The sequence below is a fragment of the Furipterus horrens genome, unplaced genomic scaffold, assembly GCF_987537825.1.
Source record: "Furipterus horrens unplaced genomic scaffold, mFurHor1.1.pri manual_scaffold_7, whole genome shotgun sequence".
In the NCBI taxonomy this organism is placed as follows: Eukaryota; Metazoa; Chordata; class Mammalia; order Chiroptera; family Furipteridae; genus Furipterus; species Furipterus horrens.
Window position 1 is genome coordinate 75,746,762 of NW_028327177.1, and position 64,118 is coordinate 75,810,879.

General features: G+C 40.7%; 1 long non-coding RNA gene and 2 pseudogenes across 2 annotated transcripts; 1 reads left to right on the plus strand and 2 right to left on the minus strand.

Annotated features, from left to right (window-relative positions):
- Positions 1 to 47,480: 47,480 nt before the first annotated feature.
- Positions 47,481 to 48,018, minus strand: LOC150004659 (signal peptidase complex catalytic subunit SEC11A pseudogene; annotated as a pseudogene).
- A 3,140-nt stretch (positions 48,019 to 51,158) lies between these two features.
- On the plus strand, positions 51,159 to 51,948 carry LOC150004660 (kinesin-like protein KIF2C pseudogene; annotated as a pseudogene).
- Positions 51,949 to 52,128: 180 nt separating this feature from the next.
- LOC150004661 (uncharacterized) lies at positions 52,129 to 55,748 on the minus strand. 2 transcript variants are annotated; one of them, XR_016512304.1, is made up of 2 exons: positions 55,536 to 55,748; positions 52,129 to 53,088 (listed from the first exon to the last, which is right to left on the minus strand). It is a non-coding gene; the product is annotated as an uncharacterized LOC150004661 (long non-coding RNA). The 2 variants fall into 2 exon arrangements; XR_016512305.1 differs by having other exon boundaries at positions 52,129 to 53,124.
- Between the last annotated feature and the right edge of the window lie 8,370 nt (positions 55,749 to 64,118).

Here is a 64,118-nt window from a genome sequence, read left to right on the forward strand (position 1 = left end):
ATGTCAGTCTAGGCCTCTATCTCTGCCGGAAGTCTCCTCTGATTTCATTGTTTAAAGTCTTCTTTTCTTTTCTTTTTTTCAAAATAATTTATTTGTTTGTTTGTTTGTTTTATTTTTAGAGAGAGGGAAAAGGAGAAAGAGAGGGAGAGAAACATCACTGTGTGGTTGCCTTTCACTCACGCCCCCAACTGGGGACCTGATGTGCAACCTAGTCATGTGCCCTGACTGGGAATCGAACCAGCAACACTTAAGTCTTCTTTTCTTAATCAGATGATGTGGTTTTACTCTCATGAATCAGGATTGGCTTTGATGAATAGCAGACCTTCCCATCTAAGTACTGTTAGGGAAAACAACTTATGGATACAATCTCCAGTCCCCAATCATCACACTGAACTTCTAGTTCTCCAGTATTCTGACCTCCCTTTATTATAACACTCAGGATATTTCCTATTTATGCTAATCTAGTTGATTGTAATTAATGCTTCCAGTAGGATTTATATATGTTATGGTCCAATGACCAACAAGTTAATGTGTTGAAAACCTATCCCACAATGTGATGATATTTGGATGTGAAGCCTTTGGGAGATAGTTTTAGATGAGGTCATTAGGATGTGGCCCTATGATAAGATAGGAGGAGAGACCAGAACACTCTTCCTCTCTCTTCCATGTGACAACACACTGAGAAGGTGGCCATCTTCAAACCAGAAAGAGGACCCTCACCAGAAATCAAATTGTCCAGCACATTGACCTTGAACTTCCCAGATTCCAGGACTATGATAAATTACTATCTGGTGTTTAAGCCATGCAGTCTATGCACTTTCCTATAGAAGTCTGAACTAAGAGAAATATTTTAAATGTATAATGACAATGTGAAGTCTTCTGTCCTGAAAACTCACTGTGGACCAGGCATTGGACTAAGTGTTCTATATGAATGGCCTCATTCAATTCCCACAGTAATGCTTATGTAATTGCCTTTAGTTTTTTATTTATTTATTTTATTTTTCTGACTGCTTTTAGTTTCTTTACAGAAATCAGAAATGACAGTGATTTTAAAAGATACTAATATTTCTCTCATATAAAAGAAGCCTGAACTTGACAGTCTATGAGCTTAATGGAAGCTCCATGATCATCAGAGCCTCAGGCTCCTCTACCTTTCTCAGTTTAGAAGTTTCATCTTCAAGGTTACTTCATGGTTCAATATGGCTGCTGTAGCTCCTGACATTATGTTTACATTTTTGACAATAAAGAAAGGAGGAAAGCCAAAATATTTAAATGTCAGCCCACTCTATGACCTTGCTTTACAGCACTTTCCAAGAAATCCTACCCAATAACTTTTACTTACATCTCATGGGTCAGAAATTGCTTTCATGGCCATACCTACCTGCGAGGGAGGCTGGGCTCACTGTAGCCTTCAGTAATGCCAAGACTATTAATAAGAAAAGAGGGGAAATGAACATGAAGTAGGCTGTCTGTTACATTGCTGCTGTTGTCCTTATTTTACTAATGAGAAAACTGAGGTCTGAAAGTTGAACATCTTGCCCAAGACTATAATGATGGTAAGGAAGACCCAGCACTTGGATAAAGTTTTGCCCAACTCCAATGCCCACATTCTTTACCTCTGCATGCTAATGGTGAGATTTGCCTAAGAAGAAAAGCAGGAGACTAAGTAGGCAGCCAGTGCATGCTCAGATGCCTCCAGTGCTGCTCTATGGACACCTGCTGAATGGGTTTATAATTTTGAGCAATTCTGGCTTTTGTCCAAAACTGACTTACTGAGGAATTCCAGAGGAAGCTTGTGTAAATTGAGGTTTGTGTTAATGTGTTTTCCTGTCTCTCCTTCCTGGGTGACTGTAGGTTTTGAGGGGGCCTATCTTGTTCACAGTTCTATGCCCAGTAACCAACACAGTATCTTGCACACTGCAAGGTCCCATTAAGCATTTTTTTTAATAAATAAAGGGAGTGAAATAAACTTTTATGTAGCTAACAATCTTGAAAGCAAGTCAACTTATTTTCCTGGATGGTAGTTAGCACCAGCTCACCAGTTGTGTTGAAGCAACCCCTATAAGAGGTAAAAATCTCCCTGAGAATACCACCCATTGCCAATTGTGAATCCCAGAGTCTATCTGTGAGAATTAGCATTTGTGTTCTTCACGAGAACTTTTTTTTTCTGGAGGATTACTGAATATCCTTTTTTTCTGATTGGCCATATAAATTGCAATGGGGAATTATGTTATTGCTGGTAGCTCTCCAACCACATCCTACTGAGGAATAAGTCTATTTTTTACGACAAAACTGAGTTTTAATTTAGTGTCCCTGTGACATTTCTTTTTCAAGCACATGAAGGAAGAAGCCTTGGAAATCTCACAGATGACTACACTTCATGCCTGAATGAAGTAACCCTCATCATGCCAGCTTTCAATTAGCAGTAAATAAATGGAGACAGCTTTGCAGTGTGCTCAGCAGTCTGAAAGATCAACCCAGGGCCTTGGGCCTGGATTTCTACCACTGCAGCTTAAAATTTTTATTTATAGTTTCTCTGATACTTCTTCCGCAACTCAGACTTTAAGAATGACATGAGTCTGGAGGTACCTCTGGGGAACAGAGGTGCACTTTCTCCACACAAGTGAATTCTGAACAAAATTCTCTAGATGGAAGTTTGGTCCTCTTTGGGCCAAGTAATGAAGACATCTTTTTTCCTTTATAATTGTAATTCCATTTGAAGTTATGACAGATGGGAACATGTGTCTCATCTTCCCAGAACATTCTAAGGTCCAGGTGTACTGGAAAGGGCTTTGGTTAAGATGGGGGGTAGGGTATGAGAGGGAGGCCATGGCATCATTTTGTGATTCTTTTATGAAGGAACTTTATCAGTTAGTTGCTGCTGCATAACAAACCATTCTAAAACTTAGTAGCTTAAAAGAAGATCATTTACCTAGCTTATAATTTTACAGGTCAGCATTTTGGGCTGGCTTCAGCTGGTCTGCACTGGGCATGGTCAACTGGTGGTTTGGCTTATAATAGTCTCAGCTAGGATGACTTGCGCCACAAGGGCTAGCCTGAACTTGCTCACAAGATAGAGGAAGGATTCCAAGAGAAAAGAGTGCAAAGTCTCTTGAGGCCTAAACTCAGAATTGCTACATTGCTTCCACAGTATTCTATTGCTCAAAGTAAGTCAGAAGTCTAGCTCCAGTTCTAGGAGTGGAGATATAAATGGATTCCACCTCTTGATATGAAGAACTACAAAGAATTTTGGCCAATTTTGAATTCTACAACAGGGCGTGATTTTGCAAATGTGCTATTCAAAGCCAAGGGCTTTCAGGGAAGAGCCTCAGAGGCCAGGATAGGGTCAGGATTTAAGTTTGGGCTCCCCTCTCCCAATTTCAGCCATAATAACTCATTCTTATCTTCAGGATATATTAAACTTCCAAGTAGCATCTCATTTGAACAAAAGTTGTCATGGTCAAAAGACATTTGAATACCAATTAGTTAGAAATAATTTTCAGGATCTTTGATGCCTGTGGCTCACAGAATTGTAGGTCCTGCTTTCTGGTGAAAGAGAACTGTGCCGAGGAGTAAAAAGACGCTGTCCTTGACTGTTCACTCATTATTCTCCCAACTGCCAATTCCGACACAATCTCAGTGTCCTACTCTCTAAGTAGGTGGAAGACAATAATACATAGTAGCAAATTCCACATCCGGAAGCTAGATTTTCAGGGTTCAAACTTCAGCTTCCTTAATTGCAATGTAGCCTTTGCATAACTTCTCCAAGCACAATTTCTTCATCTATAACTGGGAACCAGTTATTAGGTGATATAATTTGGGACTTGTTTTCTAGGGATGCATTAAACAAAACAAAACAAACTTCTGTCTACTGGCCTGCTACCAGATGGTAGAATTCTGTTGTTAGAAGATTCATTCTTTTGGCTGAATACATTGAAATGTTCTTATTCATTAATATTTAGCATGAATTAGTTAATTAGATCATTTTCTTCCATAAATATCAAGCTGAACCCTAGGCACTGAAGAAATATTACCTCTGTCAGAAAATTTTGAAGGAGGAAAGATGCTATATATGTGTGAAGAGAAAGATAGGTTTGACTGAACATGGGGAAGGGGAGAATGACCAAGGAGCAAGGAGGTTGGAGTTTTTAGGCTAATGGGGGAAGAGAAAGAGGCACTGGGCCTACTTTCCTGCTGTGCCTAGAGCTAAGGGTCCATATCTGGTACGCATGGAAGGATAATGCATCCTTCAGGTTTAGACATCATGATTCTCAAATGATGAAAGCTCTTCTCCTTGAGGCTGTGCACAAATATTCCAAACTACCATAGCTGCCTTCTATGTCAATGCATACAATTCAACACCAAAAATGAAACAATCCAATTTAAAAAATGGGAAAAGAACCTGAATAAACATTTCTCCAAAGAGGACATACAGATGGCTAATAGACACATGAAAAGATGCTGAAGGTCACTAATCATTAGAGAAATGCAAATTAAAACCACAATGTGATACCACCCTACTCCTATCAGAATGGTTATTATCAATGTATCAACAAACAACAATTTTTGGTGAGGATGTGGAGAAAATGGAGCCCTCATGCATTGCTGTTAGGAATGCAGATTGGTGCAGCCACTATGGAAAACAGAATAAAGGGTCCCCAAAAAATTAAAAATGGAACTGCCTTAAGACCCAGTTATACCACTTCTGAGTAAATAGCTCAAGAAACCCAAAATACTAATTCAAAAGAATATATGTATGCCTATGTTCATTGCAGCATTATTTACAATAACAAAGATATGAAAGCAAACCAAGTGTCCCTCAATAAATGATTGGATAAAGAAGATGGGTTACATATATACAATATAATGTTAAATCTGGATACATAAAAAGAATGAAATCTTATCATTTGCAATAGCATGGATGGACCTAGAGGGTATAATGCTAAGTGAAGTAAGTCAGACAAAGAAAGACAAATGTCATGTGATTTCACTTAATATGTGGAATCAAAAGAACAGAATAAAAGAACAAACAAAATAGAAACAAACTCATAGATACAGAGAATAAACTGATGATTGACAAAGGGGAAAGGTTTCAGGGGGCTGGGTGAAAAAGGGGTAGGGCTTAAGAAGTACAAATTGGTAATTGCAAAATTGTCATGGAGATGTAAAGTACAGATAGGGAATGGGAATGTAGTCAATAATACTGTAATAACAATGTATAGTGCCAGCTGGGTACTTGAAATATTAGAGGGATCATTTTGTACCGTATAAGATTGTCTGAACATTGTGCTATACAGTATTCCCTCACTTATTGCAGGTATTACATTTGAGACCCCACCGCAATAGGTGAAAATCTGCCAAGTAGGAACCTTACATTTATTTTAGTATTCATATATATTTTAAGGCTTTATAAACCCTTCCCACACACTTATAAACCATTCCCAGTCCCATATTAACCTTTTTCACTCCTTTATTAACCTTTTCCACACTTTTATAAACACTACTTATGTCCTTAAACATATTCTACACTCTTAAACCTACATAACTTTAACAACATAGGTATACAGTACAACAAAATCCCAAGATATAGTGAAAAATCCGCGATAAATAATTAAATATAATATTTTAAAAAATCCTACGGTAAAGTGAGGCCACGAAAGTGAACCATGATATATAGAGGGTCTACTGTACAACTGAAAGTAATATAAATAATGTTGAGCATAAACTGTAATTGAAAAATAAAATTTAAAAAGAAAGAAAAAAGAATTACAAAATAAGCATAATCATAAAACCATTCATAAAACGGCAATAACTAGAAATGTGTCAATAATTACTTTAAATGTAAATGGACTAAATGCTTCAATCAAAAGACATAGGATGGATTTGGGGAAAAGATGGCAGAGAAGTGAGTGGAGGCTGCGCTTGCTTACTCCCAGGAATGGTCTGAAGTTTCAGCTAATTGTGAAACAAACATCTCAGTTACCATCTGGATACTGGTGGGAGTTGAGCCTTGGCTGGCAGCAGAGGAGGTTGCCTCGGAGCAACCTGTTTGGTAAAGATCATGGAGGAGACATGGGAGAGAGAAGTTTTGGCTGACTTGGTTCCCTGGGCACCGGCTGGCTGTTTAGAGAGGTATTTCAATGCATCAAGGCTTCCCCTGAGAGGAGTCGGAGGTGGAGATCGAGGCTGTGTCCACTGGCAGAGATGAGGCAAGGAGCCACATTTTTTTTAAAAATTATTTTTATTTTAGTTTGTTTGTTTGGTTTTTTGTTTTTTTGTTTTGATTGTTTTTTGCTAACTGGGGTGGGCGAGATTCTTGAAGAGTGCATGCACAAGAGCACATTCAGGCCCGCCTGCCCCAGGCTGTGCATGAGGGTGCATTCAGCCCACCCACCCTGGGCTGTAGCCAAAGGAGGGTAAAATGAACTAGAGGTGCTTTGGGAAAGTTTTGGGTTCTGGTTTTGGAGAAAGAGCTTGGGGAGCGGTGGACTGCATCCCAGTGCAGACTCATCCCCAGAGCTACAGGAGAAATCTCTTAAGTAGACTACTCCCCTCCAAGTGGCATCAGCTGGAGGGTGAGCAGCAGCCCATCCCGGATAAATTACTCAGCCTTGCCCCCAATGGTGCTTAAGCCTGACTGCAGATTACAGAGTGACTAGAGCAAAAAACAACTGAAAGAGATAGACACAGGCAGTAGAACACTAGTAGGCTTGGATAGACTGCCTAGGTTCAGACTGGGACATCAGGGACATATCGAGAAAGAGAAGAAAGTGGGAGAAAAACAAAACAAAACAGATACTATAGACACTAGTTCCACTGAGATTTTCTACAGGAGTTTTCTGTCTCCTGCTCTCTATACATCCTTATTAATAGTGGTTCATGTGCAGTTGATACAGTGGTTGAAGGTGGGGGATATCTTTGTGAGTATGGGATTCTTGCCTGGATTTGCAGCTTTGTTTTAGCAGCAGATCAACAACTGTTTACAAGATGAGGTGGGTGGAATGACTCTCAGTCAGCTAATTGGAGGGAAGTACCCACCAAAGAACAATACAACAACAACCAAAACCGAAACACTACCAGAAGGTCGAAATAAAAGGCATAAAGGACATCCCAAGACCATCAAGTTCAGGAGATTAAGGAGCTTGTACCACTGAATCCCACAGGATTCCTACCACAGAAGGTCACATTGAAAGGCAGGAAATAAAAGCAGATCAACCTAAGCCAAAACAAACATGAAGAACCACCTAAAATGGGGAGACAAAAAAACCCCATTGAAAGGAAAGAAGAAATTCCCAGAAGAAGAGGTAGATGAAATAGAGGCAAGAAAACTATCAGATACAGAATTCAAAACAATGGTAATGAGGAAGCTCAGTGAACTCAATGTAGTCAGAGAAAACTACAATGAACTCCAGGGGAACTACAAAGAACTCCAGGACATGGACAATGGGGTGAAGTTTGACTGGGGAGAATGAGGGGGGGTAGGGTGAGAGGAGCAATGGGGCAAAAGGTAGGACAACTATAATAGAAAAACAATAAAAAATAAAACTAAAAAAAGACATAAGATGGCTGAAAGGATTTGAAAAAAACAAGACTTGTACATATGCTCACTTCAGATGGAAAGATATAGACAGTCTGAAAATAAATGGATGGAAAGATTTCATGGAAAAGGTAATGAAAAAAAAAGCTGGGCTGGTATTATATTATACAAAATAGACTTTAAAGGAAAGACTATAGTTAGAGACATAAAGGACATTTTATAAGATAAAGTCATCTATATAACAAGAGGATATAACCTTTTTAAACATTTATGCACTTGACATAGAGCCACCTAAATATATAAAACAAACATTGATTGACATACAGGCAGAGATGGACAGCGATAGAGTGATAGTAGAGGATTTTAACACCCAATTGACATCAATGGATATATATTCCAGACAGAAAATCAAAAAAGAAACAAGAACCATTAATGACACACTAAACCAGATGGACTTAAATGACATTTTCAGAGCATTTCACCTCAAAGCAGCAGAATACACATGATTTTCAAGAGTATGTTAAACATTTTTCAAGATAGATCATATGGTAGGCAACAAATCTCAAAAAATGGAAATAATATCAATTATCTTTTATTATCACAATATTATGAAACTAAAAATCAATTGTAAGATGAAAACTGAAAAGCCCACAAATACGTAGAGGTTAAATAACATGCAACTAAGCAATGAATGGGAAAAGTGAGATCAAAGTAGAAATCGAGATACCTTGAGACAAATGAAAATGAAAACACAATGACCCAAAATCTATGGAACAAAATAAAACAGTTCTAAGACAGAGATTCATAGCAATGCATGCCTACATTAAGAAATAATAAAAATCTCCAATTCACAATTTAATATTCCACCTAAAGGAACTAGAAAAGGAAGAACAAACAAAGTCCAAAGAGAATAGAAAGAAGGAAATAAGAAAAATTAGGGAGGAAATAAAATAAAATCAAAAAAAATAGAAAAGATCAATGAAACCAAGAGTTGGTTCTTCAAAAAGATAAACAAAATTCATAAACTGTTAGCTAGACTAATCAAGAAAAAAAGAGAGAGGGTCCAAATAAATGAAATCTAAAATGAAAGAGAGGTGACAACTGATGCTACAGAAACACAAAAACTATAAGGAAGTACTATAAACAACTATATGCCAAGAGGGGGACACCTGGAAGAAATGTATAAATTGTTAGAAACATTCAGTCTTCCAAGACTGAATGAAGAAAAAACAAAAATATGAACAGACCAATAACCGCTAGTAAAACTGAATCGGTAATTAAAAACTTTCAGCAACAAACATCCTGGACCAGATGGTTTCAAGGATGAATTTTACTAAAGCCTCAAAAGCAGAATTAATACATATTTTTCTCAAATTATTCCAAAAAATTAAAGGGAGGGAAGGATCCTAAACTCATTATAAAAGGCCCACATTACCCTAATACCAAAACCAGGCAAAGATACTACAAAATATCAAAATTATAAGCCAATATCCCTGTCGAACATAGATGAAAAAATTCTCAACAAAATATTCGCAAATTAAATTCAGCAATACATTCAAAAGTTTATAAACTATGTTTAAGTGAGATTCTTTCCTGGGATGCAAGGTTGGCTCAATATCTGCAAATAAATTAACATGATACACCACATAAACAAAAGGAAGGATTAAAATTATATTATCAGCAGATGTAGGAAACCATTTTACAAAATTCAACAATATTTATAATAAAAATTCTATGCTTAGTGGGGACTCAGGAAACAAACCTCAACATAATCAGGGTCATACACGACAAACCCACAGCTAACATTATACTCAACAGTAAAAAGCTGAAAGCCATTTTTTAAAGATGAGGAACAAGACAAGAATGTCCAATTTCACTACCTCTATTCAAAATAAATTTTGGAATTCTAACCACAGAATCATGTAAGAAAAAGAAATAAAAAGCATCCAAATTTTATAGGGAGAAATAAAGCTGTCATTATTTGATGATATCATGATGCAATATATAGAAAACCCTAAAGAGTTCACCAATACGCTATTAGAACTAATAAATGAATTCAGTAAAGCATCAGGATACAAAATTAATATTCAGAAATTAATTGCACTTTTAAAAGATTTTATTTATTTAAATGACTCATGGACATGGACAGTAGGGTGGGGATGGACTGTGGGAGAAGGGGTTGGGGGGAGCAATGGGGGAAAAATGGGACAACTGTAATGGAAAAACAATAAATAAATCAAATTAAATAAATACATAAATAAAAAATTTTATTTATTTATTTTTAGAGAGAGGGAAAGGAAGGGAGAAAGAGAGGAAGAGAAACATTCCTTGTCTCTCACACACCCCATCTGGGGAACTGGCCTGCAACCCAGGCATATGCCCGACTTGGAATTGGATGATGACCTTTCAGTTAGCAGGTCAGTCCTCAATCCAGGGCTGGTTGCGTTTTTGTACATCAATACCAAATTATAAGAAAAGAAAATTAAGAAAACAGTCCCATTTATAATTGCCTCAGAAAAAAAAATACCTCGGAAGAAATTTAACCAAGAAAGTAAAATACCTGTACTTGCATAACTATGAGACATTGAAGAAGATACAAATAAATGAATGGCTATACAATGTTCATGGATGGGAAGAATTAACATCATTAAAATGTCCGTACGACCCAAAGCAATCTAGAGAGTCAATGCAATCCTTATCTAAATACCCATGACATTTTTCACAGACCTAGAAAAAATACTCATAAAATTTATATGGAATCTCAAAAGAACCCAAAGTCCTGGCTGCTGTGGCTCAGTGGATTGAGTGTTGGCCTGTGAACCAAGTGTCGCTGGTTCGATTTCCAATCAGACATGACTAGGTTGCGCCTCAGGTCCCCAGTTGGGAGCGCGAGTGAGAGGCAACCACACAGTTATGTTTCTCTCTCTCTCTTTCTCCTTTCTCTCTCTCTAAAAATAAATAAATAAATAACTAAACAAACAAATAAATAGCTTAGTTTAAAAATATCCCAAATAGCCATGCAATTCTTATAAAGAACAAAGTTGGAGGTATCACACTACCTGATTTCAAACTATTATAAGGCTATGGTATTCAAAACAGCATGATACTGTCAAAAAAAGCAAGCATACACTAATGGAATGGAATAGAAAGCCCAGAAAAAAAAAAAAAGAAAAAAGAAACCCACACCTATATGCTCAATTAATTTTTAACAAAAGAGGCAAGAACATACAATGGCATAAAGGCAGTCTCTTCAATAAATGATTCTGGAAAAACTGGACAGATACTTGCAGATAAATGAATGAACTGGGTCACTTTCTTACTCAATATATAAGAATAAACTGAAAACAAACTAAAGACTTAAATATAACACCCAAAACCATTAAATTCCTAGAAGAACATAGGCAGTAAATTCTTTGGCATTGCGCTTAGCAATATGTTTTTGGATATGTCTCCTGAGGAAAGGGAAAGAAACAAACAAACAAAAAATGGGAATAGATCAAACTTAAAAGTTTTTGCACAGCAAACAAAGCTATCAACAAAACAGAAAGATAACCTACTGAATGGGAGGAGAAATTTGCCAATGATACATCCAATAAGGGGTTAATATATAAAATATGTAAGAAACTCATACATCTTAATACCAAAAACAACAACAACAACAAAAATCCATCTGGTTAAAAAGTGGGCAGAGTACCTGAATAGACGTTTCTCCAATGAGTACATACAGATGGTCAATAGACATGTGAAAACATGCTCAGCATCACTAATCATCAGGAAAATGTAAATTAAAACCACAATATGATATTACCTCACACCTGTCAGAATGGCTATTATCAATAAATCAATAAACAAGTGTTGGTGAGAATGTGGAGAAAAGGGAACCCCCATTCACTGTTGATTGTAAACTGCAGCAGCCACTATGGAAAAAAGTATGGAGGTTCCTCAGAAAAGTAAAAATAGAACTACCGTATGACCCACCAGTTCCACTTCTCGGTATTTAACCAAAGAAATCCAAAACACTATTAAGATATACGCACCCTATGTTCATTGCAGCATTATTTACCATAGCCAAGATAAGGAAGCAACCTAAATGGCCGTCAATAGATGAATAGATAAAAAAGATGTGGTGCATATATACAATGGAATTTTACTTGGCCATAAACAAGAATGAAATCTTGCCATTTGTAACAGCATGGATGGAACTGGAAGGTATTATGTTAAGTAAAATGTCATAATACCAGAAGATAAATACCATGTGATTTCACTTATATGTGGAATCTAAAAAAACAAAACAAACAAAAAAACTAAAAAGAAACAAATTCATAGATACAGAGAATAAATTGATAGTCTCCAGATGCGAGGGGATTGGGAGATGGGGAAAAAAATGAAAAGGTTTAAAAAGTACAAATTGCCAGTTATAAAAGCAGTCAGTGATGTAAAGTACAGCATAGGGTTATAGCCCATAATATTGTAATAACTATGTATGGTGTCAGATGGGTACTAGACTTATCAGAATGATCATTTTGTAAGGTATATAAATGTTTGATTTCTGTGTTGTACACCTGAAACTAATATAATATTGTATGTCAACTGTAATTAAAATTTTCTTTTAATTTTTAAAAATCTGAGAAAGAACAGATAGTAAAAAAAGTTTTGTTTGCTGTGAAAAATTACTTGTAAATGATTGCTATTACTGTAACTCTCTGTCTCTCTTCATGTCTTTCTGTTGAGAACATATCCTATCTCTTATCTACATAATCCTTCATTGTTGGGCACTTAAGCATTTTTTACAGGCTTCCAGCTCCTGCAGAAATCCCTTTGGGATTAGGCTTCAGTTGCCTACATTGGTAGCCGACAATAACATCCTTTATTAACTTTCTACTCTTACCTGTCTCATTTCTTCTCCAATTCCCTACTCATTTCTCTTACCTCCTAAATAAACCACTTACTCTTGACCTCTTGTTTCAGTGGCTGCTTCTCAGGGAACCCACACAAACATGGTGATCCACCAGCTTCAGGTTTATAATATGCCTCCCTTTCCAGTGTTTGACTTGCACACCACTTCTTAGCAACAAGGCTCTTGCCGGACGTGAGGTACCCAGAGTTCAGGGATCTGCTGACTCATGGAGGCCAGTTTGGCGACATCTTCTGGGCTTGGGATTTCCAAGTTGCTCCTTTTGCCATCCAATTTATACTAGATGTCAAGAAGGCTGATTTGTCACTGATGGCTAACCCTTGGGTTTCCTCTTGTCACATTGTCCCTGAGTTATTCCTCTCACAATTATGCTATCTCCTCTTTGGGTTTTTCTTTTCAATAAACCTTTACCAGCCTTTGCTCCTCAACCTCAGTCTGGAAGCAAGAGGCCCCACATCGTGATGTATGTGAAGAGTGTTTTGAGATTCTCTTTACATACTCCAAAGCCATGCTTTTTCTTGTAATCCTCCCTGGAAAGACTGTTTTGTTATTGAGCTATCCTCTGAGGTGTCATCTCATTTAAGCAGAGATAACTTTTCTTTGATTTGCAAAGCACTACCCATATTCTTTCTTTTCTTTAAAGTATATTTTACTGATTATATTGTTACAGTACTTCCAATTTTTTCACCCTTTGCTATCCTCTGCCCAGTACCCCTCTTCCTTCCAGCAATCCCACCTCCTTTACTTCATGTCCATGGGTCATGCATATAAGTTCTTTGGCTTCACCCTTTCCTATATTTTCTTAACTTCCCCCTGTCTATTTTGCACCAACCAATTATGCCTCTTAATCCCTGCACCCTATCCCCATTTCTCCCTCTCTGTCCTTCCAGCTGATAACCCTTCAAATGATCCTCATACTTATGATTCTGTCCCTATTCTGGTTTCCTTAGTTGGATTTTGTTTTTATTTTTTAGATTCAGTTGTTGATAGTTGTGAGTTTGTTGTTATTTTAGTGATCATAGTTTTGATCTTCTTTTTCTTAAGTAAGTCCCTTTGACATTTCATATAATAATGGCTTGGTGATCATGAACTCCTTTAGCTTTCCCTTGTCTGGGAAACACTTCATCTGCCCTTTCATTCGAAATGATAGCCTTGCTGGATAGAGTAGTTCTGGTTTCAGGTTGCCTTTCATCACATTGAATACTGCTTGTCAGTCCCTTCCTGCCTGCAAAGTGTCCTCTGAAAAATCAGCTGATGGTCCTATAGGCACCCCCCTATAGGCACCTCTCTCTTGCTGCCCCCATGACTCTGTCTTTATCTTTCACCTTTGGCATCTCAATCATGATGCATCCTCGTGTGGTCCCCTCTGGGTCCAGCTCGCCCGGGACCCTACGTGCTTTCCAGACCTGTAGGTCCATCTCCTTCATAAAATTTGTGAAGTTTTCCTCACTTTTTTCAATTCTTGCTTCCTCATTCTTCACTGGTTGACTTTTTTCTTTCTTATGTCCTAAATCATTGATTTGAACCTTGTTTCCTTTCCCTTCACCATTGGTTTTGTGTGGATTTTTTTTCGTTTCACTTAGCATAGCTTTCACTTCTTCTCTTATGTGTTTGCATTACTCAAGCATATCTGTCAAGCCTGTAAGCATCTTTATCACCAGTGTTTTGAATTCTGCATCTGTTAGGTTGGCTATCTCCTCGTCACATAGTTCTCCCACTGGAACCTTGATCCGTTCCCCCTTTTGGACCATCCTTCTGTCTCCTCATTCTGACAGGCTCCTGTGTTTGTTTGCCTTTGCGTCCCAGGTAGAGCTGTAGCTCCTGTTATGTTGTAAGGGGCGGAGACTTAGGCATTGGTCAGTACAGGGTAACCTGTTTCACCACATTGTGGCACTGTATGTGGGGGAGGGTTCCGAGAGGAAACAATGCTGCCTGCTCAGCACTCGCCCCTTTTCCAGGCACCTCTCTCACTTCCATACCAGACTGGCATCCCTCTAGCTGCTGCCCTGGTGTCGTTCCCAGAGTGGATGGGTCCGCGGATGTTCTAGGACTGTGGGGACCCTTTAAACAAGCAGATTCTGCTGAGAGACCGGAAATTTCTGCCTCTGCCTCTACCCACACTGGTCTGCATAGTCAGAAGCAATGAGGCTTGATTTTCCTGGTGCTGGGATCGTGAGCTGCTAGGTCCGGTGAGGAGCTGGGAATGCTCCCCAGGTGTCCCTCCTGACCTTAAAATGTGTGACTGCGCTTTCTGCCGGCCTGCCACTGCTGCCGCCACCACCACTGTGTCCTCTCTGCCCTGGCTCCACACCTCCTACCCACCCCACACTGCTTCCCAAAGGAGTCCATCCTAGAAGGGAACCTGATATTTAGCAGAGGCCTAGATCACAAGCTTCACTCCAAAAAGGAGAAATGACACCCCATCTCGACTTCATGGTCAGAAAGGAATGGAGGGTCGGTTTTCCATCAAAAATGGAACAGGGTGAAATTGATACTGGGGAGACAACTACAGAATGTGCTCAATAATAAGATTCATTGCCCTAACACATTTCATTCTGGAGTGGATGAAGCATTTTCAGAAAAAATTTTGCTGTGTTACTTCTGCAGAGCATGTATTAAGAAATGCTGCGTCTTACAAATATAAGTAGTGTATTACATCTGCATAATCTGGTTGGTTATTCTTTGGAAATACATCATTAGAGTTAGGTATGTTACCGAACAGGCACAAATCTCCAAATTAAGTGGGGTCACAAAGTTAACTGAAGCATGCCATTGTTCTTTCTTGACAAATTCTGTTTTCTTAGAGGTTTTATTACAAGAGATAAAGAATTTGCTAGGTTTTAAGTATCTTTAAGAGACACGATAATGAGATCTCATACATTTCCCCCCAAATATCCTTAATTACCTTTTCATTTCATCCTGAGTGCCCCTTTAGCCTATCTGTTAAAATCAGGTAGGTGTCTTTGTTCTCCTCATATCACAGATGACACATATGAGGAAAAGGGCCATGTCCTCCCCTTCTAACTTGCTCTAGGTATTAATGTCCACATGAAGTCCGAACAGAAAGAAGTATTTTGGATCCAGCAGTTGTGAGCCAATTGGGGCTAGGTGGCTAGTATTTTAAAATATTATGTCCCAGGTATGTACAAAATATTTTTGCTTTCATTTGTTCTGAATAGTTACATGAGAATAAAAGCATGTTCAAAAAAACTTATCACAGAGAATTGTGCATAGAAGACTTTATTTTAAAGTTCATAAATGATAAATATCATTTTTAATGTTCTATAATTTCTTTATAGAAGAAATAATAAGATTATCAGTAAGAAAAAGAAAAACAGCAACAGCCATGATTTAGTATCTTTTATTTGTCTGGCACTCTGCTAAGTACTTTATATGAATTATCTTGTTAAATCTTCACAACCATACAACATGGTAAGTAATATTATTATTCCCATTCTAAAGACAAGGAAATTGAGGCTCAATGTAATTAAGGGGCAAGTTCAAGACCACATAAGTAATATAGTCAGAATTAGAACTCAGGTTTGTCTGATGTCAATATAAACATTGTTAAAATTAATGTTCTATTCTACCACTTAATATGGGATTTTGTGCTCACCTAGCATACCTGTTTCAGAGGAATGCTGGGAGAATCAAATACACTAATATACATAAAGACATTAGATACTTCCCTACCTGCATGGGTTAGCCTATTAGAAGCTGTGAGTTTTATTTGGACTAAACTCTTTTTTCTTTATGATTATCACCTTTAACTTATATGTGTAATGGCATGGCCAGAGATCTCTGATGCCCATGTGTGCCTTGAGCTACCAAACCAACACCAAGGACAAGTACAAGGGCTTTGTCAGCTCTGGCTCCCTCAAGATCCTGAGTACTTACAGAATCTCCTCCTAACAAGTACTCATAGAAGTCAGCAAGGTGTCAAGCAGGTACTCACAAATATGAGTCAGCGCCTTTTGGCATAAGCCATTTTATTTCCTTTTTCTGATCTGATCAACTTTTTCTGGGCATCTTTTGTGTACTCTGTGTACGAAGTACCATTACTGCTATCTTCTGGACACTCTCATTCTTCATCTTTGGTTTGTTGGCATCCTCTAAGGAACTGAAGCTTCTGTGTTTGGGGGAGTTCTCAGTGGGCTAAGAGAAAATGAAGGGTATGACTCTTATCTGTCAAACAGATTTTTCTTGGTAAACCTTATTAAGTGTAGCATGCATACAGAAAAGTACACAAATCATACTTTTCAGCTACACAAATTTTTAATAAAATGAACCTGTCAGGTAACCAGAACTGAGATCAAGAAATAGAACATTCCCAGCACCATAGAATCTCCCCTGTGCACCCTTCTAGTTAGTAAGGATAACCAGCCATACCCAAAGAACAACTACTATCTTGACTTCGAACACTATAGCTTCACCTCGCCTGTTCCTTTTTTTCAGCTTGATATAAAAAGATTATAGACTTTTAAAGGTCGTGTTTCTTTTAATGCTATGCTTGTGAGATATATGCATATTAATAGTATAGCTGAGAAACAAGATAGCGGAGGAGTAAGTGGAAGCTACACTAACTTCCTCCTAGAACTAGTCTGGATTTACAACGTAATTTTGGAGAAATCATCTGGAATGACCAACTGAACACCAGCTGGAGAGAAGTCTTATTACCACGGAGAGACAGAAAAGGCCGCTACATCACAACGTGACCGGTAGGGAGTGCGGAGACTTGGAAGGGCTGGCTGGGCTCACACGGGTGGCAGCTGAAGGGACTGAGAAACAGCTCAGCAGCTGGGGATTCCCCCTGAAAAAGGCAGGGTCTAAACCCCCAGCCGAGCTTCCCAGCCTACAGCAACAGAGTGGAAAATAAAATAGTATCCAGCTCTGAAAAGCAAAAAGCCACAGGGTTTCTTGCTAGCCGGAGAGAAACAGCAGGAGAAAAAGAGCTCTTAAGCACATCACATACATAAGTATTTTGGCATTCACTTACCCTAGGCTCGAGCAGAGGGAAGGCAGAGAGGACTAGAGACGTTTGGGGAGAGTTTGGTGTGGTGGCTTTGAGGGGAGAGCTGCAGAAGTGGCCAGCCGGGTCCCAGTGCTGACTCATCCCCACACTGCAGGCAGACCATTCTCCTCCAAATGGCGTTAGCCTGAGGGGAAGCAAAGGCCCTGCCTACAGGAATTAAGCTGCCACACCCATGGTCCTTAAGCCTGACAGCTAATCACAGATTGAATAGATTAACAACTAAAGAAGCCAGACAAAGGCAGTAGATCCCTGGAAGTCTCCAACAGGCTGCCTATGGCCAGACTGGTACAGGATCTGACGCCACCGGGGGCAGATCCAGGAAGTGCAGATCATTCTAAGAAGCACCAACAAACAATAGGAGTCAGAAAAATGGGGAGAGAGAGAAACAACCCCCATGAAAAGGGAAGTTAGAGTCCCCAGAAAAAGTGCTAAATGAAATAGAGGGGAGCCAACTATCAGATATGGAATTGAAAGCATGGATTATGGAGAAGCTCAATGAGCTCAGCGGAAACTACAAAGAACTCCAGAAAAGCTACAGTGAACTCCAGAAGAACTATAACGAACTTTCTGAGAATTATACCAGCATCAAAAAGGACATGGAAGCTATCAATAAGAGCCAGGAGGAAATGAAGAATACGATCTCTGAATTGAAGAACACAGTAGAAGGAATTAAAAACAGGCTAGAGGAAGCAGAAGATCGGATCAGCGAGCTGGAGGACAATGTAGACAAAAACTCACAGACAGTGCAACAAAATAAAAAAAGACTGAACAAGACTGAAGAGGGTCTAAGACAGCTGCAGGACAACATGAAACTTAATAATATCCGTATCATAGGAATTCCAGAAGGAGAAGAAGAAGAGCAAGGGATAGAAAACCTCTTTGAAAAACTAATGACAGAAAACTTCCCTAACATGAGGAGAGAAGGAGTCACCCAAGTCCAGGAAGCACAGAGGGTCCCAATGAAGATGAATCCCAACAGGCCCACTTCAAGACACATCATAATTAAAATGCCAACATTCAAAGACAAAGAGGGAATCCTAAAAGCAGCAAGAGAGAAACAACTAATAACATACAAGGGAGCTCCAATAAGGCTATCATCAGATTTCTCAGCAGAAACACTACAAGCCAGAAGGGAATGGCAAAAAATATTCCAAGCAATGAAAAACAAAGACCTACAACCAAGAATACTCTACCCAGCAAGGCTCTCATTCAAAATGGAAGGTGAAATAAGGAGTTTCCAAGACAAAAGAAGGCTAAAAGAATACATCTCCACCAAACCAGCATTGCAAGAGATGCTAAAGGGTCTGCTTTAAGAAGATGAAGAAACAGAGAGAGACAGAGAGGAACATGAGTACAAAGGGGGAAAATGACAATGAATAAGTACTGAAAGAAAGAAGGAACTTCTACCATTTGCAACAACATGATTGGAACTAGAGAGAATTATGCTTAGCGAAATAAGCCAGGCAACAAAAGAAAATTACCTTATGCTATACCCTGTTACAGGAAACTAATGAACAACACAAACAAATGAGCAAAATTGAACCAGAGGTATGTAAACAAGGACTAAACTAACAGTAACAAAGGGGGAGATGGGAAGGAGAGAAGTGGTAAGAAGGGGAAGGGTCTAGTCAAAGAACATGTATAAATGACCCATGGACATGGACAACTGGGTGGAGACTGAATGTGGAAGAAGGGGGGGCAGGGTGCAGGGAAGCAAGAGGGGGGAAAAAGTGAGACAACTGTAATGGAAAAACAAACAAACAGAAAATTTTTTAGTGGGGGGAAAAAAATAAAATATAAAGAATAGAAATGCAAGTTCAGTGAATATTAGAAGGACAAGGATTTTCCTTCACACTGTATATTTTTCTCCCTATCTGATCCCTCCAGAATTTGGCATTCTAAAGAAGTAAGTAATGACCTAACTTTCTTTGCATAAAACTAATAAGACCAATTGTTAATAGAGGTTTTTTTTTTTCTTTTTTAACTAAGACTTTGACTGGAATGTCATGCCTAAAGGAGACATGCTTCGGCTTTGATTGTTACCAAAAAGCCCTGAGTAACTGGGACTGACTTTCAAAGGTAATAAAAGTCCACGAGATAAAAGGCCTGGTACCTTGGATGGATGAGCGGTCCATAGCAATCTTTCCAGGGAAGGAATGAAGGTTGTTTTCCTGAAAGATGGCTAGAAGGGACCTTAAGGCACAATGGAAAACCAGGAGGACCTGGAAAAGACAGGTTTTTACAGGCAAGGCTGAATGCCAGGTATGTGGATCTGCTGCTGTGCCTTGAAGGGCAGACTGAAGGTCACCCTAAATGTTCCTTGCGTAAGTTCCAGCAAAGCAGAACTAAAGATCATAAGTGATCATTTGCTGCTCTTGTTGTGTTTATGCAAATGAACAGGATAAATTAAAAATGGACTTAATGCAGTCCCTTTAATGACAAGGAGAGTAATCGTAGGGAGAAAAATCACGATTCAAAGAAGATCACAATGCCCAGTGGTAGACTATAAAGTAGTGCAACTAACCATCTTTAAAGTTTCTTTTCATTTAAAATTTGTTTTCATTTGAAAGTTAAACTATGTCTGTGGCATTATCAAAGATGTTTAATATACAGGCAAGAAGAATGTCAAATGCCATGCAAATGGATGTCTTTCCTATAAGACAGTCCTACAGATTTAGAGACTTGTATGTGGGTTATGTTACATAAATTAACATGTGTTTTCTGTTTTCAAAGGGCATAAGCCTACGATCTCACTATCTGAGTGATTGTCTGTACGTATAGGCCTCACTTAATCCTGTCAGCATTGCTGCCTCCTGAGACTCAATGGTTTGGCAGAACTAAGTGGCTGGGTTGGTAAAGAACGGGGTGGTCTGTGGGCTTCACTTTAAAACTGGTTTCTCTTTTCTATCCTAATGGCTTGGACAGAAAGAGCCCAGAGGCCTGAGAGGGGGGAAACCTAAAATATTTCCCTCAGTCCAAACTAAGTATAATGGGAAAAAGAGTTTTTGGCAGGTGAGATGTACCTGGCATACCTTCCTCCAAAGAAGCCCTTCTTTTCCCTAATGTGGGACATTGAAAAATTAATACCTGTCTTTTGTCATTTAGTGGTTACGGATTGAATGATGTCCTTTAACCCTGCTGCCCCCAGAATACAACAAGGATGCCAGCCTGTTAAACCAAGCACGCCGTTGTCCAGAGACAGGCAACCAACCTGGAGTCTGCACGATCCTTCCCCTTGTGTGAAGGCAACCCTCCCCTCCACACCCCTACTCTTATTAGGGATTTCTTGACCCACAGGTAGGTAGGGCGATGACCATGTCCAGCTTGAAGCAGCTAGAGGAGCTCGAGACCTTCGTCCATTGTCCTTTATAAGATTGTAAAGGGTCTTAAGTCTGAGAGGGAGGGATTGTTATTTTTTATTGTTAAAATATTTAACTAATTATTTAATTATTTTTTAAAAAGAAGAAGAATTATGAAAGGGTGAGGCGGGAGAGCTTGTATGTACGACCCATTGGCATGGACTTGGAGAGGGGATTGTTGGGGAGGGGGGTTGCTGGGCAGAAGGGAGCAAAGGGGAAAAAATTGGAACTATTGTAACAATATGATCAATAAAATATACTTAAAAAAATAGTATAGCTGTAGTTTATCATTCTATTTCTGTATGCCATTGTATGAATATAGCACAATTTCATAACCCATCCTATTATACATGAATATTTGGATAGTTTCCAATTTTGGAATATTATTAATGGTGTTGCTCTGATGCTCATATTTGTTAGTTAATGGCTTTATGCAAATATATGCATTTGTGTTGAAGTTTTACACTTGTGAGTAGAATTGCTGGGTCATAGATGAGACATATATGCAGTTTCAGTGGATACTGCCATACAGGCGGGAATGGCAAAAAATATTCCAGGCAATGAAAAACAAAGGCCTACAACCAAGAATACTCTGCCCGGCAAGGCTTTCATTCAAAATGGAAGGTGAAACAGGGAGTTCCCAAGACAAAAGAAGGCTAAAAGAATACATGTGCACCAAACCAGCATTGCAAGAGATGCTAAAGGGTCTGCTTTAAGAAGATGAAGAAACAGAGAGAGACAGAGGAATACGAGTAAAAAGGGGGAAAAGGACAATTAATAACTACTTATCGGTAATAACCTTAAGTGTAAATGGATTAAATGCTCCAATCAAAAGACATAGGGTAGCTGAATGGATTAGAAAGAATGACTACATATATGCTGTCTACAAGAGACCCACCTTAGAACAAAAGATCTACACAGACTGAAAGTGAAGGGATGGAAAAAAGTATTTCAAGCAAATGGACATGAGAAAAAAGCTGGGGTAGCCATACTTATATCAGACAAAACAGATTTCACAGCAAAGGCCATAAAAAGAGACAAAGAAGGACATCTCATAATACTTAAGGGAAAAATCCATCAAGAAAATATAACCCTTATAAATATATATGCACCCAACTTAGGAGCACCCAATTATGTAAGGAAAATTTTGTAAGACTCCAAGAAAGATATAGACAGCAACACAGTCATAGTAGGGGACTTTAACACCCGATTGTCAACAATGGACAGATCTTTGAAGCAAAGAAACACCAAAGATATTGAGGCATTGCATTAAACAACACTCTAGATGAAATGGACTTAGTCGATATATAAAGAACTTTTTACCCCGAAGAAGCAAAATATACATTCTTCTCAAGTGCACATGGAACAGTTTCAAACATAGATCACATGGTAGGACACAAAACAAACCTAACAAATTGAGGAAAATTGAAATTATATCAGGAATCTTCTCAAATCACAATGACTTGAAACTGGAAATCAATCTTTAGGAAAAAACTCAAAAACATTCAAACTCATGGAGAATGAATAACATGCTATTAAATAATGAATGGGTTAACAATGACATCAAGGAAGAAATCAAAAAGTTTCTGGAAACTAATGATAACGAACGCACAACAACCCAAAACCTATGGGGTACAGTGAAAGCAGTCCTGAGAGGAAAGTTCATAGCAATACAGGCCTACCTAGAAAAGCTAGAAGAATCTCTAATAAAAGATTTAACCCTACAGCTACAAGAACTAGAGGAAGAAAAACAAGCAAAGCCCAGATCAAGTAGAAGGAAGGAAATCATCAAGATCAGAGCACAATTAAATGACATAGAGACTAAACTAACAATTCAAAATATCAACATAAGTAGGAGCTGGTTCTTTGAAAAAATAAACAAAATTGACAAGCCTTTAGCCAGGCTCATCAAGAAAAAAAGAGAGAGGACCCAAATAAATAAAATCAGAAATGAAAGAGGGGTAAATCACAACCGATACCACAGAAATACAAAGGAACAACTGTATGGCAAGAAATTTGACAACCTAGAAGAAATGAACAAATTCCAGGAAACATATAGTCTTCCAAAACTGAATCAAGAGGAAGCAGAAAGCCTGAATAGACCAATAACAACTAGTGAAATTGAAGCAGTAATCAAAAAACTCTCAGCACACAAAAACCCTGGACCGGATGGCTTCACAGGTGAATTCTACAAAACATTTAGGAAGGAACTAACTCCTATCCTCCTCAGACTATTCCAAAAGATCCAAGAAGGAGGAAGACTCCCAAACTCGTTCTATGAAGCCAGTATTACCCTAATTCCAAAACCAAGTCAAGACACAACAAAGAAAGAAAACTACAGGCCAATATCGCTGATGAACATAGATGCTAAAATCCTCAACAAAATATTGGCAAGCCGAATCCAGCAACACATTAGAAAGATCATACACCATGATCAAGTGGGATTCATCCCAGGGATGCAAGGATGGCTTAATATTTGCAAATCAATAAACGTAATACACCACATAAACAAAATGAAAGACAAAAACCACATGATCATATCAATAGATGCAGAAAAAGCATTTGATAAAGTACAACACCCATATATGATAAAAACTCTCAGCAAAATGGGAATAGAGGGAGCATACCTCAACATAATAAAGGCTATATATGAGAAACCTGAAGCCAACATCACACTCAATGGGCAAAAACTGAGAGCATTCCCCCTGAAATTAGGAACAAGACCATGATGTCAACTCTCTCCACTCCTATCCAACATAGTCTTGGAAGTTCTAGCCACAGCAATGAGACAAGAAAGAGAAATAAAAGGCATCCAAATTGGAAAACAGGAAGTAAAACTGTCATTATTTGCAGATGACATGATAGTGTACATAGAAAACCCTATAAACTCCACTAAAAGACTACTCGAACTAATAAGTGAATTCGGTAAAATAGCAGGGTACAAAGTCAATATTCAGAAATCGAAGGCATTTCTGTACACCAACAATAAAATCTCAGAACTAGAAACTGAAAGAAAAATCCCATTTACCATAGCAACAAGAAAAATAAAGTACCTAGGAATAAACTTAACCAAGGAGGTAAAAGACCTGTACTCAGAAAACTACATAACACTGAAAAAAGAAATTAAGTAAGATGCAAATAAATGGAAGAAAAAAAAAAAAAGGTTATTCTCCAGAAGAAAATCTGTAAGTTATCAGAATTGGAATTGATTCTGGGCCAAAAAATAACACTTGGGTACGGGAAAAAAACCAGGGCAGTTTTGTAGGCTGACGGCATGAGTGAGGGCAGCATCTCCATGCAGGAATTGTGTTAGCATGCCAGTGCACATCACGTGTCCTCACTCTCGGTCTTTTGTTATGCAGTGGTTTAAGAAGGAAAATTTAATGCACTGAGTGTACATTGTAGGCCTGTTCTCTGGTTTCATGTTGGTAGGTAGATTGTGGCTGTCCCTTTCGGTTCTGATGTGGGAGGTGGTTACCAAAACTTTCCCTACATTTAGGAAATTCCCCCTCCCCCCCAAATCTGTGTATGGCTGGAATGGAAAGTGGATACTGAGAAGACAAAAACTGATGGCTATTAACCAACCTAAGAGAGATATGTACACAACAAATAATGGCTAAGATGAAGCAAAGTCACACTTTTTCGAAGCTGCGGCTTTGATCCCCAAACTGCAACACAGACAAATCTAGCAGCTCAGCAAGACCACATAAAGCACCTTCTTTTTTGCTAAACTGATGTATTAGTTTTCTAGGACTGCTATTAAAAAATTATCACTAACTGGTCCTGGCTCGTGTGGCTCAGTGGGCTGGGCACTGGCCTCTGAACCATAGGGTTACAGGTTCTATTCTGAGACAGGACACATGCCTAGGTTGCGAGTCTGGTCCCCAGTTGTGGGCATGCGAGAGGCAACCAATCAATGTTTCTCTCACATATTAATGTTCTCTCCCTCTCTTTCTCCCTCCCTTCCCCTCTCTCTAAAAGTACATAAATAAAATCTTTAAAAACATTTTTAAAAATTATTATTACTAACTGGATGAGTTAAAAAAACAGAAAACATTTTACTTATTGGTCTAGATGTCAAAGTCTGAAATCAAAGTGTTATCAGGGAGCAGAGAGGGGAAGATGTGAAATCAAAGTGTTATCAGGGAACAGAAAGGGGAAGATGGTGGAGGAGTGAGGGGAGGCTATGCTTTCTGGCTATTGAGACCCGTCTGTAGTTTTTACTAATTGCAGACAGAACATCTCAGTGAGCAGCTGGACATTGGCAGGAGTCGAGCCTTGGCACTGCTGGATTAGAGAAAAACCATCTGGGAACGACCTGTTTTGTGAGGATAGCGGAGGAAAAAATGACAAGATGGGATTTCTGACTGGGGTGGCTACCTGAGCTGCAGCTGAAAGTACACAAAGGCTTTTTGGCAACCACAGGCTTCCCCAGAGAGGATTTGGGAGGAGAGCGGATCTCTGCCCACTGGCAGAGACAGGACTCAACCAGGTGGCATTGGCGCTGAAAGACAAGAAACAGCATACTGCTGTGCATGTGAGAACGTGATTTTTCTTATATTTTTCTCTTGTGAACTGCATAGAGGGGAGGAAAGTTTGGGGGTGATAGGACATTCTTGAGAAGCGCAGGCGCAGAAGTGCACTCGCCCACTCCCCAATCCTCCCCTTGGGTCGCGTGGGTGCACCTAGGGAAATGCCCTCATTCACTGGCCCAGGTGTGCGGGGCCACGCGTCAAGGTGCCCCTCGGACACATCCTACAGACATAAGATCAGTGTCCCAATGGGCATAGGGAGTGTCCGCTGGACACACAGAAGACCGTGCGCAGACACCCCTGGCCAGCTCCAGTGGGCGCCAGGCTGGAGCGCAGACCACTTGCTCAGGCTCTGTTCGTGCCCGCCCAGGCAGGGTGCAGGAACGGCGGGCAGCTGCAGCTCGGGAACAGCGGGCAACAGCGACTCACAGACCCTCACTTCCACTGTGCACAAGTGTCCGGGGCCCCGCCCTAAGAGGTGAGAGACCAAATCCCAGAGTGCATTCAAAAGCACCTTGCCAGCTCCAACATTCGCCAAAGGAATGTGCTGTGGGCCCACATTGCTGCTGCAAGGAACAGGAACCTCTGATCCGCCTCATTAGACCAGCTGTGAACGCAGAAAAAGAAGACGACACACAAAGGCTGACCTGAGTAAAAACATTCCTTTTATATACTTGTTTAATTTCTATTTCTACTTTAGTTTTTTTATTTGTATTTTATTTTACTTAAATTTTTTAAAATTTCTTATTTTTAATTTTAATTTTTACTTTTTTCCTTAAAAATACTATATCTCTAATTTATTTCATACAATCTCTCCTTCTCGTCCTTCCTCTTCAATTTTTCTTTGTTTGTGTGTCTAGTTTAGCCTCTCTTTCACACTAAATAAATAGAATATAACTACTATATAAATCTAATAGTATACAATCCCACTTTATTACTATATTTTGCATTCTTCCCTCCTTTTCTTCTATTGTTATTAACATACAATGTAAATATTACCTACTGTCTTGCATAGTCTTAACTATTATTAATCTATCATCTCCTCTCTCAAAAATCATATTTCTCCTCCCTAAAAACAACTCATCTATTTTTCCTATAGTATAAAAGCTCTAATCTCTCTACATTTATATTAATACTGGCTCGTTGGCTGACGATAGAGGAATAGAGGGTGGGGATATTTTTGAGGGTGTGGGTCTTCTGCCTGGGCTGTGTGTTTATCTTCTTAAGAGCATCTCCACAAAAGAACTCAAGACAAAGTGGACAGAGTGACTCTCAATAAACTAGCAAGAAGGAAGATCCTACCAAAGAGCATCTGAAATATAACCAGACAGCATAAACAAATGACATAAAGGGTACCCCAAGAACATCAGGCTCAGGATATCAAAGAGACTGCACCACTGAAACCCCCAGATCTCCCATAAAGAATCTCACCACAAAGGTGAGAAGTCAAAGCAGACAAACCCAAAAGGCAAAAACAAACAAGAAGATCCAACATGGTAAGATGCAGAAACAACTTCTCAATGAAAAGAAAAGAGGAATCCCCAGAAATAGAGGTAGATGAAATAAACATAGCCCAAATGTCAGACATGGAATTCAAAACAATGGTGGTGAAGAAGCTCAGTACACTTGACAACCTTAAAAACAACTATGACAGCCTCGAAGGAAGTTACCAACAGCTCCAAGAAAATTACAGGGAACTTGCAGAGAACTACACCAGTATAAAAAAAGACATAGAAACTATTAACAAGAACCAGGAAGAAATGGAGAATTCAATCTCTGAACTGGAAAACACAGTAGAATCAATCAAAAGCAGACTAGACAAAGCAGAGGATTGGATTAGTGAGCTAGAAGATAATGTAGAAAAAAATTCCCAGACAATACAACAAAATGAAATAAGACTGAAAAAGTACGAAGAAGAAGTAAGGGAATTACAGGATAGCATAAGGAAAAACAACATCAGAGTCATTTGAATTAAAGAGAGAAAAGAGGAACAAGGAATAGAAAAGCTGATAGGAGAAACAGTGACAGAAAATTTTCCCAACCTGATGAGAGAAAGAGTTGTGCAGGTTCAGGAAGAACAAAGAGTTCCAATGAAGAGGAACACCAGGAATCCCACTCCAGGGCATATCATAATTGGAATGGCAACATTCAAGGATGGGGAGAAGGTTCTGAAGGCAGCAGGAGAAAATCAGCAAATAACATACAAGGGAGCTCCGATGGGGCTATTGACCGGTTTTTCAACAGAGACACTGCAAGCCAGAAGGGAATGGTCAAAAATATTTCAAGCAATAAAGAACAGGGGCCTGCAACCAGGAGTGCTCTGCCCAGTGGGGCTTTCATTCGGAATGGAGGGTGAGATGGGGAGTTTCCTAGACAAAGGAAGACTAAAAGAATACATCTCCACCAAACCAGTGTTGCAAGAGATGCTAAAGGGAATGTTTAAGAAAAAAGAAGAAAAAATGAGGAGAGGAACAGAGGTACAAAGGGAAATGAATAAATAGATGTCAATAATAACCTTAAATGTAAATGGACTGAATGTTCTGATCAAAAGACATAGGGTAACAAAATGGATAAGAAAACAGGACCCACATATTTCTGTCTACAAGAAACACACCTCAAAACGAAAGATTTACAAGACTGAAAGTAAAGGGATATCAAAAAGTATTCCAAGCAAACAGACTAAAAAAAAAGTTGGGGTAGCAGTCCTCATATCAGACAAAAAGGATTTCAAAGCAAGGGCAATAAAAAGAGACAACAACACACTCATAGTAGGGGACTTTAACACTCCATTATCAACAATAGACAGATCTTCGAAGCAAAGAAACACCAAGGATATACAGGCATTGAACAACACATTAAACCACATGGACTTATATATATATATATATATAGAACTTTTCACCACAAAGAAGCAAAATATACATTCTTTTCAAATGCACATGGGACATTTTCAAAGATAGACCACATGATAGGACATATAACAAGCCTCAACAAATTCAAGAAAATTGAAATCATATCAAGCATCTATTCAAACCACAATGCCTTGAAACTAAAAATCAACCTCAGAGAAAAAAATCAAAGACACTCAAACTCATGGAGAATGAATAACATGCTATTAAATAATGAATGGGTTAACAATGACATCAAAGAAGAAATCAAGAAATTTCTGGAAACTAATGATAATGAACATACAACATCCCAAAACATATGGGACACAGCAAAAACAATCTTGACAGGGAAGTTCATAGCAATACAGGCATATCTGAAAAGGATAGAAGAATCTCAAATTAAAAATCTAACCCTAAAGCTACAAGAACTAAAATAACAACAACAAACAAAGCCTAGGGCAAGAAAAGAAGGAAATCATCAAGATTAGAGAAGAATTAAATGACATAGAGACCAAACAAACTATTCAAAAGATCAACGAAACTAGGAGCTGGTTCTTTGAAAAAATAAACAAAATTGACAAGCCTTTAGCCAGGCTCATCAAGAAAAAAAGAGAGAAGACCCAAATAAACAAAATCAGAAATGAAAGAGGAGAAATCAAGACTGATACCACAGAAATACAAACGATTGTAAGAAATTACTACAAACAACTGTATGGCAAGAAATTTGACAACCTAGAAGAAATGGACAAATTTCTAGAAACATATAACCTTCCAAAACTGAATCAAGAAGAAGTAGAAAGTGTCAACAGATGAATAACAAAGAAGGAAATTGAAACAGTAATCAAAAATCTCCCTGCACACAAAAGCCCTGGACCAGATGGCTTCATAGGCAAATTTTACAAAACATTTAGGGAAGAACTGACTCCTACCCTCCTCAAACTATTCCAAAAGATCCAAGAAGAGGGAAAAATCCCAAACTCTTTCTATGAAGCCAGTATTACCCTAATTTCAAAGCCAGGTCAAGACACAACAAAGAAAGAAATCTACAGGCTAATATCCCTGATGAACATCGATGCTAAAATCCTCAACAAAATATTGGCAAAGAGGATCCAGCAATACATCAAAAAGATCATACACCACGATCAAGTGGAATTCATCCCAGGGATGGAAGGATGGTTTAATATTCACATATCAATAAATATAATACATCACCTAAACAGAATGAAACACAAAAATCACATGATCATATCAATATATGCAGAAAAAGCATTTGATAAAATACAACACCCATTTATGATGAAAACACTCAGCAAAATGGGAATAGAGGGAGCATACCTTAACATCATTAAGGCTATATATGAGAAGCCTGAAGCCAACATCATACTCAATGGACAAAAACTGAAAGCATTCCCCCTGAAATCAGGAATAAGACAAGGCTGTCCACTCTCTCCACTCCTATTCAACACAGTCTTGGAAGTTCTAGCCACAGCAATCAGACAAGAAAGAGAAATAAAAGGCATCCAAATTGGAAAACAGGAAGTAAAACTGTCATTATTTGCAGATGACATGATAGTATACCTAGAAAACCCTATAAACCCCACTAAAAGACTACTCAATATAATAAGTGAATTTGGCAAAATAGCAGGGTACAAAATAAATATACAGAAATCTAAGGCATTTTTGTACACCAACAATAAAATATCAGAGACAGAGACAAAAAAGAAAATCCCATTTACAATAGCAACAAGAAAAATAAAGTACCTAGGAGTAAACTTAACCAAAGGGATAAAAGACCTGTACTCTGAAAACTACATAACATTGAAGAAAGAAATTAAGGAAGATACAAATAAATGGAAGCAAATACCATGTTCTTGGATGGGAAGAATCAACATCATCAAAATGGCCATACTACCCAAAGCAATTTACAGATTCAATGCAATCCCTATTAAAATACCAATGACATATTTCACAGACCTAGAAAAAATACTCCAAAAGTTCATATGGAACCAAAAAAGACCCCGAATAGCCAAAGCAATCTTGATACAGAAGAACACAGCAGGAGGAATCACAATACCAGACATTAAACAATACCAAAAAGCCACTGTGATCAGAACAGTCTGGTACTGGCATAAGAACAGACATATAGACCAGTGGAACAGAATAGAGAGCCCAGAAATAAACCCAGGCCTCTATGGTCAACTAATCTTTGATAAAGGAGGAAGGAACAGAAAATGGAGTGAGAAGAGCCTCTTTAACAAATGGTGCTGGGAGAACTCGACAGGGACATGCAAAAAATGAAACTAGACCACCAGCTTACACCACACACGAGAATAAACTCAAGATGGATCAAAGACTTAAATGTAAGCCATGACACCATAAAAGTCCTAGAGGAAAACATACGCAGAAAAATTTTAGATATCCCATGTAACAATATTTTCTTGGATACATCTCCTAAGGCAAGAGAAATAAAGAAAAAAATAAACAATTGGGACTACATCAAACTAAAGAGTTTCTGCTCAGCAAAAGAAGACATCAGCAAGATGAAAAGGAAACCAACCATATGGAAAAACATATTTGCCAATGGTATCACAGACAAGGGATTGATCTCCAAAATATTATAAAGAGCTTATATGACTCAACATCAAGAAAACAAACAACCCAATTAAAAAATGGGCAAAAGACCTGAACAAACACTTCTCCGAAGAGGACATACAGAAGGTCCATAGACAGATGAAGAATGCTCAACATCATTAGCCATCAGAGAGATGCAAATAAAAACCACAATGAAATACCACTTTACACCAGTCAGAATGGGTATCATCAACAAATCAACAAACAAGTGCTGGTGAGAATGTGGAGAAATGGGAACCCTACTACACTGTTGGCGGGAATATAGACTGGTACAGCCACTGTGGAAAACAGTATGGAATTACCTCAAAAAACTAAAAATGGAACTGCCTTTTGAACCAGAGATTCCACTGCTAGGATTATACCCGAAAAATCCTAAAACTGTAATACAAAAGAACTTATGCACCCATATGTTCATAGCAGCCCTGTTTACAATAGCTAAGTGCTGGAAACAGCCTAAGAACTCATCTGTCGATGAGTGAATCAAAAAACTGTGGTACATTTACACAATGGAATGCTAAGTAGCAGAAAGAAGGAACTCCTGCCATTTGCAACAACATGGATGGAACTAGAGAGAATTATGCTTAGTGAAATAAGCCTGGCAAAGAAAGCAAAATACCATATGATATCACCTAATACAGGAAACTAAAGAACAACATAAACAAACAAACTAAATAGGACAAGGAGCAGAATAACAGTCAATAGTAGGGATGGGGAGGGAGAGAAGGGGGATAAGGAAGGGAAGGGTCTCGTCAAGGAATGTGTATAAATGACTCATGGACATGGACAACAGGGAGGGATATGATTGTGGGAGAAGGGGTGGGCTGGGTGGGGGAGAGCAATGGGGGAAAAATGGGACAACTGTAATTGAAAAACCAAAAAGTAAAAGAGAAAAAAGAAAAAAACAAAACCAAGAAAACAAAGTGTCATCAGGCCCACTCTTTCTCTGGGGGCCCCAGGGAAAAATATTTCATTGCTCCCTTGCCTTCTCCTAGTTTCTGGAATGGTCAGCAGACACATCACTGCAATCTCTGCCTCTGTCTTCATGTGGGCTTCTTTCTTCTTTGTATCTTTGAGTGTCTCTCCTCTGCTTATAACAATACCATTCATTGAATTTTGGGTCTACCCTAACCCAGTATGACCTCATGTTAACTAATTACATCTACAAAAACCCTATTTCCAAATAAGATCGCATTTTGAGGTTTTAGTGGACACAAAATTTTTTGAGGGGAGGGGGACACTATTCAACCCACTAAAACTGGTTAGATTTCAAGCCAGAACAACTGGTAAGCTCTGCTCCCTTTAATTCCCCCCATTATTTATTGATACCTAAGTCTGATATAGTTTGTATTTTGAAAGTAGAGGAAGATAGGATTTCAATGATGTCTTGATATTTTAATGCATTATAACTCCACTCTACTGCAAACTGGTTTAATAACATTTTTGAACCAACTCAGTGGTTAAGAGCTGGAGCCTATATTAAGACTGCTTAGGTTTAAACCCTGGTTTAAACTTTTCACACAACATTCCTTGTGCATTGGTTTTCTACTATAAAAAATGTGTCTGATAAAAAATGTACTCTTTCTCAGGTTGTAATAGTTAAAGTTAAATGAGAAAGTGGAACTAAATTCTTAGCTCACTGCCAACAGAAATATTAACTAGATGTTGTTAATAATTTGTGTCTTCCTGAGGGAGTGGGTATGAGAAAGAAGGCTTAGAAATTATTCTCCCTCAGAGTCTTCACAGAGTTTTACTAAAACCTTGCTTCCACCCCTCTCCACAGCCTTTACCTGCTTCTCCCTTTGACTCTAGTACCCACATAAGTCCATAGGATGCCAGGATGGAACATAAAACCTAAGAACAGAACTCATGGTCTATGTACCCTTCTTGACAATCAAAGCTTTATCACAGAACCAAGCTCAAGGCTCCCAGTTTCATTGTCTTTTAGGGTGGGTCCTTTCCCAGAAGCTCTCCCAGCCTGCCTGCTAATAGACTTCCAGAGGCCAATCCCATAAATTTACCAGACAGGGATGGGGCTCAACCTTGGTCATGGCTATGCCCACTAACAGCTAAATACATGTACACAATTTGGTTATTCCTGAGGCTGGGGATACAGCTTGGCTGGGGCACCTGAGGCTGGAGCAGATCCTGGAAGATACAAATCAGGCCAGGCAGGGATTATTCAGGAAGTGGATTTGGACTTTTTTTCTGTCTGAAGATCCCAGCACACTGGCTTCTATAAGTGAATGGAAAATAAGTCTGGTTCCACCAGGATGGTGTGAGGCTGACCAGGAGCCAAATTGCTATTGATTCTTCTTGTTAGAGGCTGAAACTAAGACAAGAGCCTGCTTTTTGCTTCAACTGCTTGGGCCAGCTCAGCTGCAGGGGTCAGGGGGCAGGTGGGAGTGTTCCTTTGCAAGAGCCCGGGCCCTTGGCCGAAGACAAGGGAAGAGAGAATGCATGTCAGAAGCAAGAGAATGATTCTTTGCAGCCATTATATGTACTGGAGGATGGCTGTGAAGAACTTGCCCTGTTGCATTTCAGCAAAGGGTCGAGTGAATTTTTTGGTTTTTATATTTTGCAAAAAAATTCTTTAGTGTTTGGCCTCCCAATGGGAAAAAGTTGGAAACCTTCAGCTACCCTTCCTTTTCCTGCCGGAATTATGGGAGCTGAGCAGAGCATGACCACAAGCTCCATGTACGGGACACTCCAATCTTGCAGAGCCTGAAACAAGACACAGAGAAGGCTCACATACACTGTGTCTAAGTATTTTAAAATGATACATTTCACTAGCAAAATGGTATGCAAAATACATTCTGCCCTCCAACCCTGACAAATACACTTTCCTAATGCCCTGCAGTACCAGGACTAAATTTAGAGTTCTTAGGATCCTTGGTGTTCCATGCCAAAATGTGGAATTGGGGAAGATCCAGCCTCTGGCCCCTGCCCACTTGTCTTTCATTTCGCCCTGCCCCACTCTGCAATGCAAAGACCCTCACTCTTATGTTTGCTTGTGGACACTCTGGCCTGAATATCCATGCTGCATTCCCACCTCCCTGCAAACAGCTGCAGGAGGTATGCATGCTGATGGGACAATTTGGTCTCCCAAGAAAGAAGGAAAGCTCTCACGTCCTGAAAACAGAATCAGAGCCACTTGAGCAGGAAATTATGGAACCCTAGGTACCCAGAGTAGAGTCAAAAAAGAGGGAATAGGGCCCATAAGGGCATATCTCTTTGGTCCCATGGACTCTATGGGGAGTCACGAGGCCAGAGGAATGCTAGGGGGGGGCCCTTTAAAGCAGGGGCTAGGGCAAGACCCTGTTGTTTTAGTCTAAAAGCTGTTCTGTTCATGCTAATAACACTGAAATTCTATTGAAGGCCAAGCTCACACGGCAGGGAGCATGATTTCTGATGTTTGGAGATATAAGTTCTTAGTTTCCCTTCTTCCCAAGGAAGAGGCTCACCATGATATTAGGAACTGTCTGAGAATCAGGAAAATCACAGGGAAAACCTGCTGCAGGGTTGGAAGCACCTGGCAATGGCCAATGCCTTCATTTTGGCCTTCTCTGGATCCAAAGAACCCTCTGAAGGCAGCTCTTCGCTCCACAATCCATGTATTTTCTAATTCTCAGCTTGGCAGGCCTGTGAGTGCTGCATCCATATTTTTGTCTGCTCTTTTGTCTGATGAGTTTCTTCCCACATGCCTGAGCTGGTAGCAGTGAGACTGCAAAACAAAGTTCCTGTCCTTTCACAAAAAGACTCATCATGTTCTACTCTGAAAAAGCCTTTCCAGCCTTCCTTTTTCTACTCTTGCCTGACATCTCCCTTTTCTTTGTATATATATGCAGCCTTGGTGTTCCTGCGTTCTTTACTGTGAAGTTGACTATTATGTAACAGTCCGTGGACCTGCCTCTCAGAAGCTGAAGTGTGTTGCTATAACTACAATGCTCATATATTCAGCCTCACTTAAAAATTTCCATACTCCTCAAGTGAAGATAGAAGCATTGGGCTACCTGGAGTTTTAACCTTAAAGTTTGTGTCTATACCCCTAAATCTGTACTGCTTATGTTTAAAATGTTTACAAAGGGACCTGCATTTCTTTTCATTTCTGCAGACACTTTAAAGGTAAGTTTTATTTCTGTACCTGAAGTCACAAACATTCTACATTCTGTTGGAAATAAATTTCACTTTGCCACCAGATCCTATAAGAAACAAGATCAATAGGGTGGAAAGGAAGAAACTGTGTGATTTGGAAGTAGCCAAGGGATTTTGTGTCCAGTCTATTTGCCTGCTAAGCTTGTGTCTCAGATTTGACATCCTTTTCAGGAACTCTGGGTGGGAACCAGTCATGTATGAGAGGGGCAAAGGGAACCTTGCAAACTTCTAATAAATGATTGTTTCTAAATGAAAGGAGGTCAGTTCTAAAAGAAATAAGGAACTAGGAATCCAATCACTACCCTTAATTCCATATGCCAGCTTCTCCTTTTGGGAATACCTCAATGGCTTCTGCTGCTTTCCCAACAATATGCCTTTTCTTCTATAGAGAACCTCAATCTAGTTCATGATGGCAACATGTCAAAGCAAAAACTAAATTCCCTGTATAATTGGTTACCACAAATATGATGGCTTAAAATGGCACACAGCTATGATCTCAGAGTTTCAGTGGTTTGGGAATTTGGGCACAGTTTACCTGGGTCCTTTGCTTCAGAGACTTTTACCAGGCTGTACTCAAGGTGTCTGTCAAAGCTGGGTCTCACCTGAGGGTTTGATTGGGCAAGGACCTGCTTCCAAGCTTATGTGGTTGTTGGCAGAAGTCAGTTCCTTGGAGGGCTATTTGATTGAGGGTCTCAGTTCCTTGCTGACTGTTGGCCAAAGGCTTCCCTCAGTTTCTCACCATGTGAAGAAAGAAATATTCTCTCCAATATGGCAGCTTGAATCATTAATGTGAAAATGAAGAATGAAAGAGAGTTCACTAGCTAGACAGGATACTCTCTCTTGAAACCTAATCATAGAAATGACATCATATCACATTTACCATATTCTCTTGGTTCAGAGCAAGCTGCTCTAACCACCATGACATGATGTCATTGTTTGAGCTTTTGCACTCAGCTATGCTTGACCTATTAAAATCCCTGGACTTTTCAGGGATTTTAGACAGGGATAGTAGACAATAATACTTCTTCATTCTTAGCTAAAGCCTACCAGAGCCAATTTTCTTTATCAGTTACAACCAAAAGAGAATATCCTAATATAGTAGGCTTTAATAAATATTTAATGAGTAAACTTACAGAAAGATCTAAAGCAATGTTAGAACTGTGATGGCTGGAGATCCTAGAAATAACATTCATGAGTTGGCAAACTTTTCTGTAAGGAGCTAGCTTGTAAATTTTTTAGGCTTTTCAGACCACACAGTCTCTGTTATGATTCTGTCATTACAGTGTGAAAGCTGCCATAGATGATACACAGATGAGCTTGGCTATGTTCCAATAAAACTAGATTTATAAAATCAGTCAGCAGGTGATATTTGTCCCACAAGCTGGAGCTTGCTAACCCCTGTATTAGGGCACTGGAGAGTAGGGAAAGAACTGTTCATTTTTTCACATTAAAAAAAAATCTAAGCAGATTGGTGACTTTGGGGTATGTGGCTGCTCAACCTCCTGCTTTCCATCAATCCTCTCTTTCTTTCTGTTGTAGTACTTTGTGGTCAAGGGCACGCCAGTACTTCCAGCAGACAGAATGTGGGACGGACAGAGGGCTGTTGCACGCTCAGGCAGGGTCAGCACTGAGCAGTGCAAGCACCTTCCTTTTATTGGATTTTGCAGATATGCTAATCAACAGGGAGGGTCCAGGAATGAGCTCACAGGCACATTCCAGGGATGATTACAATGTACTTGAAACTTACAACAGAGGAAGCTTAAAGGATTAACTGAAGAGAACGCTTCCTGATAAACAAGTCTATATATCATCTATAGATTAACTGAAGAGAACGCTTCCTGATAAACAAGTCTATATATCATCTATAGATTTGAAAACAGAAAAACAGAAATCCAATCACTTATTCCTTCAAGGCTATGGAACGGATGCACTGTTCCTTAAACACTAACAGAAAGCAATCAAGGTTAAACACTGTTTGTGCTTAGTTTTGTTTGATTTCCTTATCGACATCAGGGAAGATGGAGCACTCAGCAAGATTCTTTTTAAGTCACAGGATGTCTTTAAGATCCTGAGGCCTGAGCAGTCAGAGACTGTCGGCACCAGCGAGTCCAGCTTGCTGCTCAGATCATTAAACACCTGGACCAAAGAGGCATGTAAACATACCTCAAATCAGAAGTCTTGATTTCCAGAATCATCTTTCCTGGTTTTTTCAGAGCCTGAAGGACTCTGGCAAACCGGAGAGGGTGCAGGTCCTCTGACACTTCATGTTCAGCCCACCCTCCCCCACCCACCATCGCTAAGCTGCCCATGCTGTCATCACCCTGAGCTTTTCTTTGTGCTTGTCCCTTCTCACCCTGTACTTTTTTCCCCTTTCTTCCATCTTCTCTGCACTCACTGGCATTTTATTCCTCTCCTCATCCCCCTTCTTCTATCTGGATAGGAAGAGGGGGCACAGAAAGCATAGGGAGCAGACACTAAAGAGAAAAATAAATGCAATCAGAATGGCTTCTTCCCCATGGCCTGATGAACTTTGCATGCGTCCCCAAAGTGCTGCATGGTCAAGAGATATATGAGCTATTCTCCAGTGGAGAGCAGGGAAGGAGACCCAACCCCAGGAGAAGCATATGGACAAGTGGGGATTTCTGACAGAGCAGAAATTTTCTCCTAGAAGGTAAGCTCCAAGCAGGGCTGGACCATGTTCCTAATCCATTCTCAGGGCTAGGAACAGGGCCTGCACTTGGTAGATTTGATTTGCAGCAAACGGTTGGTGAATGAGTGAATAAACTAAGCCCTTGCAGGTGATATTCTGGGTAATTTGTCAAATAAAGGCTCACTTTATTTTGAGGCTTCTCAAGACTCTGCTTCCTTAGCTTAGCTGCATACCAGCTGTAAAGACTCCCCAAGCTGGAGGCAGGAGGGGGCAATTCTGTTCTCTGTAAACTTTTTAAGTGACTTCTTTAGAAATGGCTTTCCATGCATTAAGCACCTTTGGCAGAGGCTTAAGCATCTTTCAGAGATTGTGTCAGGCTGCTGCTGCCAACAGGGAGCTCAGAAGGCTGGGTGAAAGTGGGCAAGGAATATCTTCTCTCCACACAGCCAAGAGGAGCAGAGTCAAGGGTTGCTCAGAGTGCTGTCCGGAGTAATGAGTGACCAGCCCCTCAGTTTCCAAAAAACACTGATTGTTCCTTTTTCTTCTGCATTAGGCCCTTCAACCAGGAGCATAGCCTTGGTACTTACCACTCTCTGATTCACTATGTGACTCTGAGCAGGTTATATTCCCTCTCTGCACCTCTGTTCTCTTATCTGTGTGATAAAGTACTGACTGTGCTGAGGACATAAATTTTATTTATTTGTAGAGAGAGGGAAGGGAGGGAGAAAGAAAGGGAGGTTGCCTCTTGCATGCACCCCAGCCAAGGACCAGCCCTGCAACCCAGACATGTACACTGACCAGGAATTGAACCCACGACATTTTGTTTTTGCAGGGCTATGTCCAACCAACTGAGCCATGATGGCCAGAACCTAAGGATGTACATTTTAACACAGGGTTAGATTTTAAAGTCAGCTGGAAACAATTAGTCCAAAATACCCTTGAAGAGTGCCTTAAATCACCATAAGGTTCTGTCTATGTGATTTTGGGTATCTATTGTGCTACAGAGACTTTTCCAGGCTCACTAAAGGACCAGTGGAAACTCTGAGTGCAAGTGTTTGGGAAGTCAAATCATTCTGTCTTCCAGATAATTATCAACTCCCTGTCAGTGAGTGGAGGTCTGTAGAGAGGAGTGAAATGATGATTTTTCCAGTGCTCTGGCTTGCCTGAAGAGTTTTCTCCATTCCAGTTTCCTAGTAAGCTTCTGCAATCTTCATACGTGGTAATCATTTTGTTTCAAAGAGATAGTGGTGTTGCTGGGGGTGGGGTAAAAATTAAGGAAGTTGAGCATCCTTCAGAGCACTGTCCCACAGTTTAAATGAGAGGCTGTGTAGTCAGTGTGTAGGGCAGTGCTTCGCCCACAGTGAGTGCTCCATAAAGGGGAGGGTTTAGTCCAACACTATTGTAACAGAACCCCTGGGCTGCTCCAATTGAAACAGAACTCACGGGCTGTTTAGTTAGGGGCCTGAATGCCCGCCGCCAGAATACCAGAGTTTGGTGAAAAGAAAAAGTATTGTTTATTTACACATAGTTCTGCCTCCCCCTCCCAGACCTGGCCAGTCTTAAGAAAGTCAGAAACACCGTTTTCCTACTTCCTAGGCACAGTTCAGCTTTACCAGTAGCTGCCAATCACTCAGTTCTGATTGGGGAGGTCCTTTCTGTGCTGTGGTGCCCTCCAGCTCTCAATGCAGGACCACCTGGATTCTCAGCCTCCTTGTAAACTGCCTTCTTCCTGCAAACTGCATGGATCTCCTCTCCTTCTCAAAGCAGTCTGGCAAGAGCCTCTTTTTAAAGCAGCCTGGAGATCCCTTCTCCAAGCCAGATGGAGGGAGCCCACAAGAGCCAGAGAGTGAGGGCGTGAGGGCCAGAGAGAGTCTGAGAGAGAGAGCCTCCTAGAGCCAGAGCCAGCCCAAAATATGTCCACAGCTGCTTCTCTTCCTCCCTGCCTCCTCTCTCTCCCTGCGTCCTCTCTCCCTCTGCGTCCTCTCACGCAGTGGGTGTTGCAAAGAGTTCTGACCATTCACAGAACCCTACGTAGGCTCTGTCTGCTTCTTCCGTACCAGCCCACAGTCCAAGATCCCTCCCATCTTCCTGAGTCTTAGAAGTAAAGCGGATCTTTGCAACAATGTTTCCAGCCACTAGCTCCAGGCATGCAAAGGCATCCTGAAAGCTGCTTCCTGCTCCCTATCTCCCAGCGGCAAACTCTGGGGTTTGTTTTTGGACTCCCCTGTTTCTGTACCACTATTACTATTATTATTATTACTTAAGTACCTCAGTTTGGCCTGGCCCACAGTAATTTAGAGAGTGTTGTGGGTGTTGTCAGCTTGCCTGTACCCCAGCTCCCTGCAGCTCTTGTGGTGCCAACTCCACATCTGAGCCATCAGGGATGTGCTGTACTGAGGCTGCTGGAGCCAGCTTGGTCTGGGCCAGCTGTGAGTTGGAAGAGCTGAGGAATGCATGGTCCACCCATTCCTCACCCTGGCAGTGGTGGTGTGACCCATACCACCTCTACCCTCCCCTACAGGATGGAGCTGCTTGGTTCCCAGTCTCACGTCCCACTTCCTAGTAAGTCTCTTTCATGTCAACCCTTATTTCACAGTCTGCTTCTGGGAACCCTGTCTAAGAGAGGTATGGAGATTTTCCATGCTGTTGGGATGGAAATCAGTGTACAGAATGGGGGAGTGCATGGAGGAAAGAAGGAAGTACTGGGAATGGAAGGGAGTAGGCACAGGAATGTCTGCAGTGGGGGCAACTTTAGATGTCATGCACACCAACCTGGACTTGAGGAATGGAGAAATAGGGCCAAGAGGGAAAGTCACTTGCCTGAGACAAATGGCATCCTTAGAGCAGAACTTGGCAAGGCTTTCGGCCCAAAGACATGCCCAACCAATGCTTGCAGAATGAATGAGTGAGGGGTTGAATTGACAGGGCTGCACCCATCACCTGAGCCAACAGGTTCCCATGAAGCTTCAGAGAACATTCTGCCCTGAAACACCAACTTTCAGGTGTCTCTGGAGCTCTGCTCCACACACCCCAGCCAAGGGTCCAGTGTGGGCTTGTGTATATGCCCCTGTCATCAGCCAAAACATGCAGGGAGGTTTGCTTTCTTTTCTTTATCAGAATGGCATTTCACAGAGAGATCAGAAATTATTTGCCCTGAGCTCCTCAAACTTTGATCTGCCCGTGAAACTTTTGGTTGTTTAAATGCAAATTCTGATCCAGTGGGCCTGGGGTGGGTCTGAGAGTCAAGCAGGTGCTGCCCATCCATAAGCCACCATCTTCTTTTATACATTTAAAAAAATAATTTGTCATTTTTCTATTATAGTTGACATACAATATTATACCTTTTCCTCTTGTTGATGTTTTCTTTTGCTGAGCAGAAATTCTTTAGTTTGATGTAGTCCCATTCGTTTTTTCTTTCCTTAATTTCTCATGCTTTAGGAGATATATCGGCAAAAATATTGCTATGTGAGATATCTGAAATTTTCCGGCCTATGTTTTCCTCTAGGACTTTTATGGTGTCACAGCTTACATTTAAATCTTTTATCCATCTTGAATTGATTCTGGTGTATGGTGTAAGTTGGTGGTCTAGTTTCATTTTTTTGCATGTCCCTATCCAGTTCTCCCAGCACCATTTGTTGAAGAGGCTCTTTTCACTACATTTGGTGTTCCTTCCCCCTTTGTCAAATATTAGTTGACCATATACACCTGGGTTTATTTCTGGGCTCTCTATTCTTTTTTTTTTTTAACGTGATTTTATTGATTATAATATTACATTTGTGCCAATTTCCCTTCCCTCTGCTCCCCTCCACCCGGTGGCCCCCCTCCCTCCAGTTGTCCCCCCCTTTTAGATCATGTCCATTAGTCGTGCATACAGTTCTTCTCAACCTCTCTCTGTCTATTCCATTCCCTCCTACCATGATCCTTAATTCCTATATCATCTCCCTCCCTCTCCCCATTCCCCCTCCCTGTTGACCTCCCCCCAATATGTTCCCCGTATCTATAGTTCTTTTTCCACTCTCGTTGCCTGTTTAGTTTTGCCTTTGTTTCAATTCCCTAGCTTCTGTTGTTTCTTGTGATGCAGTTTTCATTTTAGATTTCATTGTCTTGATCCTCCTTTTTCTAAACCAGTCCCTTTAACATCTCATATAACAGTGGTTTGGATCTAATGAACTCTTTCAGTTTTATTTTGTCCTGGAAACACTTTCTCTGCCCTTCTATTCTGAATGACAATTTCGCTGGATAGAGTATTCGTGGTTGTAGGTTTTGGATTTTCATTACTTTGAATATTTCTTGCCAGGCCCTTCTTGCCTGGAGCGTCTCCCTTGAGAAGTCAGCTGATAGTCTAATTGGGACCCCTTTGTACATAATTCTTTTCTTCTCTCTTGCTGCTTTTAAGATTCTCTCTTTATCTTTAATTTTTGACATTTTGATTATAATGTGTCTTGGAGTAGTTCTCCCTGGGTCCAGTTTTTTTGGAACTCTCTGTGCTTCCTGGACCTGTAAGTCTATTTCTTTCCCCAAGTCTGGGAAGTTCTCCTTTATTATATTTTCACTCAATTTTTCAAGTTCCAGTTCATCTTCCTCGCGCTCTGGCAAACCAATGATTCTTATGTTGGGCCTTTTATAGCTGTCCCAGAGGTTTCTGATCCTCTCATCGTTGCTTCCCATTTCCTCTCGCTGCATTGGTTGACTGCTTGTTCCTTCTCCATATTCCAGTTTGTTGAAATGAACTCTGGATTTTTTTTCCTCACCATCTGTCTCATATGTGGTTTTGTTCCTTTCGTTATGAGTGTTTTTCGCTTTTTTTCTCATCTTTTTCCAGATCTTTTGTGAATTCTGTAAGCCACCTGATAACAATGGCCCAGAACTGAGCCTCTGACAGGTTTCTTATCTGTTCATCTGTCAGGTTCTCCATCTGTTGCCTGGTGAGCTGTGCCACGGGGATTTCTATAGTTGTCTGCCTCATTTTGACAGATGCGTTTTGTTTTCTTGGGCCGGCTGTAGGGGGCAGTGCTTGTGTACTCGTAATGACCCAGCGACCGGCGCCGTTGGGCAGCCTTTCTTGCTGTGCCGTGGTGCTTTGTCGTCACAATCCAGCGACCGGTGCCTGTCCGCGACCTATTTCGCAGCCCTGTGGCGCTTTCTTTGGGGGCGGGGGTCCAAGATGGATTCACACAATTATTCTGCTAGGAGACCAGGATCCGTCCTCCCGCCCCCCTGGGCCTCACTGTTCAAGGCGATGTGGTGGCTGCTTTCCCCAGCGTTGGGGTCGCGAGCTGCCGGGGGTTCGACTGCAGCCGGGATTGTTCTCTCCGCCGCTGTCCCAGGTGCGACCGCAAACAGCGCCGCCCCCTTTCGCTCCCCTTACCTGCCCAAAGGGCGCCGCTGGTTTATAACTTCATATGTTGGGCTTCCGTGTAGTTTTATTTTCTGGAATTTCTAGTTATCCTTTGTTTTGAAGTAGTTGTATTCCTCTCTAGTTGTAGAGGGAGACCTAGCGCGTCTGTCTAAGCCTCCATCTTGGCCGGAAGTCTCTGGGCTCTCTATTCTGTTCCATTGATCTATATGTCTGTTCTTATATCAGTATCAGACTGTTTTGATCACAGTGGCTTTGTTGTGTAGTTTGACATTAGGTATTGTGATTTCTCCTACTGTATTCTTCTGTCTCAAGATTGCTTTGGCTATTCGGGGTCTTTTTTTGTTTCATATAAATTGTTGAAGTATTTGTTCTAGGTCTGTGAAATATGTCACTGGTATTTTAATAGAAATTTGCTTTGAGTAGTATGGGCATTTTAATGATGTTGATTCTTCCCATCCATGAACATGGTATATGCTTCCATTTATTTCTATCTTCCTTAATTTCTTTCTTCAGTGTTATATAGTTTTTCAAGTACAGGTCTTTTGCCTCCTTGGTTAAGTTTATTCCTAGATACTTTATTTTTCTTGTTGCTATAGTAAATGTGATTTTTTTCTAGATTCTATCTCTGATATTTTATTGTTGATGTACAGAAATGCCTTTGATTTCTGAATATTGACTTTGTACCCTGCTATTTTGCCAAATTTACTTATTATGTTGAGTAGATTTTTGGGGAGTCTATAGGGTTTTCTATGTACACTATCATGTCATCTGCAAATAATGACAGTTTTACTTCCTCTTTTCCAATTTGGATGCCTTTTTTTTTTTTTTTCCTTGTCTGATTGCTGTGGCTAGAACTTCTAAGACTATGTTGAATAGGAGTGGAGAGAGTGGACATCCTTGTGTTGTTCCTGATCTGAGGAGTGCTTTCAATTTTTGTCCATTGAGGATGATGTTAGCTTCAGGTTTCCCATATATGGCCTTTATTATGTTGAGGTATGCTCTCTCTATACCCATTTGCTGAGTGTTTTTATCACAAATAGGTGTTGTACTTTATTAAATGCTTTCTCAGTAGCTATTGATGTGATCATGTAATTTTTGTCTTTCGTTTTATGTGGTGTATTAAATTAATTGATTTGCAAAAATTGAACTATCCTTGCATCCCTGGGATGAATCCCACTTGATCATGGGGCATGATCTTTCTAATGTGTTGCTGGATCTGGTTTGTGAAGATTTTGTTGAGCATTTTAACATCTATGTTCATGAGTGATATTGGCCTGTAGTATTCTTCTTTGTTGTGTCTTGACCTGGTTTTGGAATTAGGGTAATACTGGCTTCATTGAAAGAGTTTGGGAAATTTCCCTCTTCTTGGATTTTTTTGGAATAGTATGAGAAGGGTAGGTGTTATTTCTTCCCTAAATGTTTTATAAAATTTGCCTGTGAAGCCATCCAGTCCAGGGCTTTTGTGTGCCTGGAGTTATTTTTTATTACTGTTTCAATTTCATAGTTTGTTATTGGTCTAGTCAGGCTTTCTGCTTCTTCTTGATTCAATTTTGGAAGATTATATGTTCCCAGAAATATTTCCATTTCATCCAGGTTGTCAAATTTCTTGCCATACAGTTGTTTGTAGTAACTTCTTATAATCTTTTGTATTTCTGTGTTATCAGTTGTGATTTCTCCTCTTTCGTTTCTGATTTTGTTTATTGATGTCCTCTCTCCATTTTTTCTTTTTTTTCTTTTCCTTTTTAAAGTATACTTTATTGATTATGTTGTTATAGTAGTTCCAATTTTTTTCCTCTTTGTTCCCCTCTGCCCAGTATCCCCCTTCCCTACAATAATCCCACCCCCCTTAGATCATCTCCACGGGTCGTGCATATAAGTTCTTTGGCTTCACCCTTTCCTATATTATTCTTAACTTCCCCCTGTCTATTTTGCACCAACCAATTATGCCTCTTAATCCCTGCACCATTTCCCCATTTCCCCCTCTTCCTCCTCCCAGTTTATAATCCTCCAGATGATCCCCATACCTATGATTCTGTTCCTATTCTGGTTTGCTTATTTGGGTTTTGTTATTATTTTTTAGATTCAGTTGTTGATAGTTGTGAGTTTGTTGTCATTTTAGTGTTCGTAGTTTTGATCTTCTTTTTCTTAAGTAAGTCCCTTTGACATTTCATATAATAATGGTTTGGTGATCATGAACTCCTTGTCTGGGAAGCACTTCATCTGTCCTTTCATTCCAAATGAAAGCTTTGCTGAATAGAGTTTTCTTGGTTGTAGGGCCTTGCTTTTCATCACATTGAATACTTCTTGCCAGTCCCTTCTTGCTTGCAAAATTTCTTTTGAGAAATCAGCTGATAGTCTTATAAGCACCCCTTTGTAGGTAACTCTCTGCTTCTCTCTGCTGCTTTTAGGATTCTCTCTTTATCTTTCACGTTTGTCATTTTAATCATGATGTGTCTTGGTGTGGTTCCCTTTGGGTCCAGCTCTCTTGGGACTCTCCATGCTTCCTAGACTTGTATGTCTATTTCCTTCACAAAATTTGGGAAGTTTTTCGCCATTATTTTTTGACATCGGTATTCAATTTCTTGCTCTTTCTCTTCTCCTTCTGGAACCCCCATGATTCGGATGTATGCACATTTAAAGTTGTCACAGAGGTTCCCAGTCCTCCTCTCATGTTTTTCAATTCTTGTTTCCTCATTCTGTACTGGTTGACTGTTTTTTTCTTCGTTATGTTCCAAATCATTGATTTGAACCTCAGTTTATTTTTCTTCACCATTGGTTTCGTGTGGGTTTTCCTTCGTTTCAATTAGCATAGCCTTCACTTCTTCCCTTATGCGTCTGCCATACTCAAAAATATCTGTCAAGCCTGTGACCATCTTTATCATCAGTGTTTTGGACTCTGTGTCTGTTAGGTTGGCTATCTCCTCGTTGCTTAGTTCTCCCACTGGAACCTTGATCCTTTCCCCCTTTTGGGCCATAGTTCTCTTTCTCCTCATCTTTACAGGTTCCTGAGTTTGTTTACCTCTGTGTCTCAGATAGAGCTGTTGTTCCTGTTACGTTGTAAGGGATAGAGCCTTAGGGATTCATCAGTACAGGGCGACCCATTTCACCATGTTGTGGTGCTGTATGTGGGGGAGGTGTCTGAGAGGGAATAATGCTGCTTGCTTAGCACTTGCTCCTTTTCCAGGCACTTCTCCCACTTTGTATAGGACTGGGGCCTCTTTAGCTATTGCTCTGGCCATTGTTCCTAGAGTGGGTGGGTCTGTGGATATCTTAGGACTATGGGGGCCCTTTAAACAAGTGGACTGTGCTGAGAGCCCAGCAGTTTCTGCCTCTGCCTCAGTCCCCACTGTTTTTTACAGTCAGAAGCAATGAGGCTTGATTTTCCCTGGTGCTCGTTCCGTGAGCTGGGAACACCCCCCAGGTGTCCCTCCTGACTTTTTAAAATGTGTAACTGCTTCCCGCCAGCCTTCCACTGCTGCTGCTGCTGCCACCACCACACCGCGTCCTCTACACCCCGGCTCTGCCCCTCCTACCTGTCTGGATGATTATTTCTTCTTTATACTTTTGTTTGTTGGACTTCCAATTAGCTTGATTTTCTGGAACTTCTGGTTGTCTCTAGTTTTGAGGTAGTTGTATTCCTTGTTAGTTGTGGAGGGAGATGCAGCATGTCTGTCAGAGCCTCCATCTTTGCCAGAAGTCTACTCTATATCTTTGATTGGAGCATTTAATCCACTTATATTTAAGGTTAGTATTGACAGGTATTTATTCATTTCCCTTTGTACCTGTGTTCCTCTCTCTCTCTCTTTTTCTTCTTTTTCTCAAAACTTTTCCTTTAGCATCTCTTGCAATGCTGGTTTTTTTTGAGATGTATTCTTTTAGGCTTCCTTTGTCTGGGAAACTCCTTATTTCACCTTCAATTTTGAAAGAGAGACTTACTGGGTAGAGTAGTCTTGGTTGTAGGCTTTTGTTTTTCTTCTTTTTTTTTTTTTTAAGTCTTATATTTAAAATTGTGAAATGTTAAGACTTCAGACCCCCTCAGTAGATGCCGTTCCCATCGTGAGGGGGGATGGCGACTTCATACTTGTGCAGAGCTGCCCGCTCCTTGGCAGGCTCCGTAGGCACTTTAGAAGTTAAGCTTGGCTTCAAAATACAAATACTGGGTGCTTTGGCTCAACCTTATAATATAAAAAATTCACTGATGTACAAAAATGTGAAAGTGACAATGACAACATGAAATCCTGTGGCTGAGAGTCCCCTCGAGTGCACACCCATCCACAGACTCTGGCGTGAAAAATAAATTAATGCAAACCAGCGCTATCAAAAAGGGCCAGCGTGTGCACACTCCACTCCAGTTCCAGACCCACAGCAAGTCTGAACACCAGTAACAAAAAGTGAGGCATCTCCCAGGAGCAGCAAGGCAGCTTCTTACTCACGATGCACCAGCACGACAGCCCCAGCAGAAATAGCACGGTGTACTTAAATTTAGGATAGTCATTCATGAGGATGTCACAATCCTGATATAAGGAACAAATCCCCTTGCTCTCCCCACGACATCTTTTTTCTCCAGCCAATGCTGTCCTTGCTTATAGAGGCCTCGGTCATCCACCGCATTATTGTCTCCTTTGGTCAAAAACTTGATATGCCCATTTTGCTTTTCATGAATCTTCAAGACTTGGTGAACTATAGGAATCTCTCTTCCCTCTATTCTAAAAACAACAATTTCTCCCACTCGTATGGGGTCTTCAACTCTATTGGTCAGTAAGAGAAGATCCCCGCTGTGAAATGCAGGCTCCATGCTGCCACTGAGCACCACCACGATCAGACTTTCACTCCCGGTTATGACCATTAACCCCTTGCAGATCATCAGCGCTGAGGAGACGATCATCCCAAAATTGAGGACCTTATAATAGAGCTGCTGCTTGTTCATCCGTCGCACATCATCCCAAAAATCTAGAGACAGCATGGTGTGGCCGGGGCTGGGAGTGTGGGAGAGAAAGAGAGAAAGAGAGAGAGAGAGAGAGCCATGGCAGAGAAGGTACAATGTGACCAGCAGATGGACCGACTGATGCCGGGCTGAGCCTTGCTGGGTAGAGTAGTCTTGGTTATAGGCCTTTGTTTTTCTTTTTAATAATTTTTATTTATTTGTTTATTTATTTATTTTTAGGGAGAGGGGGAAAGAGAAAGAGAGGAATAGAAACATCACTGTGTGGTTGCCTCTCACTCGCGCCCCCAACTGGGGACCTGACAGGCAACCTAGTCATGTGCCCTGACTAGGAATTGAACCAGTGACTCTTGGCTTGTAGGCCGGCGCTCAATCCACTGAGCCACAGCAGCCAGGGTAGGCCTTTGTTTTCCATTATTGAGATATTTTTTGCCATTCCCTTTTGGCCTGTAGTGTTTCTGTTGAGAAATCAGGTGATAGCCTTATCGGAGCTTCCTTGTACATTATTTGCTGTTTTTCTCTTGCTGCCTTTAGGATTCTCTCTTTGTCTTTGAATGTTGCCATTCTAATTGTGATGTGCCTCAGAGTGGGCCTCCTTGGATTCATCTTCATTAGAACCCTCTGTGCTTCCTGTATTTGTGAGACTTTCTGTCATGTTCAGAGAGTTTTCTGTCATTATTTTTTCAATCAAGTTTTTAATCTCTTTTTCTCCTTCTGGTATCCTTATGATATGGATATCATTACATTTCATGTTGTCCTGCAGTTCTCTTAAGCACTCTTCATTCTTTTTCGGTGTGTTTTTATTTTTCCACTTTGTTGCACTTTCTTGGAATTTTTCTCTCTGTTGTCCTCTAGCTCACTGATCCAGTCCTATGCTTCATTTAGCCTGCTTTTGATTCCTTCTAGTGTGTTCTTCAGTTCAGAACTTGTGTTCTTAATTTTTTCCTGGTTCTTGTTGATAGTTTCTATGTCCCTTTTCATGCTGGTGAAAGTAAGTTTCTTATAGTGTCCCTGGAGTTCTTTGTAGTTACCCTGGAGTTCATTGTAGTTTTCTCTGAGTTTCTTGAGTTCATTGAGGTTCTCCATTACCATTGTTATGAATTCCATGTCTGATTGTTTGCTTGCCTCTATTTTATCTACCTCTTCTTCTGGGAATTTCTCCTTTCCTTTTGTTTCTTCACCTCCTCATATTAAATAGCTCTTCTTGTTTGTTTCTGCTTCTTAGATTGACCTGCTTTTATTTCCTGCCTTTGTGGTGTGACTTTCTTGTAAACAGTTTTTGAGCTGCTGCCTCCAGCTGATGCCACTTGGAGGACAGTTGTCTGCTCAAGAGATTTCTCTCATAGCACTGAGGATTATTTTGCACTGGGATCTAGTCTGCTGCTCCCCTAGATCTTTCTCCTGAACCAGTGCCCAAAACTTTCCCTAACTGCCTCTAGTTCATTTCACCCTCCTTTGGCCACAGCCAGGGGTGAGTGCATTCCCTGGTGTAGGCCCAGCAGGGTTCCCTGGCACAGAGGCCCAGGGCCAGTGGTGTGCCTGGACTGGCAGACCAAGGTGCTTCTGCCAGCCCGCATGACCCAGGGTGGGGTGGGGGTCAGGAAGTGTGCAAGTGCGCTCCTGTTCATGGGTTCCTCAAGAGTCTCACTCCGCCACACACACACTCACATTTAAAAAAAACAAAAACAAAAACAAAGAAATGCTGCTCTTTGCCTCTCAGAGCCAGATGCCACTTATCCCACTCTTGGCTCTGCCAGTGGGCAGAGCCTTACTTTCCATTCCTGACTATTCTCAGGGGAAACCTAGGGGCACTAAAAAATCTTTGTGCACTGCCAGCCACAGCCTGGGGAGTCTAGTCATCCAGAACTCATATCTTGCCCCTTTCTCCTCCATGATCCTCACCAGACAAGTTGTGCCGAGAGGGTGTCCTCTGCTGCCAGTAGTGCCAAGGCTAAACTCCTGCCAATATCCAGATGTTAACTGAGATGCTCTGTCCACAATTAGCCTAAACTACAGACTGCTCTCAGGAGCAAACAAGTATAGCCTCCTTTCACTCCTCCTCCATCTTCCGCAACATTATTGACTATATTTCCTATGCTGTACTTTACGTCCCCATGAATATTTTTATAATGGCCGATATATACTTCTTAATCCCTTCACATTTTCCTCCCAGTCCCCCAACCACCCTCCCATCTGGCAACCGTCAAAATGGAACTTTCCATCTTCTAATGATTGGTGGGGAGCAGCCAGTCTTACTAAAACAGAGAACAAGGGCATGTGGTGGTGAACAGTGCCTGGGAGCCTGACCTGGGATCTCAACTGTGTTGCTCACATACTGTGTGACTCTCTCTCTCTCTCTCTCTGAGCTGCAGTTTCTGTACAGCCTCACCTTGCAGGTGAAGGTGAGGGCTGAATAAGATCAAGCATGGAAGAGTGTGCCAACATGTGGAAAGTACTCATTAAATGGGAAGTGTGCTGGAGGCTGATTCCAGAAACTGAAATCCCAGCATAGCATGACATGCTTCAGGGCCCTGTACCTCCTGCTTATATTCCAGAAACCTTCTTTCTGTGAGCTCCTCGGGCCAAGTTCAAGTGCCCCCTTCCCTTTCCCTGCCAATGGTTGAGCTTCTCCAAAGTTCACAGCATCATGGGTCATCTGTAAATATCAGATGGAGAAAGTTTAGGAGAGGGCAGGGAGGAATAATGAAGCATGCATGTATTGGAAGACGAGCAGTTTGTGAAAATGAGGCTGAAAAGGCATTTGGGACCAGATCACAAGGAGTAGGCAGCCTGAGACAAATGAAGGAGTTAGGAAAGAAATGATGTCAGCGAATCTATCACAGGGAGAAGAAAGGGAAGAAGGCATAGCCTGGGGCTAGGGGTGAACCAGAAGTAAAGTTGGACTCTGAATAGCCAGTTAAGCTTCTTCACGAGCCTATAGCCTGGTCTGCTATAAATAATGCAAATTCCTCCTTCCTGGAAACTGAACATACAGGAAGCTCATACAACCCCAAACCTACAACACTATTCTGTGAGGGCACTAGAGGGGTTGTTAGTTGGCACTTGCCTACATTTGTGCTGATCTTACCCTGGGGTCCAAGCTTCACTTCCAATTGCCTTTAGCATCAGCAAGGTCTCCCTTCTCCCACCCATCTTTTACTATGGAAGAGCACAGGATATGCATTTGTGTTAGGAAATGCCTGCTAAGTAAACAAAACTTGGCCAAGAAAAAAATGGTGTGATTTCCATTTCTAACAAGTATGTCCTCTTCATACATGAGACCAAGTTAAAATTAGACTTAACGAACTATCTGGAGAACCAAGCATTCTGCTTTGACTTTCCATTTGATGAAATAGCTTCATGTGAACTCATCTATAATAGTTTCACAGCAAGGCCACTGGTACACACAATTTTCTAAGGCAGAAAAGCAACGTGTTTTGCATATGGCCAAATGGGAAGTGGCAAGACACTCTAGGAAAGCCCAGAATGCATCCGCAGGGATCTAAAAGATGGCCTTCTGAGATGCCTTCCTCCTGAAGAATCAGCCCTGCTACCACAGCCTGGGCCTGGAAGCCTATGTGACATTCTTTGAGATCTATAATGCGAAGCTGATTGACCTGCTCAACAAAAGGCCAAGCTATGAATGCTGGAAGACTGGAAGCAGCAGGTGCAGGGGCCGGGGCTGCAGGGACACCTGGTTAATGATGCTGATGATGTCATCAAGATGAATGACACAGGCAGTGTCTGCAGGACCTCTGGGCAGAGATTTGCACCTCCAATTCTTCCCATTCCCATGCTTGCTTCCAGATTGTTCTTTGAGTCAAAGGGAAAGTGCATGGCAAGTTTTCCTTGTTGGGTATGGCAGGGAACAAACAATGTGTGGACATTTTCAGTGCTCACTGGCAGACCCACATGGAAGCCCAGAAATCAACAAAATTTTCCTTGCTCTGAAAGTAGTGGGGGTTAGCTAGAGATTGTTGGTCTGGGGGACTGCTGGTGGAGGGAGGAAGAAGACAGTGTGAGAGGAAGGAAGGGAACTCAGTTACACCTGCTGCCTTGCAGGAGTGGATCAAGGTCCTATGTTGCTTTACTCTGTGAACAGGGATGCAGAGATAATCTCAGCAAGCAGAATGAGTGGCCAACAACGGACAGAGGGCTGAAGCTCGCTCAGGCTGTCAGCAAAGACTAGCAGCCCAACCGCTCCTTTTATTAGGTAAATGAAGTTACTAATAATAGAATCAAAGGATCTTCATGTATTCAGTTATACATTTTCTCAAGGATGTGAGAGCAAACATAGGAGTATTCAAAACACATCTGTTATTTCTATTATGGCTACAAAACAAGGCTATAAATCTAAAGGGTAGGTTTCGCATAAGACATTATAACTATGGGAAAAGAGACACAGCTCTCTGACTTCTTTGCTCCTCAGGACCTTGAGACCTCAGCTGCCATAAACAAAATCTGCCTTGCAAGACCTCTGGGCTGAGTCACAGGACACCTGGGCCGGAAGGCTCACCTGCAAACCTTCTGGCAGAAGTCTTAGGAGTTAACCCTTCATCTCTCCCCATTTTTGTTTTTTCTGATGCCTATAGTAGATAGGACTACGAAACTTGCTACTTGCTTTTCTCTAATATGATTACAGGTAAATAACTTGTAAATACATTGAAGGACATAGTGTATAGCAATGATTAATAAACATCTAGCTGCTCCTATTACCCAAATATGTAAATTTAGACCTTGAAACTAATTTTTAGGGTTAAGCCATTGAAGGTTATCACCTAGGGTTTGAAATACTTTTTGTTCAGTAAGCTGCTTAATGTCTATGAGCTGCTGATGGAGCTCAAATTATAGCCAATCAATTTGGCCTTTTAGGCTGGTGGGAAAGGTATTCTATAGATGATGTCGTATTGTCAGCCTAAGAATGCTGACTAAAGTTCCATTTTAATGGGGTAACATATAGTCTTAAGAATCCAGGGTTGCAGGCAAGCTGTTGTCAGGTGACCAGTCTGTTGTTTAGTCAGCAGCTGTTTAGGGCCTTGAGTCTTCTAGGTCTTCAGTAAGATGATTCTCTGGATGGAGTGGATCTAGGAGCTTGTCAGGCAGATAGATAAACCTGGAATGAGTAAACTTGTACAAAATGGTTAATTACATAATAACTTACAAACCAGACCTTGAGTCTGTAAGACTGTGGAGACACCCAGTCACAGGGCTTTTGTTGGAATGATAGCATTTTTGATGATGTTATAAACCTAGGACTTTTTGTGTGTAAAGCAGAGACAAGCCTATTTTTGTAATTAACAGGTTAAACAGTAGCAGCTATATCCTGGGAGGGTGTTGGGAGTGTAGAGTGCCCCCCTGTTCCTGCTTTGAAGCTAGAGAAAGAGAAACAATTTTATTTTGGTGATTTCTGCATCTAGAGACCTTGAAAGTTTTCACAGAGGCTAGAGAAGGCAGGGGAGATAGCAAGTTTGGCATGACTTGTTCTTGGGACTGCAGCTTTTAGGTTTAAAATTTAGAATATTTTAAAGGCTTATATGCTTACTTTTCCTTCTTATTTTTTACTTTCACCTCTATTCTTGAGTTACCCACGCAGATGTCTTTTCTTTCCATGCCATACACAATCTCCTTTCATTATGCCTTCTTTTTCCTTCCTTTTTCCTCACTTTATTTTTTCTTTCCTTTCCCCTATATAATTCTTTTTCAACTTGCACAGTCTATCTATGACTTACTTGGACTTTCTGCAACATACACAATTCTTTTGACTCAACATTCTACAAGAAACACAATAAGTTTTTAAAAACTTAAGTCTAATTAGGTTGCTGAATTAGTTAGATTTCCTTTAATTAGAGGCCATTCAGGTGGCCAAAATTGGCTGGATATGACAGAGACATCAGCTCCAGTATCTAATAGTCCTTGAAGTGTCTTGTCTTTAATTTTTACTTCTAGAAGTGGTTTTTGTAACTTAATAGAGGCAGCCTAAAAAAACAGATTGATTATTAGTGCTGCCAAAGCCTTTATTTTTTCTCTTAACATTCTGAGTTGTAGGCACAGCATAAGGAAGAAGTATAAGCTGTGCTATGCGACTGTTAGCAGGTATGATATGATAGCCTATGGCTTGTATTATTACTTTGATTTCTTTGTTAAAATCAGAGTTAATAACTCCTGGTTGAGTAATAATACCCTTAACAATAAGGCTAGATTGGCCAATTATTAAACCTACATATCCTTTAGGTAAAGGTCCCCATACTCCAGGAGGAGCAACATAAATGCGATCTTGTTCTTTAAGAGTTAATTGCTGGGTGCTGACCAAGTCCAGCCCTGTGCTCCAGCTGGTGGTTGCACAAAGATCTATGACTTGGCACTGCCCTAAGTCCAAAATATTTGATTGTCGGGGCCTTGGGGGCTCCTGTTTTGGTTCTGGATGCCGGAGCCTGTACCCAGCTGCCAGTTTCCCTGATTGTCAGAGGACGCTATCTATTTGCTATTCTTATCAAATTTAGACTTACAGTCCTTGGCCTAATGTTTACCCCTGCCGCAATGAGGACAATTCTTTTTTTGAGACTTAGAATTTCCTTTCTGATTATTGCGGCAGTCCTTCCTAAGGTGAACTGTCTTTCTACAAGCAAAGCATTTAATTTCTTTTTGACTTTTGGTGGTTGCTGTAGAGATGGCTGTGGCGAGCAGAGATGCCTTATAATTTTTTGTGCTAGTATTTTGACAAGTTTGAATAAATGGCCTAATATCTTGAAAGTTTTTTTTAAGAGGACAAAGAACTATTTTAGTCTTCATTAGTGTTCTCAAAAGCCAATTGTTTCTGAGATCTTTTATAAAATTTTCTTATTTGACAAAGCTTTCCAAGTATTTTAAAATGTATCAAGCCTGATTGGTCTAGTTTTCTTCTTTTTGGTAAGAAGAAAATAATAAATCCCTGAGATATTTCAAGGGCCCTTTGAAATACCTCAAGGTTATAAGGAAGTTTTTTAACTTTTAAATCTTGGAAATCTTGTCAACAAAGGAATATATATTATGAAATGATATTTTACTATTTATTTAAAGTGATAATAAAAGGTATGTAATATTAATATAGACTGACAAAAATTCAGTTCTTAGCATTGAGAAACATGAATTTTTGGATATTAGTTAAGTATTCGAGTAATATACTAAATTAACAAGATACCTTTCCTTAACTTGATATCTAGTTCCTTTTACCAATTGCTGTAACAACCAAAAATAAATCTCTTGTTTTTTAGATAACTCTGACCCCATTCTTTCATGGAAAGTGGGTCCTTTTTTGTTGGTTTTGGTTTTTCCCTTTTCTGGAGTAAACCAATAGCAATGTTTCCCAACCTCGAGGAGCAAATCTTTTAATGTACTTTCCTTTATTTATAACCCCGAACTTTTCAGTAGTGATCTTAGAAGAGTCGCGAACTGTCCGGTACCAGAAAAAGTTACCCATTGTTCCCTACCGTATTCCTGAAAGGGCCTGCGTACACGGCACAACCAAACCCCTTTCAGTTCTGCTAGTCCCCAATTCTTACCTTCGGGTCCCTGTTCTGAGCACCAGATGTTGCTTTACTCTGTGAACGGGGACGCAGAGATAATCTCAGGAAGCAGAATGAGTGGCCAACAATGGACGGAGGGCTGAAGCTCGCTCAGGCTGTCAGCAAAGACTAGCAGCCCAACCGCTCCTTTTATTAGGTAAATGAAGTTACTAATAATAGAATCAAAGGATCTTTATGTGTTCAGTTATACATTTTCTCAAGGATGTGAGAGCAAACATAGGAGTATTCAAAACATATCTGTTATTTCTATTATGGCTACAAAACAAGGCTATAAATCTAAAGGATATGTTTCGCATAAGACATTATAACTATGGGAAAGGAGACACAGCTCTCTGACTTCTTTGCTCCTCAGGACCTTGAGACCTCAGCTGCCATAAACAAGATCTGCCTTGCAAGACCTCTGGGCTGAGTCACAGGACACCTGGGCCGGAAGGCTCACCTGCAAACCTTCTGGCGGAAGTCTTAGGAGTTAACCCTTCAGTCCTGGGACAGAACAATACTCACACCCCTTTCTGGGAGAGCAGGCTGACACAGGTGCTCAGGAACTCCTTTATCTAGGAGAACTCGAGAACCTGTATGATTGCCATGATCTCACCAGACATAAGCTCCTTCGAATATACTTTAAATGCACTGAGATATGCAGACAGAGTCAAAGAGCTGAGCCCTTAGTTGGCCCAGTGAGAAGCAGCCAACTCAAACAGAAACAGAAGAGACGGGTGATTGATTGCAGGCAATTTTTCTAAGGAAGAAAAGGAACAGTCTTCCTAGATGTTCATCTTTCATGAAACCATGAAGAGACACTCACGAGCTTCTCCCAGGAGTCATTAATTGACCTCAATCTTTCATTTCATAAACTCCTGGGTAAAAACCTAGTCGTGGCCTCTGTTGAAACCCCATAGGTATCTTCTTGGCACTAACTATTCCCACATATTCTGCCGGCTTCCTATTGCAAGTGCATGTGACTCTGCCAAAGAGCTTTCTTTGGCCAGGAGCATTCTTGGGGGTGCGTGGGAGGAAGGCCAGAATGCTGGGAAGTTAACCTTTCATCCTAGGAATAGTTCTGGACCAATTCCAGTTTCTTCATTCCTTGGGTGGGAGAACTCTGACATTTCTCCTGCACTATCTCTCATGGTCTGCTCCTGGGGGAGTCCAACCAAAGTCATTCTGATACATCCCTAGTTCCAGTCACTGCCATTTCTCACCTGGATTCCTGACCTGGCTGCCCTCCAATCCAATCTATAGCAGAGGGAGCTTTCTAAAATGCAAATTGAATAATTTTCCTCCTCTGCTCCCTGTTGTCCTTGGGCAAAGTTTAAACCATTTAGGTGAATGACACAAGCCCCTGCCTGTCCTCATCTTCAATCCAAGCCTATACCTGTCTCCTAGAATCTTCTCTCCATTTCTCTTCTTCCAATTCCTTGGTCCTGCCCATGCCTTGTTTTCTCCTCTGGAAAGTCTTTCTAACTCCAGTAGGAGTTAGACCTCACTTCTCCTTGTGGGTGCAGAACCCTGCTCTTGCCCTTTCCACCCTGGGGCACAGCTCTTTGCTGCCTGCCCTTCCCTCAAGAGCAGTGGTTCTCAGCCTTGATTCTGCATTGAAAATTACTGGGGGCCTTTGCAAAATACAGACTGGGGCCCCACCACAACTAATTAAATCAGAATCTCTGGGGATGGAGCCCAGGATCCACTTTTTTTCAAAGCCCCACAGGTGATTCCAATATGTAGTCTGGGTTGAAAACCACATTCTGAGAGTATGATCTCTCTCTTTGTGAAAGGGTCTTGTTTCATCTCCAGTCCCTGGCACATGGTAGGGGTTCCCTAGTGAATGTTGGCTGTGAATACAAATGACAACTACAGACATGCTGTCCTTATGTGCCAGGCACTGTTCTAAGAAGATGAATGAATGAGTGCATATATGTGTGAATGAATGAATGAATGAAGGGCCCAACTGAGAACTGAAGGCTGCAAAGAAATATTTGTTCCTGAGATACCTAATTGTCTAGTAAGCAGCTAATAGCCTCTTACCAAAGCACAGATTAAGTAGTCATCTAGCTCTGGGGCACAACCATGGTGGTTACTGCTGAGCTGCCAAGTCACCATCAAGTTGCCTCTAGTCACAACCACCATGCTGGAAACCCGGAGACATTGGAAGATGGGGGCCAAAGATCCCTTCATTTAGAAATGGTGTTTTTTAGGGAGGGGGCTTTCAAATGTATTATTTCCGGGGTTGCAACGAAGAGTTGGGTGTGGACCCTGTACTGTAGGATTGGAATGGGGTAATCAGGTTCCTGGCCTGGATTTGCAACAATCCTTCCAATGAAAAGACACTGGACAGTTCACCAGAGAGGCAGGAAAATCATCCTCTGGCTTTGCTGGCAAGAATGAAAATCTATGGTTTAATAAAAACAGCTAAATCAATTTCAAACAAGTGGCTCACACCCACCTCTAAGTAGCTGCTGTTAAAAATCCAGGCTTCGGCCCTGTTTTATATGAGTCCTGAGGTAGAAAAAAAGGACCTATTTTGCAGGGTTCATTGGTCTTTGTTGAAGCCTGTTTCAGTCTGAGTTTTTAAAATGGAGTTGCTTTATTATTTTTCTCTCTGGGAAAATCAGGCTCTAAATGGCATTAGCTGTAATGAGGTCATCTCCCATGCTGCCAAGTGGGGGGGCCTACTGGGGAAGTGATTACTGAGTGGAGGCCATATAGGAGTGGCCACACAGGCCAGGGAGCTGGCTTTGCAGGCTCTGACATACTCCCATGGGGCCCCACTCAGCCCTTTGTTTCACCTCCATGGCCAGGATGAACCCAGACAAGCCACCTGGTGGCATAGCATTCCAAGTTTCCATCAGCTTCAGCTGTCCCCAGTCCCAGCCACCCTCAGTCCCAGCTGCCAGTTCCCTGGTTATCTGAAGTGACGAGGTCAGAGGTTAAGTGAGGGGTCAGAGTCCTCTCCATGTCTGGTCAGCACTGTATCCCCTGTGCTTGGCACACAGGCTTACATATTAAGTCTGCAGTAAGTGAGCAAATGAATAAGTGATTGAAGAATTAAAGGATAGGCAGAGTCAGATAGCTCAACCCAGCTAGTCTAGAAGGTGGTGCAGTTTAGCAGAAATGGAAAAGAAGTTTTGCATAAAAGGAGGCTTAGGGAAGATCATAGAGGGCCTTGGGTGCTGACTTTGGGGGCTGGGCTTTTATTCTGGCCATAATTGTGAGCCATCAAAAGTCCTGAAGCTAGGAGGTAATTTACACCATTAGGTTTCTGTGAACTTAAATGAGATAATATATTAGCAGTATTTAGCACAGTGCCTTACCATATAGTCTTAATAAGCACTCAGTAAATGTTAGCTACTGCCTGATTCTCCTTCTCATCAATGTTTTACAAAACAATTGTAAATAGCATAAAGCTTGTGACCATGGTTAAGGGTTAACCATGATCGGGAAGGAGCAGTTGTAGAAAAGGTGGGCATAGTGAATGCTCAGAAGAATCGCCTTCTCCAGCTGCTGGGAGGGTCATCGGGCTGCCCCTCCTTCCAGAAGCACCATCATTCTATGACCCATCTTGAGGGACCATAAATATCTTCTGCTCCAGCTTGAGGCTGTCCCAGCTACCCATGGGGCTGGCTGAGGACTTTGCTGAGACTGAATCACAGCTCAACTTTTCTCTTAACCCAATCCAGCATCCTGCCCCTGCCGTCCACAGGTGTTGATGTTGAGAGTACTCCCTAATTATCTCCATCTCACAGTTGGCTTCTGAGGGTGATCAGCTGTGGCAGTAGAAGAATGTCCTGCAGTTCTTGGATAGAGAGAGATTCAGGAGGAGGAGGTGGGCCTCAGGATCACGTGCTGCCTTGAGAATAAAATGTGAGAAAGGTATTGGACTTAGCAACTAGGAAGCCAGCAAAGGTCCCAGAGGAGTGTTTCCAAGTAAGTGGAGGGGCCAAGTAAATAGCAATGGAGTGAACATCACACTGCTGGTGGTGGGCCATGAGAAGATAGCCTGTTAGGTAGCCTCCTCATCTGGCTTATGTTGTGTTACACTCAATCAAGAATTCCCAACAGAAAGTCCTCTCACCACATGCTTAAGAGACATCAAATACCTCCTTAACTGTGAGATTTAAAACCGCAATTTGTTTTTGCAGAATTCAGAATGCAAGCCTTAGGATCATCATTTCTCCAGCAGTGAAAAGGGTGGACAATCCTAAGACAAGGCATCTTAAAATTATTATTAAATTACCCCACATTAAAAAAAAAAAATCCTCACCTGAGGATATGTTTATTGATTTTCTAGATGAGAGAAAGAGGGAGAGAGAGAGAGAGAGAGAGAGAGAGAGAGAGATTTGACCAGTTGTCACTCATACACACTCTGAGAGGGATCCAGCCTCCAACCTCGGTATGTGCCCTGACCAGGAATCAAACTCACAATCATTTGGTGTATGGAACGATGCTCCAACCAACTGAGCAACCCTGTTAGGACAAGTTTAGGCATTTTGTAAAATGCAAATCTTCTACCAGCCTAGCCAAACCTCCCCATTAACTCTTCAGTCTCCCTTTTCAGAACCCAAGCACTACACCTCTTCCCTTTCAGCCTCATTTAGTTGTTACTAACAAAATTTCATCAAATCAAAGCAACTCATTGGAATTCTTTCCCCTTCCACTTCCAGCCCACTCCCAGGCTGGAGCAAAGTGTAGCAAAGGTGCAGAGCACACCATCTCTCTGATTGGACTATCCCTCCCCACTTCCTTGTTGCCCTGCTGATTCCTGCATAATTGTTGTATCCCCCACTTCCACCCAGGCCTCCTCTTAAAGAGGCTTAGGTAAAGGTGGCTTTCCTAATGGCTTCTATCTGGATTTAAAACAAAGTCTGGACCCTCACACACTGCCGATAAGAATGTAAAATGGTACAATCACTTCTATAAGCCATTTGGCAGTCTCTTAACAAAATTAAAAATACACATGGCCATGTAATCTAGCCATTCCACTCCTAGGTGTTCACCCTAGAAAGGAAAGAGTATGTCCATATAAAGACCTGGGCAGAAATGTTAATAGCAGCTTTATTAACCTCAAATTGCAAGCAATCCAAGTGTTCCTCACTTGATAAATATATAAGCAAAATGTGTATATCCATACAAGGAAATACTACTCAGTTCTCGAAAGGGATAAGCTACTAACACTGGCAACAGTATAAAACTCTAGGAAATGCAAACTGTACTGACAGTGAGCAGACCTGTGGTTGCATGAGGGGTGATTGGGAAGGGATGGGAAAGAGAATAAAGAGCAGAAGGGGATGGACATGCTCATCCTCTGAAATGTGGTTTTAGTTACTTGCTGTATAAATATATCAAAACTCACCAAATGCGCGTTTATTGTACGTCAGTTATATCTCAACAAAGCTTTTAAAAAAAAACGTTTTTAAGCCAAAGTCCAGGAGAAGGGAGGCACTGTGGCTTAAAGAGCAAAATCTCTCTCAAGGGAAAAACACTTCGTCACTGGGTTGACATGAGCTGATGTTTCAGCCTCTTCTTCCTGAGATTTGAACAGATGGCATGTCCTTGGTTATCACACGTACCATTTTAGAACTGAGTAGATTTATTTTCCATTTGATGCTTATATTCTGAAATATCCAGCAAAGACTATTTAGGAAATATTAAGTTTAATAAACTGAATAAATAGTGAAATGTGGGTGATTTTTAAGAGAAAAAGAGTGTCCATTCCCACTGGGTAAATTCCTAGAGTTTGCTACATGGTCAACTAAATTGGGCTTATTTGTACCTGTAAGTCTGTTCTTAAATGTTTAGAAGAATTCACTCACTTTTTTAGAAATAAATGTGCTTTTTTAGAATAAATTCATTGCTTTAAATGAATATATGGCATTTGTTGCATTGACAAACCATGATTTATTTAGCTTTCTTTAGTAAACTTCTTGCCAGTTGTTAGGTCGTTCCTAATGTTTTATTGTTACTCATCAGAACAGACAAGAGCAATTTAAACAAAAGCAAATTGATTTAGCTGTTAGTGTGGTCAGGATGTTGCATTTGTTGATAATGAAAATTATTGGTCACTATGTTTATACATACAAAATGGAGACTTTTGTGTGCCTAATGGAAAATTTTCCTGGAATGATTTTGCAAATTTTTACGCATCTTTCAAAATATCATCTATTTTTTATTTTTTATTTTTAAAACTATATATATAATTTTAATCCTTACTCAAGGATATGTTTATTTATTTTAGAGAGAGAGGAAGGGAGAGAGAAAGAAAAATGAGAGAGAGAGAGAAACATCGATGTGAGAGAGAAACATCAATTGGTTGCCTTCTATATCTGTCCTAACTGGGGATTAAACCTACAACCTAGATATGTGCCCTTGATCAGGAATCAAATCCACAACCTTTTGTTGTATGGGATGACGCTCCAACCATCTGAGGCACTTGGGTAGGTCATAAACTATATTTTTTAAACAAAAGTGTTTAATATGAATAAGAAAAGATTAATTTGAATCTTCAGTGGATAGTTTTAAAATTTTTATTTAATTTTAAAAAATTCGTGTCAATTACAGTTTACAATTAATATTAGTTTGTATTAGTTTCAGGTATATGTACAGCATAAAGTTTTGTTTGTTTTCTATTTTTCTACTGTTAAATGTTTTCATATTTCTAATTAATGATGCTGTGTTTGGGATTGATTTGAGGAGAAAACCTATGCCACCATCACTTAAGTGATGGAAACAACAGGTCACTTCATGCCCTGTATAGAGCACTCAAAATTTAAGATATGCACATGAGTGATTGAAAAATTAATCTTATTTCAATTTGTTAAATAAAAAAATTCCAGTAAAACATGGTTAAAGAAACATAAAAAGAATTTCTAAAAATTAAGGATTTTTAAAAATGCAAGTAATGATGCTACTCTTATCTCTATCCATGTTGACAAAATAAAAAAGCAACCCCAGCTATACAGCAACTGCTCTCACACACCAAGACTATGTTGTTCTCCCCTTGGACAGATGCAATTTCACAGAACATCAATGTCAGGCAAACTCATTCTGCGACCATGATAAAGTGAACAAAAAAACATGGTTTCTATGCAAACCACAAAATACCAAACATTTTTCTCTCAACTAGCACTGCTACTGCTTTATCAATTAGAATAGCTTTAGGCTGCCCTCCATATAGATAAGATTTATTGTGATACCCAGTCCTAGAATTTTCCTTTTTTTCTTTTTACAATCTAGAGTGAAGCTGCTTCCTTACACCTTCCCCAAAATTACCCAACTGAAGCCCAAATCCTGTATTAGCTGTTTCTAACCCCCACAGTATGCATTCTTTCTCACTGCAACAATAAACCCAGCTTCTTCAACAACAGGTGTGTTCCTGGTAGTTTTTGGCTGAAAGACATTGGCAAGATTCTTTTCTTTAATTCTGGGTCCATTTTATTTATTTATTTCCTTCAAAAACAAAGCTCTTTTCATAGGTGAAACGGCAAAACTAGACAAGTGAAAGAGAGAGAGAGAGACCAACAAATACCTAACCCTCTCAAAGGCAGCCATTGTTAGCATATTGGTCTGTACCTTTACTGATTTTTTTCCATGGACATATATGTTATTATTTTTATCTTAAAAAAATAGGACTAGGGGAGATCCAAGATGGCGGAGGAGTAAGTGTAAGCTACACTAACCTCCTCCCAGGACCAGTCTGGATTTACAACTTAATTTTGGAGAAATCATCTGGAATAATCAACCGAACACTAGCTGGAAAGAAGTCTTATAACCATGGAGAGACAGAAAAAGCCACTACATCACAACTTGACCAGTAGGAAGTGCGGAGACGCGGAAGGGCTGGCTGGGCTCACACGGGTGGCTGCTGAAGGGACTGAAAAACAGCTCAGCAGCCGGGGATTCCCCCTGAGAAGGGCAGGGTCTAAACCCCCAGCTGGGCTTCCCAGCCTACAGCAACAGAGTGGAAAGTAAAATAGTATCAGCTGTGAAAAGCGAAAAGCCACAGGATTTCTTGCTAGCCAGAGAGAAACAGCTGGAGAAAAAGAACTGTTAAGTGGATCACATACGAAGATATTTTGGCCACCACTTACCCTGGGCTCAAGCAGAGGGAAGGCAGAGAGGACTAGAGACGTTTGGGGAGAGTTTGGTGTGGTGGCTTTGAGGGGAGAACTGGAGGAACAGCCGACTGGGTCCCAGTGCTGAATCATCCCCAGTACTGCGGGTAGACCATTCCCCTCCAAGTGGCATCAGCCTGACGGGAAGCAAAAGCCCTGCCTACAGGAATTAAGCTGCCACACCCACGGTCCTCAGACCTGACAGCTAATCACAGATTGAATAGATTAACAATTAAAGGAGACAGACAACAGCAGTAGATCCCTGGAAGTCTCCAACAGGCTGCCTAGGGCCAGACTGGTACATGATCTGACGCCACCAGGGGCAGATCCAGGAAGTGCAGATCATTCTAAGAAGCACCAACAAACAATACGAGTCACAAAAATGGGGAGACAGAGAAACAACCTCCCATCAAAAGGAAAGGTGGAATCCCCAGAAAGAGTGCTAAATGAA